This window comes from Scleropages formosus, chromosome 21 (genome assembly GCF_900964775.1).
Source record: "Scleropages formosus chromosome 21, fSclFor1.1, whole genome shotgun sequence".
Classification (NCBI taxonomy): domain Eukaryota; kingdom Metazoa; phylum Chordata; class Actinopteri; order Osteoglossiformes; family Osteoglossidae; genus Scleropages; species Scleropages formosus.
In genome coordinates this window covers 6,726,579-6,787,526 of record NC_041826.1, presented here as the reverse complement: position 1 = coordinate 6,787,526, position 60,948 = coordinate 6,726,579, and the positions used below count along the sequence as shown (strand labels likewise).

Genomic DNA, 60,948 nt, shown 5'->3' with positions numbered 1-60,948 from the left:
ATTGTGAGCTTTTCCATAATGGACAGGCGGTGCTGTAGGTCCACCTGACCACAAGAGGACAAACGAGTCCATTTGTTCTCCACTAAACAGAAAGAGCACAATAGGAGGAAACCACAAGGAAGAGAAACTCCCAGATCTCCGTAAAATCAGGACACACCCTCGTAGGACCCTTTGTTGGCGCTCTATTTAAAGATCTTGCTGGGCTCTTATCAGTCTTCAAGCTTCCTTTGGAATTCAAGTCTGAACACCGTTATCGTCTCTATGCCATCGTCTCATTCCTGAATTTCATTCCCTGTCTGTTACCTTGGTTGCGTCAAGGCTGCTGGATCTTCTGAATTCTCCTGCCCCATCAATACCACCACCTTGAATCAAGTGGACAAGTGTCTGTCCTGACTGTGGTTCTGACCCTGTGCCTGCCTGAAAGCAACAGCCCATTACCGAAGGTCAGAAAACAATTTTGCTTTTTTTATTGTCCGGGTGCAGAACTTTTTTCCCCGAGTAAAAAAGGCCATGTCTGGATGAAGGCATCAACTACATGCTATATAGTAATGATTGTACATAATGTGTCAGCTAAATCAATACATGTAAATGTCAGTGCAATCACAAACATTTTCAAAGACATTTTCCAGGTTATTTAATTTTTTCTAGTTGCATTTTCTTCACTTTCTGCATTCTAAGATTTCTGTGTGTGGTGGATGAAAGTGAGTTATGTTTCTGCACACAGCCATTAACTGGCATTAAAATACACAATAAAGTATGGAAGTTTGGGACTGTCTTCATTCCGCTCCCTTCCATGGTATTTACAGTTGGTCTTTTCAGTGTAGGTGACCAACAAACAAGATGATGTCACTCATGTGAAGGTCAACCGTCGGGACTGATTAGGAAGCTGTGGAAATGTATTTTTTTTTTAGTGATTTTAAATTAACTTTAATTTTAACATTGTTTGAAGCTAAAGTAATTGAAATGTCTTACTGAGAAACTTTTGTAATAGTTTTATAGTATGTGAGTGACAGAGAGAGCGTGTGTGTTCCACTGATGTATGGATGAGTGACCCAGTGTAAGTAGTGTATCTAACAGTGTAAGTCACCGCGGTGAATAAGGTGTGTGGGCTGATAACACTACAGTGTTCATTGTAAGTCACTTTGGAGACAAGCATCTGCTAAACAAATAAATGTAAATTTAATATTTTTACAATAGCCACCCAGCAAATACATTTGCATGGTTATTATAAAAATATTATATTTACATGTGGGTAAATATTATTAATAGTGTGTGATTTTTGTAATAATGAGCGACTTTTTAACCGCACAGGCATATATACAAGTTCCCATCGCATGAATGATGCTTTTTATTTCCTCAAACATTAATTTACGCCAGATTTATTACTAAGCTTTGATTTGTTGTTAATTAGTGGTAAAAGCGACTTTGGATGTACAACCCAGTCGAGTTACTAACAGGTTTCGGGCCTGAGTTGTGTTCATAAGGTGAGGAAGCAGCGCACTCTGCAACATTGAATTTTTCTGTTTTCAACTCTGGATCAAGAACCTCTTTAATTCTCCGCAAACTGAAGGTTTTGTTATCCCCGTCTCTTGCTGTGAGACGAAAGCTTCTTCACAGTTGGTGCTGGGGGGCACATTATTAAAACACTGTGATAAAGGTCGATACCATCGTTGCACGAAATGAAGTTCATAGCAATATCCCTGCAAGAGAAGAGGAATGGTTGACGGTGGGTGTAACGTGTGTACCTACATCACGATGCTCTCCGCATTTCCCGTAGTCTTCTAGCTAGCTGAAAGTCAGCACTTTTTCTATACTAGGAAATGCTATTATTAAATAAAGGCAGGAAGTAATTGGGAAAATGAACGAAATGCATGTTTAAACATTTTGGTGAAAGATTAAATGTGTTGCCATTTAACATGTCTGAGCTGCTTGCTGATGTACCTTCCACAAGGTACATACAGTACAGCGGTATAGCGGAACTATTACTAATACTACGTGCTTATGTGTATATTGTGTTTTGGAGAAATTTTCCATGGTTAATTACAATGTATTGTATATAAACATGTTTTTTTTCTTTATTTTATTACGTTTTATTGCTATTTTGGGTAAGTTCAAGCTGTTGGCGGCGCATCCCATGAAGTCTGTGCGGTGAAGCGGAGCGGCCCCCCGTAGGGATGTAGGAGGGCACTGGGGAGCCGGAAGTGCGCCTGGAGCCCGGGGTCCGAGCGAGGGCCGATCGCCCACCCTGCTCGTCTCCAGCTGCGCTGCGGCCATGGGCTCCATCGTGCTCCTCCTGCTGCTGCTGCGCCTCTCCCCGTTACTGGGCGACCTCGGCTTCCACGGCGGTAAGAGAACTTACTAGAGAAGTTGCTGGGAAAGAGGCTGAAAGTTGGCGCGGTTCAGCGTCTCGGCACTGATTCGTACGCGGCGGGGGTTTCAAGCCAGGCGTGACGTCCGCCTGCCCGCGCGCGCGCGCGGCATCTTTTGGCGGCGAGAATGAGTGGCACGTGCTGCGCTTTGCGGTCGTTTACGGCTGGAAGAAATAAGGGAAAGAAACGCAGCGAAAGGTGATTCGCGCGCGGCGGGTGTTTTGCTGTAAGAGAGAGGTACCTTTCATCCCCAAACAGAAGCAACGCAACGGCAACAACAGTGACTTCTGCACGATATTATTTTTTTTTATTCATTTATCAAAAGAGAGAGGAAATGTCAAATGATCATAAAATCTGACTTCTTTTGTTACCGATTGCTCGTCGTTGTACGTTTTTCGTTTCCACTTTTTGTTTGGAATTTAAACATTTAACCAGGTCTGCTTGCCTGCGTCATTTAAATAGCTTTAACATTTACTGATTTACATTAAAAACTTAGTTATTTCAATGTCTGTGACAGAGTATGGACATTCATTCTCGATTTCAATGCAGCATGATGGTTAATATTAATAAGTTATGAGGCTTGTTGGACAGACCGCACTTTATGCTCAGGTGGATCCACTATAATTATTATAGAACTATTGTCCACTGTACTGTATACTCATACTGTACATCTTTCTGAATGATACTGCTTGTTTGCCAGTTCTTCTTGCTTGTTTACTTGCTATTTCTCGGGTATGAAACGGAGACACCTTTTAAATTGCTCGTAAGTTAACCAATCTGTGGAACAGACTGCTGCCCATTGTTCCCCGTACACGACTTTACTCACACTGGATATGTGGGGGAAAAAAATTCACTCGGGACGTCGTCCGGGAGTGAACTTGACACTCCTTAGCCGGTATTATTTGTTGCTCAGGAAAGTTATTTTTAGAAGGTGGGATGACTGAATGCCAGGGGCTGATCACACAATGCACAGATGATGACGTGAAAGAGAGAGAGAGCAGAGGCCGGGTGCTGTACAGTACTGGTGCTCCGAGAGACACGTACACGACTCGTTATTACTATGAACATACAGAGTAAAAATGAGAAGTGCTGAATCAGCACCGCGTCTTCGCTACGTGTCATTTCCGCTTCGCTCTTAACGCCCACATTTTGATTCCACTGTGTCAGTTTCGCATTCACTGGCATTTATTCATTTAGCAGACGCTTTTCTCCAAAGCGACGTACATTTTGCAGACGTCACAGTTATAAAGGCTTGTTTGTCCGTTGGCCTGTTGCGTTTTTTGTCTTAGCTTGATGCAAGATCCACATAGGAAAGCTGAAATAATACTGTACTGCGGGTTCGGATGGAGGAAGGACGTACAGAGTGTATTCGTTATGAACGTTTATGGAAACACCGGCACGAACACAATAACGCTTTTCTCTGAAGAAGCTGCACCTCAAGCTGGTATTCCTACGCTGCTGAACGACCGTCAGACTTCCATCTGTTGTTCATCTCCCAACACACTCATCCCCTTATGTTCCCTGTGAGTTCCGTCAGCGGTTGAACACAATTCCATTTTACCCACAATCCCACAGTCCAACTATTTACAAACCCCTTTCCTGCTCAAATTCCCAGTGACGCCAGTCGTTGCAATACTCTCCAGGGCTGCTTTGCTACTGGTGCCATGTTTATTATGTCTGCGTATGGCGAAGTGTTTCCAGTCAATGAATCACACTTCATGTCGTTTTCCAAACTGCCATGTGATCTGGCCCGTACACTGCTTTACACTGCTTTACACTTCTATAAAGCTCTCCTGTACTGCTCCCGTCTCCCATGTCGGACGTTTTTATTTTAACAACAGTTTCTTAATTACTCTCCATATTATTTGTATATTTGGAAAATCACTGTTTATAAATTCATACACAGTGATTCATCAACAGAAGCACCAAACCAGTTGCCAACTCATTCGCAGATTCTGGTTGTTTCATCTGAAAGGAAATAATAAATGTTTAATTCATCCTAAAATTATACAGACCATCTATTCCGTGTTTGATGCTTTATGCTATTTTTAGCTTTAATTAGCCATTTCAACGAGAAGTGCTGACTTATTTTAGAAAAACCGCCGATGTTAATGTGTGTCACACTGCTGGACTTTTGTAGAGTGTCGCACATAAAAAGTGTAATTATTTCTCTTTACTATTTTTAGTGAGGAGTTTTAATGATACAATTACTGTTACAATTTTGCTGTTTTGGCAAAAAGTTTGAGTGCTTTCAGATGTGCTTAAATGCAATAAATCAGTATGCCACCTTGCAGTGCCTTGTACTACAAATTGGGTTTAAATTGTATAAACTGATTAAATGCTAAGCATGAAATATATGGCTCTTCCGCAAGTTTCAGGCACACAAGATGTGCCTTGCATGCCATTTTCACGAGTTTTAATATAGCTCTTTTTTTTTGAAGAGGGCTGGGTGAACATATCAGGGCACTGAAAAATTGATGCACTGGGATTTAAGTGGTGCATGTTGTAACATAATGAAATCTGTTGACTTGGCACAGTGAGACAACCACTGGGCATGTTTGTCCTCCCTCTGGCTGCTGTATTGAGCACTGAGTGACTTTCCCTACAGGAAACAAGAGAGCATATTGTTGTTCTCATTTTAGCAGTGACTTATGATTTGGCATGTTTTTCCATTATTTTTCATTATTATTTTCATCACTACTTTGTAATTGCTCTGTAGCTTTTATTTTACATTATTTTTGAAAGTTTTAAAGTAAAAATAAAAAAAATCACATGTCCAACTTCAAAGCTGTGAAGTTACTTTTGGTCAAGATTCCTTTAATATTATGCGATATTGTTAATATATGCAAATATTAAGTTTAAAGTCAAAGGATCAGTAAAAATGCTGTTACTTTGGCCTACAGTTTCAGCACATTTTGAGGGTGTGCTTTGTTCTGAATTTAAATTCGTCCTGGGAACCTTTCTGCATTTATCAGCACTTCTTTCACCAGCATTTTTACTGTGTCTGTCAGATGGAGCCATTTACCATGCAGCTGTACCGTTCTGTTCTGGCCGCCCTTTACTGAACCTGGCACTTGGAGATGTCTAGTCTGAAGACAAAGAGAGCTCCATCCTGTGGAGTAGGGCTCTTTCTTCCAGTTTTTGCCTCTGTGTGTTTCCTCCATGGGGGGTGCTCTGCGGTGACATGACGAAGCCGTGAAAAAATGCGCATCGTTTGCCGCAGAATGCGATCACTCTTTCCTGAGCAGATGTAGTAGCAAGCGGCCACCTCTGTCTGTCCGGTTGCTATATCTACAATGGCAGTTTGCAATTTTTCATCAGTTCCTTCGATCATTGTTTTTCTGTCGGAAAAATTTCCTTCAGCTTTCAGCTGTGGGATAGAATTGACTCGATGATGTCAGCTGTGGGTTTTCTCGTTGTCCGTTTTCCCACAAGTAAACTGTGCGTAACTACTGTAGGCCTCCATTGCCTTCAATACTTCAGGTGAATGTTTGCTCAGTTATGCTCTCATACAAAAAATGTTATTTGGAACGTACTTTTGATCGGGGTAGCTTTCGGATATTCCAGAATGTTAACATTCTCGTTAACAGTGGTGTACGTTTGTACGTCTGTACCTGTAGAGCTAGGCTGCCAGTCATTGAAATAGTTAAGCATCATCAGAGTGATCATTGCATTTGGAAGGTGCAGACTGGGGCATTCTAAGGGATTAACTCTACATATAGGTGCTGTCAGTCTAAGAAAAGAGCAAGTCAGTTGACACTGGAAAACCAAAGCAGTTCTACAGATGTGTCTGGGGGCCCATTCCGCATATAAAATGGGCATTAGTAGGAGTCTATTTGGATGCTCAGCATGTGGGGAGACACGATCATGTCTAGTTTAGGATTAAGAGGTAACCCTTACATTTATTTCTTTAGCAGATGCTTTTCTCCAAAGCCACTTCCAATGAACTCTATGTAGTGTTATGAGCCCACACACCTTCTTCACCAAGGTGACTTACACTGCTAGATACACTATTTACACTGGGTCACTCATCCATACATCAGTGGAACACGCACACTCTGTCACTCACACACTATGGGGGAACCTGAACAGCACAGTCTTTGGACTGTGGGAGGAAACCAGAGCACCTGGAGGTAATCCATTGCAAACTCCACACAGACTGAGCGAGGATGAAACCCATGTCCTCTCGCACCACCCAGGCACCGTGAGACGGCAGCGCTACTTCCTGTGCCACCGTGTCACCCACAGGGGTTGTATAGATATTTGGGCAGAGCGTCCTTTTCAGTTTTTCTGGCCAGTACCCAGGAAACAAAATCAAGTGTGTGACAAAGATACATCTGGGCAGGCTGAACACCATCCCGAAGCAAAACTTTAAAATAGCTCTGATGGTGTGGTGGTTCAGGTAGGTAGAAGTGGATGAGGACCTGGAGCAGTGTTTGAGAACACTCATTGAGAAAGGACTGCTTGTGTAATTTATTTTGTTGATAGCCAAGTTCATTCTGCTTTGGTGCCCTAGAACACACATTTTGTGGATGAATCATTCTCTTTTTAATGAAGTTTGGGGGGGGGGGGGGGGGGGGGGGGCTATTTATGATGAATGGACATATTCGTTTTTCCAGTGCCTGTGTTGTACCGCTGCTGGATATGCGTTGGTTATTTACAAAGTTGAAGCACATCACAACAAGTCCCCAAGGGTATGTCATGCTCTATTTTTGGTAAATGTGGGATGATGTATTATTTGTGAGAGTAATCTGATAAGAATATGTCAGTGAGCTTTCCGCAGAAATCAGGAGAAGGATAATGTCGTACAGTACGAGTGGGAATGTAGTCAGGATTTTCATCTGGTTGCAGACACTGTGTTCAGATTTTTTTTTTCTGGTCTCTTTTGTGTTTAAAGGTTTCATTAGAATCTGAATTTGTCCTGTGAGTAAATATAAACTCATTATATCTTAAGAAATCCAGACCATCTGTACCATCTGCCGCAGTGCCAGTATATTCTTTTTGCTCAATAGGGGAATGACTTTAAGCAACACTTTGAAAACCTCAGTGTTACATAGGCACGACTTTTATAATTTGTTTCATATAAATAACTAGTAAAATACCTCCAGGCTGGACTTTCTGCTGAAAATGCCTATGTGAATTAACATAAAAACTGAGTCTGCATTATCTTTGAAGACTACTTTAGCATTACTTTGCAATGGGCTCAGAATGCATACTATACACAGAATAGAGCATGACAGTTCCAGGAAGGTAAAAGTAAACCGGTGCAGCCATGCACATCTGTGTAAAAACACTGTGGATATCTGTGATGAATCAGCTGAGGCTACATTTACTATAAGGAATGAAGTACGTTCATATCCTTGAGCTGCTCCCATTCAAGTTAGGAGAATTCGACTTTACAAGGAGTTTCATTTAATACCCCAATTTAGTTTACGAGGATCAAATTTGGATTTGTCGTTTATTCATTTAGTGCATGGTTTTTCTCCAAAGTGACTTGCGGTGATTTATCCAAGCCTTTATCCAAGGTGACTTTCATTCACCCACCTATAAAGAAGCACAATGTTCGCACAGACTGAGCAGGAATTGAACTCGTACATTTGCATTGTTTGCAATGATGTCTTTTGTCTTTTACTCTTTTTTTTACGTTCAGGACCATATTTATTCTTATTTTGTTTGTGCGCATTTCTTAAGCGTACGGTATGTCACAGCTATGGAAGTGCTGAAGCAACACTGGGGCAGCCATACAGTATTATACAGTAATTAATGAAGAGATATTGCCTTATTGCATTATGTTATGATAACTAATGTTAGTTATTGAAGTGTTTTTGTCCTTTTTAGCATAAATGGGGGTCAGTTTTGGGGTTTAGGAATGCAAAAAGTTAACTATTAAAGCTAATGCCCATTATATCTTTGAGTTATGAGAACTCACCTTCCGAAGGGTTTTCAGGAACACATCACCCTTGTAAGGAGGGGGAGGCTGTACATGTTCCGACGTGTAAATCCAGAGAACAGTAGTTAGTTAAAGTTTAAATACACCATAGCATTCATCAACTTTATGGTGTCCCTGTTCTAACCTCACACAGTCGTTTTCCTTCAGTCTGTTTTCGTGTTTAATTATTTAACTCTCAGTTTTTAGAGTTAACCAACAGAGCTGGTCTCAGACATTTCTATGATGAAGCATCTCGGCATTCAGATGGTAACATTGAAGGGATGTGTAAGTTAAGTCTAACTGGATTTGGTGATCCTTGCAACACTAATGTCATCGTTCTATATCTGGTCAAACAGCGGTAATAACGTTGTGGGATATTTTCTTTTATTTCTTTTTCCATTTTCCATAGAGTAGTGTTGTGTGAGGCTGGACCTGAGAAAAATCTCTTCTAATGAGCTTATTAAAAACATGAAGAAAAAAAAAAAAGAGGCTGATTTCAGGTTCAAATGATATTCAGGTTTGCATGACAAAAACAATTGTCTAAACCTGGAATGTTGCACTTAAGATTAATATCATGCTGGTTTTATTGTGTCGATCCATTGGAGCAGAGTATTGGGTGGGTAAAAAAAAGAAAAGAAAACATTTGCAGATGTGGAAAAAAGAGAGGGCAAACAGTCTCTCACCCTTTTCCACTATGATTAATGGGGCTTCTCGGTCACTTCAGGCATGGGTATAAGTTAGTGCATCGTGGGGTCTTTAAGTATGTCTCATGCGTTGCTTCTAAGGATTTCTTATTTCACCACGTTTCTACCTTCTGTCATGTTTTTTTAGAACTATTATATTGCGTGTATCCATATATCCTTCTATCATCAGTAACTGTTTGTCTAAGGCAGGATTTCTATGGTCCAGAGTCTATCCAGGAAGCACAGAGCCAAGGTAGGGTCCATCCTGGAGCAATCACATACACACTAGGAGCAATTTAGACTCACCGATGCTCCCGAAACACATCTTTAGGCTGTGGGAGGAAACAAGAGCACCTGGAATTTGTTGTAACCCATGTCTAAAGCCATAGCCCAAGAGCCTTGAGGCACCAGGACTACCCACTGTGCCTCATGCTGCCCCATTTCGTAACCAAAAATACCAAGTGTTTTAGATCTTTTAAAACCTAGCCCATTTTTTACTATTGTTTGTTTAAGAGAATGCTGTCATAATATACACGCAGCACAAGAATTTCAGAAAGCTCTCGGCGTTAACAGTTATTTATTTTGTATTCAGTGGTCAGCAGTTCAGACAAGCAAAACAAACTTAAACTCGTTTTCCTTCTGATAATATGTTTGTGGATACAGCAGAAAAGAGGACATTAAAAATTAATTAAAACTTTGACCCACAGGTCATTCCAGTAAAAAAAAAAAACACCCCGAAACTGCAAGGCCAGCTTTATCATGTCACTCAGGCTAATGAGCAGTGTCTGACTCCATATAACCGTGCGCTTTGCTCAAACAGAAAGAACGGAACTATGGAAACATGGTAGGAAAACTGATGTTTCAACTGTATTCTTCATGCTCTTCGCTAATTCTAATTCTTGATTGTATTCAAAGGTACCTATAACTTTTTTCTTCTCGGTATATGGTGGAAAACTACTGATCCATACTGCTGATCCAGACCCTTCTTTGAGAAATTGTCATCTGACCAACACAGCAGCGCTCAATGTCTGGTACCAGGCTGCTCTTCGTTCTCCGAACATGTATGCTGCAAACCGTGGCCTTGCCGGTATCCTTCCTCACAGCCCACATACATGCCAGAGGGCAGCCAGGGGCTCGGAACCCAGTCAGCTCTAATCACAGCCTGTGAGCCTGCATTGTACCTCTGCCCAGCAAGGTGTACCTTGTTCTTCCCACTCTTTGCGGCGACTCGCTGTCCCGCGCGGTGGAATGAGCTCCCAGGCAATGTCAGAAGTGCAGAACTGCTGTCAATTTTCAGACAATTTTCAGATAACTCACACCCTGCGTGGCATATGGTGTGTGCTGATAAGGACGAGTGCCCTCTAATGCAAACGCAGTGGCTCAGTGTAATTTGTTGGGTCCGGGGCCGTTCGTTGTTTATCCTCAGTTCGGCTCGTTCGGTTATTCCTTTAAATCTCTTAATCTCTTTGAATTGCCGCACGCGTCCACGAATGTGTGGAATTCTATGCATGTAATATGCAAAATACATTTGTATAATGGTTAATGTGTGTAGTCTGTATATGAAATTCGTGTATTCCAGTCTACATGTGTCGTCTGGGTCCCATCTCCTGTGTCCTTGAGCAAAGCATTTAGCCTCAATTGATCCAGTTGTAAAGAAATGAAAAAATCGGGCCGTATAAGGGTAAACCACTCTCTCTAAGTTGACATTGGAAGGTACTTTGGAGAAAATGTCAGCCAAATAAATGTAAATATAAATATGAAATCTGACCATGGTACCAGGTGCAGTTCAGAATGTAGTGATAATATGTTTAGCTGATGATGCTGTGCAATGATCATCCATTTGGAACGATGTCATCGGCTGGTGGGACCGTTGCCATCAGTGATTCACCGAGTATCTTTGCTAATGGGTCGTATTGAAGTCCTCTTGGGTCATATGCATTTCAAGCTGCAACATACGGCCTTTTCTTTGTTGCGATACCTAAAGCCCCGTTGGACTTCTACTTGGCTCCCGTTCATATCGAATGCTCTACAGGATGTATCACGGTGACAAACTCTTTTCTCATGGGGCTTTTATCAAATGCAAATGAGGTTTAATAAGGAAACGTAAAGCCAAATGCAAGTAACTAGCAATGACTGAAATTATGTAAAGGAGCGCTAGCAGACAGGAACCTGCAAATTATTTAAAAAGAAATTTGAAGACTCAGAGCTCTGGTTTTATGAGCTCATTCAGCCCCTGTGGTTTCTTGGCCTGGGAGGGGATTTTCCTTTTCCCTTTCCTAGGTTCACTGTTGGTCAGCTCCGAAAGGAAGCAAGATTCGACATGTTTTGCTCTGTCAGATAAACCAGACAATATATGTAGCTACCAAAGCAGCAAGTATCCTGTTAAAATTCATATTTTTTACTTTGAAATTCATGGAGTCCTCAGCTTCTAGAAAATCGGAAGTTTTCAAAGTATTGATGGCTTTTTCTTAATGGAAATGTTTTAATTTTTCACAAAAGTGAGAAAGTCTTTCTTTTTTCACCCTTTACTGTAGCTATATTTCCATTTAGTTTTATGTGCTTAAGAATTGGTACAAACCATTTGCTGATTTCAAGATCATTTATACCATCATAATTTATAAAGGAAGAAAACTGCAGAAAACACGTCTGTCTCTTGTGTTCCCATGAGCAGGTGAGCCATATCAGGTGTACATTTACTGGGGACAGTGTTTAATAATTCTTCAGAAAAAGCATCAGAAAGTGGTACGGTGGCTCAATGAGTAGCTCTGCTGCCACTCAGGTCTGGGCCGTGGTGTTGGGCTTGGCATTGAACCCGGCTCAGCCTGGATGGAGTTTGCACGTTCTCCACGTGTCTGCTCTGGTTTCCTCCCATACTCCACAGTTGTGCACGGAAGACGACGGTAAACCACTTGCCTACCTTCCTCTAGTGGGAAAACCATATGAGGGATTTTCAGAAGTCTACTTGAACTCGATGGCACTTACCCTGCCCTTAAGCATCATTCGGTCCTCCAGGAAACGTGTATGTCATGGGTGTGTATGCTAATGAGATCCGCACTGCAAACCACTTCTGGCAAACCTCTGTGCTGATAACACACTAGTTTTATTTCCAACTGGGCTCTTAATTAGTCCTCATTGAGCTGTTGAGAGAATATCTGCATGGTTCAAATTATGCTAAACCATTTTATTTTTTGTGGACTCATTGTAGTTTCTCTGTTTTGTTTATCCTTTTTAGCAAAGGAATTCATATTAGAAAATGGAACAAAAAAAGAACTAAAGGATAAATAAAACTTGTTTTATTGCCATTAATAATTAATTCTGTCATATGTCTCGCGCATGACAAGGATGAAGTAAAAGGAATTTTTATTTTCAGTAAGCGTCAAAAAATGTTTTATATGAATAAAAGCAATGTTTTTCAATGAAATCTGAGTATACAAGGCCAAGTTTGAGAAAAAAAAATCTGTGCTAAAGTGAGGAATTCAGCCAGGTCTACATTATTGAAAAGCCCAACAGTGTTACGTGTTGAACACATATACACATGACCTGTGCAGTGTGCTCCACATTTGGACTGAAGTCGTGCCGTTTAGTCTTACAGCTTTGGTTGCTATATCTTTTATTGAGAATTTCAATGGGAGAACATCTTATCTTCGATCGTTCCAGCTGATTTAGAGTTGGCTCTTGCAGAAACTCTACGTTCAAGTTTTTTCTTCCGTGTTATGCAGAAAAAAATGCATTATAATAGAAACTATCGACCAAGTAGGACTTATTGACGAGTTAAAAGAAGTCTTTTTTTGTATTATTTCATCTAGGGCTCTGAGTAATGCTGGTAAATTTTATTTTTTCAATTTAATTCAACAGCCTTGATTATACACTTGAACATGTAAAAAGAAAATACTCTTTTGACTTGCATTCAAAAGGGCAGAGACTTATTGGCTATGGTTTATGGCTCTCGTTTTGTGCTTTAAAGCTGAAGGCAAGCTTGACTAACCAGTTTAGCCTGAGCAAACACCTGATGTGATTGTTGCAAAGTGTTTTGTGTGCGCATTCATGGACATTTGTGTCTTAATTGCAGCAACACAGACTACCGAAAGCCTAAATAAAATGAAAATAAATGCTCATAAAACAAACTTCCAATTAAAAATAGTCACTTGTGTTCTGCACATGCAACTGAAAGATTTTTCCCTGCAGTAAACTGACAGTACCTGTCCGCTGGTACTCACCTGTGCTTGCCAGGAAGCATTTCCTTCCAAGGGAAATCTGCCCACATTGTGAATTAGCATGGTCTTGGCAGCGTATCGGTGCCTTTTGGACCATTATCTAAGCCAAGGACTGTGGATGCTGTGACAAAGCTGAGACAATTTCTGCAGGAAACAGCACAATGGCCATTCTAAGCACCGGTACATTTTTAGCACAATACCTTCTCTGCCAATTGTTGTCTATTAAGGGAAGTATAATGTGTGTGTAATAAAGAATTGTGAAGAGCTCACATGTTGTTTGTGTGAGCTCTAACTAGACAGTCACATGCAGCTTATTTTCTTGTTCAGCTGTACTGGTACAGTCATGCGCCGCTTAACGACGTTTCGCTTATAACGACTGACCACATATACGACGGTGGTCCCGTAAGATTATAATGGAGCTGAAAAATTCTTATTGACTAGCGACGTCGTAGCCGTCGTAACATCATAGCGCAACGTGGTACTCACATGTTCATGGTGGTGCTGCTGTAAACGAACCTACTGCGCTGCCAGTCATATAAAAGTACAGCACATACAATTATGTACAGTACATAATACTTGATAATAAACACCTATGTTACTGCTTTATGTATTTACTATACTGTACTTTTTATCCTTATTTTTCAGTGTACTCTTTCTACTTATAAAAAAGTTTACTGTAAAACACTACGCTGTGTTACGCTGGCAGCAGTGTCATTAATCTCCTGTTTACTGCGTCTCTTGACTGCATCGAGGCTATACCATGTAGGTTTGTATAAGTGCACTCTGTGATCGAGGCTATACCATCTATGTTTGTATAAGTACACTCTATGATCGAGGCTATACCATCTATGTTTGTATAAGTACACTCTATGATCGAGGCTATACCATCTAGGTGTGTATAAGTACATTCTATGATCGAGGCTCTACCATCTAGGTTTGTATAAGTACACTCTATGATCAAGGCTATACAATCTAGGTTTGTATAAGTGCACTCTGTGATTGAGGCTATACCATCTAGGTGTGTATAAGTACATTCTATGATCGAGGCTATACCATCTATGTTTGTATAAGTACACTCTATGATCGAGGCTATACCATCTAGGTGTGTATAAGTACACTCTATGATCGAGGCTATACCATCTAGGTGTGTATAAGTACATTCTATGATCGAGGCTCTACCATCTAGGTTTGTATAAGTACACTCTATGATCAAGGCTATACAATCTAGGTTTGTATAAGTGCACTCTGTGATTGAGGCTATACCATCTAGGTGTGTATAAGTACATTGTATGATCGAGGCTATACCATCTATGTTTGTATAAGTGCACTCTGTGATCGAGGCTCTACCATCTAGGTTTGTATAAGTACACTCTATGATCAAGGCTATACAATCTAGGTTTGTATAAGTGCACTCTGTGATTGAGGCTATACCATCTAGGTGTGTATAAGTACATTCTATGATCGAGGCTATACCATCTATGTTTGTATAAGTGCACTCTGTGATCGAGGCTATACCATCTATGTTTGTATAAGTACACTCTATGATCGAGGCTATACAATCTAGGTTTGTATAAGTGCACTCTGTGATCGAGGCTATACCATCTAGGTTTGTATAAGTACATTCTATGATCGAGGCTTTACCATCTAGGTTTGTATAAGTACACTCTGTGATAGAGGCTCTACCATCTAGGTTTGTATAAGTACACTCTGTGATCGAGGCTCTGTTATCTAGGTTTGTATAAGTACACTATGATCGAGGCTACATCATCTAGGTTTGTATAAGTGCACTCTGTGATCGAGGCTATACCATCTAGGTTTGTATAAGTGCACTCTGATCGAAGCTGTATCATCTAGGTTTGTATAAGTACACCCTATGATGTTCACACAACAACAAAATCGCTTAATGACGCATTTCTCACAATGTATCCCCGTTGTTAAGTGACGCATGTCTGTATTACCTAACTTGCTGCGCATAGCACCTGGTACTTATCGATGAAGGTCATACATGTAGTTAAATCTTTTGCATTATGCTTTATGATTGCCATATCTCTGGAGTGTGGACGACTGCCTCCCAATATCCCTTAAGCAGTTATTACATATTCAGAAAAAGCTGTACTGAGTGGGTTCGCTACTGTTGCGGTAGTTACAGCTGCCGACTGTCTCACTAGAGCTGTTGCAGTGCCAGGGAAGGGACAACATCACCCACAGGACAGCCGGATTCTCACTCAGGCCATTTCTTATACAATGCAATGAAGCATCCAATGAAATGTGCAGAAGCACAGTGCTGTGGAAAAGTCCCGACTTGTATCCGATTGATGTGGCATGACCTGAAAAGAGCTGTTCGTGCTCGAAAACCTGCAGATATTACAGTTCGGCATGGAGGAGTGGGCCAAAATCCCTCCACGGCGGTGTGAGACCCTAGTCGACAGCTACAAGAAGCTTTTAGTTGCAGTCATTACAGCTAAAGGTCTTGCAGCCGGTAACCCTATCACACCAGTGATGGTATAGTGCATTATCTTCCCCACCAAGGAAATGACATAAAACAATACCGGTCTCACGTTTTCTTTTTCTCTCTCAGGCTCTCTTCATATATCACTGGAACGGGCAAAAAAGTCCGATCAGTTTTACGCGAGCAAATACTTCTTCACAGCATCTCAAACCACGTTGTTAACCTGAGCATTCGCTTTTACTGCTCATCTGTTTTTGGATGAGCAGCCTGCTCATCTGCATGCTCTCTACGTCTACGGCAGTCTGAGACGTAAGTGGATGAAAACGAATGCTAGCGGTACATTGTATTCCAATTACACCATGAATATTTCACCAGGCTGACTTTTGCTTCCCGCGTTTATTTTTAGATTTTGGAGCCGCGTCGGTGTCACTAATGTTAGATTCAGCCGAAGCACGTTCGCGTACTACGTGGAGGGATATGCGTTATTTTTTTCTTCTTCTTCTTTAAATAAAAGTGATTTTTGAACGTTTCTGTTCTGTGACGGTAGCGGGAACTCGTCGTCTTTCATTTGTCTGCATCCCGCAGAGACGGTTGCACCTTTGGCAGCCTGTCTGGAAGTTGTAAATCAAGCCCCGAGTGCTAGTTACCAGCTCTTTGAAAACAATATGTGGAGGAGGACTTCTGGAGGCTAAGATTTTCTTGCATCTCGGAGAGGGCAATGTTGCTTCTTTATGGCTCTCCCCTGCTTTACGGGATATGCGACGTATCTGCCCGAGAGCACGGCGCTCTTCGCGGACGCAACGCAGAAGAAAAAGTTTCTTTCCGCACCCCGTGGAGCGCCGGAGCGGTCACATTTGGAATTAATTTCGAAAGGCAGATGGTTCCTTCAGCGATGTTTGTCCCATCCGCAACAAGCGAACACGTCTTAACTTTCCATTATTGCCCAGTGCAAGTTCTTATTACACATTCTTGTGCTGAGATTTCAGTTTGCTTACACTGGCACAGCAGCAGGAATAGAGCCGGGGGACCGCTTGCTCGCTGAGAAATTGCCCCCTGGATGTCTGGCTCCCTAACTTTTCATCTGCCGGAATGGAGGAATGTAAATAACAATATCAAAGGCCAAGCACGGAAAATGTTTAATCTCTCTCAAAAGCAAACGCATAAAGTGGCGGGGCTTGAAGGGGATGCCGGGCCGCCGCTCTGGGCCTTGTAGTGAGCCGGAACTCCGTCTGTAGAGGAATCGTTTTAAGGCAGCGCTATGCTGGTGTTCTCGTTTCTCTCGGGCCTGGAAAAGTGAGCATATTAGATCACATCGCTTCTCTGAAGATACATTAATGAATCTCAGGGCGCTCCGAAAGAGATCAGCCATGTCCAGCGCTGCCGGTGCTGGCCGACGTCTCCAAGCGCTCTGAGCCACAGCTCACGTTGAGCTCAACATCCACATCCCTGTCCGGGGTTCGACTGCTCTTTAACCGGTATGTTGTACTGGGACACCTGTTTATGCTGAAATATCAATAACAAAACAATAACACATCACAGTATAACCGTTCGGTTTCCCTTGTTTAATTACTCTGTAATATATATTATATTCGTTGTGTTACTGTAATTCAGGCTTTAATGCAAAAATGCAAAACAGTACAGTAAAGGCAAAAAAAATCTATGAAAACACACACACGCAGACTGAAACCACTTGTCTCGAGTGGGGTCACGGCGAACCGGAGTCTAGCCGGGCAGCACGGGGCGCCAGGCTGGAGGGGGAGGGGCACACCCAGGACGGGACGCCAGTCCATCACAAGGTACCCCAAGCGGGACTCGAACCCCAGACCCACCGGAGAGCGGGACCAGGCCAAACCAGCTGCGCCACCGCCCCCCCGTCGATGAAAACAATACAAAGAAATATTTGCGCTGATGAACAAACCGACATGGTGTCTACAGTGCCTGGGCTCTGTGATTTGTTAGGGGTTCGAACTCCACTCAGTCTGTGCGGAGTTTACATGTTTCTCCCATGTTTGTGTGGGTTTCCTCCCATGTGCTTCAGTTCAACTGGTCACTGTGCCGACATGTGTGTGTGTGTGTGTGTGTTCCATTATTGCGCTCTGTACAGTATAAATAAACATTGCATGACATTCTTCGAAATATTATGCAATGCAAAATACAGACAGATGCTCCGAGGCCCAGTAATAATTCTCATAAACTCTGAAGTTCTCGTTCAAAGAAGGATGAAGACCCCCATCAAAGCGAACATTTTCATGCAACAGTTTTTCGGCATTTCAGTGTTTTCTTATCTGCTTTAGAAACTGTGTGTTACAGTGATGATATAAAAACAAATATGTTCTTATTTTTATATCTCACCGAAGGCAGATTTTCAGCACCTTTTAAATGACTGCATGAATATTTTTCAAACCGTGGTTTACTAGAGAGGGGTGTGGTGGCACAGTGGGTTTGACCAGGTCCTGCTCTCTGGTGGGTCTGGGGTTCAAGTCCTGCTTGGGGTACCTTGTGATGGACTGGCGTCCCGTCCTGGGTGTGTCCCCTACCCCTTTGACCTCGTGCCCTTTGTTGCTGGCTAGGCTCCGGCTTGCCGTAACCCCGCTCAGGACAAGCGGTTTCGGCGTGTGCGTGTGGTTTACTACAAAACAGCAGGAAAGTACAGTGAAAGCCATTCATTTTGCAGCAGCTACACACATTTTCCTGCTTGACAGCTGCACCAACGCTTAATGCATCAAAATGAGACTTTCTTGCAAATACCTGAATGCAGGTTTTTTTTTTTCCCCCCCGGTCGAGGCCGAGGTGAATCCCGATAGCCGACCTAAAAAAATAACATCGCAAGTGATAGAATGTATTCTGAACCCTGCAGAATCGAAGCCTTTGGTTCTTCCCTCATCCTAGATGGAGAGCAGCCTGAACTGAGAGTTTTCCATCACTCGTGCGCCCTGAAGATGGACGAAGGCCCGTGCAGGAGCGTGATGGATAGGTTCTACTTCAACGCTGACACGCGGCAGTGCGAGCGCTTTGACTACGGAGGCTGCGAGGGCAACGCAAACAACTTCGAGACCTTCGAAGAGTGCGAGGAAACGTGCGTCCCGGAACGTGAGTGTGAGCGGCCGCAGCCGGGAGGTTGCTCGGACGCTTCCCCGAGCAGCCGCTGGACGTCGACGTTGCGGTTTCTCAACTATACTGATGCAGCCGAGCTTGTGGCTGAATTTTGCGTCCATTCATTAGCTATTAAAGTTAGAAGTGTTCGGAGAAAATCATGTAATTGTGTATAAGAATTAGCTATATAGAATAGGTTCGTTACCATGGTAACCTGAGAGCTTTTTTTTTTCCCCCAATAGAGTGACGTGTCATTCTGAACCCTTAGTTTTTCTCACAACTGCTGATAATTTAACGTGTTAAAAAGTACCATGCTGCTTCCTCTGCCTAAAGTTTAACTTTATCCAGAAAGATTAAACCGCTGCCCTGCTGTTCTTTCTGCATTTTTCTGCTGTTGGATATTTTGTTATGATACAGGGATTGGGAGGCATGTTTTTTTTTTTTAAATAATTTTCTTGACTTTGCATTTTTGCGCTTAGCCACAGCAAAGGAATCGCCGGACAGCAATAATGAAATATAAGAGCAGACGCGCACCGCACGATGTATTATTCAGTCGCAAAAGCAAGGGAACGTTGGCCATATTTACATTTTCCCTAGAAAAGATTTATAACCCAAAAGAAGGTCAATTTATCTTTTCTGTGCAAATGTGACACTGGCGTCACAGGAATTAACATCGTTTCTTGGTGCAGCAGGCCTCGGAAAGACAGCATCCTTTTCTGAGCGCGGACATCTTTTCTTATGTGTTTTTTTCACGGAAAGAATAGAATTTATGAAGACAAAACCAGTATAGCTGTAACTCGCATGCCATCGTATAAGTCGTTCGTCAAGTGACAGCTGTGTGCGGTAGTGGCTCTTGGGTGAGGAGCTGTGTTTTCGGGAGCACGAAGCGGGTCGTAACGAACGAGACGCGCCGCCGACTGCCGTCGCCCTCAGAGAGGCTCCCGTGGTTCTCGGAGGCGAGACGACAGGCAGAGTCACGTGGCGCATCAGCAGCGCCCCTCGGTGTCTCCCGCCAGCTCCTGGCGTCACCCCGTGGAGCCCCGTTCCGGGCCGTGATGAACGCACGCGATCGCCGCTTCTGTCCCGTGGATGTGTACCCATGCTGTTTGAAATGGAAGCCGTTCGTTAAAAAAAAATCTAACTGCTTTACGTTTTTAAATATTTATTTTAATGACAATAGCGACGCTTGGTCGCAGTGACAGAATGTGGTAACAGGACAGAGTACAGCTGGAGCTGCAGCTGCGAGTACAAATTTAGGAGAGCAAATTGCAGCGTTTCTCGCAAGCGATGGACTGTTATTGTTCGAGTTTGTTGCCCAGAACAGTGTGAACCCACAAGTTTTGATTCAGATTAAATTTTATTAGACAGAAAAAAAATTCTCCGCTATCATCCGTAATATACTAAGAAATACAGGTATAAGACCACAACTACAAATCACAAAAGTTATTATGGATGGATGGATAGACGTATGGATAGATGGACAGATGGATAGATGATGGATGGATGGATGGATGGATAAATGATAGATGATTAGATGATGGATGGATGGATGGATGGATGGATGATGGATGGATGGATGATAGATGAATAGATGATGGATGGATGATGGATGGATGGATGGCTGGATGGATGGATGGATGGACATCACACACAAACACACACACACACTTTCAGTCACACGTACACACACTTAGGCCAGATTAGTGCCATCAGTTCACCTGAAACCCATGTCTTGGGACTGTGGGAGGAAACCAGAGCACCTGGAGGAAACTCACGCAAAATCCGCACGGACCGAGCCCAATCCGAGCCCCTTCCGAGCCCCTTCCGAACACGCGCTGTCCCCGCCGTACCCGCTGCGCCTCCGTAGCGCCCCCGGCAGACCCGCGAGACCCGTACTCCAGCACGGTCTCCATGGCAGCGCTCGGCTCAGTTTATTCAGCCCTAATCACTGCAGTCGGATGACTCACCAACACCTTTCACTTGTACCCCATAAACATAAATAAAAGTTGCTTAGGATGCCCAGAAGTAGACCCTCTTTATTTCAGTCAGGCTCGCAGAGCGCTTTGTGCAGACAACAATTCCCGCAGGCTCATTCACCGCTTGATTAATTCCTGGGCCTGTGAATGCTAAGCCCCCCCCACTCCGGTTAATGTAATCTGATAATGGAGACAGACGCGGTCGCGAGGCCTGGGTTCCGCAGCCGCCTCCACCTCCGACCGCCTCCGTCCAGCGAGCCGCGGTGCCACAGGGCGGGACGGGACACCGTTCCTCGTCCCGGTTGGCAGCAATTAAAGTGCCGAGTGTCAGTCAGCGTGGAACGGGCCGTCTGGGGACCGGGTCATCTCCTCGACAGCGGTGTTCGACTTTGTCGTTAAGGGCCTAAAATTTCGGGGAGATGGAGTGCTTTATCGAGCAGGGGGTCACAAATAGAGGACCATTAAAATTCCATTTCTTTTTTGACATTGCCCTTTAAAAGCCTCTTGGGGAAATTTGTTTCGCAAATTAATCATTAGATTGAATTCAACCCATGAAACTCTTTATTTACCCCAGGAGCAGGATGGGGTCCGCAGTCAGGTTTAATTTTACTCAGGCTGAGAGGAAGAAGCGACATTACTTCTTTTCCATTACTGCCGGACATTTATTATTGCGCCTCGCCCTCTGATGTGTCTGCTTGTTGTTTTAGCCAAACTTTTCTTCCTTTATGAGCCACAAGCCCACAGTCCTGTCTTTGGAAATAAACACGTTCTAACTCTTTTGTTTTTTTCCCCTCCTTTTTTAACTCAATTTGTTATTATCGTAAATAGTTGAAAAGTAGCGCTGCTGTCTCACAGCGCCTGGGTGGCGCGAGAGGACGTGGGTTCGATCCCCGCTCAGTCTGTGTGGAGTTTGCATGTACTCCCTGTGTCAGTGTGGGTTTCTGCCGGGTGCTCTGGTTTCCTCCCACACTCCAAAGACATGCTGTTCAGGTTCCCCCGTAGTGTGTGAGTGACAGAGAGGGTGTGTGTGTTCCACTGATGGATGGATGAGTGACCCTGTGTAAGTAGTGTATCTAGCAGTGTAAGTCACCGCGGTAAATTAGCTGTGTGGGCTCATAACACTACATAGAGTTCATTGGAAGTCGCTTTGGAGAAAAGTGTCTGCTAAATAAATAAATATAAATGTAAAAGAGCGCTCTACACATATCAAATATGTGACCCTCAGTGTACAGTAAAAGGAGAATACGAACACTGCATCTTTTTCCATTGCGTGCGAATTAAGATGCACTTCAAATAGGAAACAATTAATCACTGTAGATTAGGGAAGCAGAATAACTGGATTATCTTGCGTGTTTGTTTGAGTGAAGCGCTTTATACATTTATCTTCTTGTGGCAGGAAGAGGATGCATGAGACGGGATCAAAGTAATCGTCAAGGCAAGGTGATAGATGGCCACTCAAATGAAAATTTTTAATTAACCATATCATAAATAAATTATGCATCACAGAGTGTGGAAGTAGCAGGATATTAAGTGATTTTATCTACTGCGCACTGGCTCCAGGCCCAAAGTGTGAGCGGTACAGTATGGCCTGTGCATTGTGGTAAATAAAATCAATGCTGCCAACTGGTGTGATCAGTCTAGGAGAGCAATCAGTGTTTCCTTCCACAATAAATGCCCCAATAAACCTCCCCACCCTGCACTGATATTTTAATTTACACTCAAGACTTGTCACATGCTAATTACATTAATACAGAGCTCAACAGCAGGGTCAGCTGAAAAAGGCAGAGGAATCAAAATTATGGTCCGTTGCTCAAGCGGCGATTTGTCTGCTTTGATTTATTCAGTGGCTGGAATGTAAACCTCATGCGTCTTTGTGCCCCGATCTCGTTCCTGCGTAGCGGGTAAGAATTCCTGCCGCCTAGAAGAGGAGGCGGGGCCTTGCAGAAGCCTGCTGAGACGCTACTTCTTCAACAGCAGAAGCAAGAAGTGCGAGACCTTCTTCTATGGCGGCTGCTTGGGCAATGCCAACAACTTTAAAACGCTGGAAGCGTGCCAGGTGGCGTGCCATACCTCCAGTGAGTCCCTCTCCAACTGTGCAAACGGCACTTACTAAAGCAAGTGATGGGAATGAAAAGGATGGGAACAGGTTTATAAGCTCATTTGTAAGTTTGATACTTCTGCGTTATTTCTTATGTCGTCCGAAACCCATTTTCGAGAGTTTTACTGACTTTGAGCCGTTGCTCGTTCCATTGTCGGCAACCGCTCGTCCCTGTGGGGTCGCGGCGAGCCGGAGCCTGATCCGAAAACACGGGGTGCAAGGCCGGAGGGGGAGGGGACGCACCCCGGACGGGACGCCAGTCCATCGCAGGGCAACCCCAAGCAGGACTCGAACCCCAGACCCGCCTCACAGCAGACACCACCACACCCCTTGCCATTGTTCGTGTTTGGACTATATGATAATGAGCCCTGTGTTTATATGAATGGCAGCACGGCAGTGACAGAAAAGCTACCATTTGAAAAACAGTTTTTATCATTGAGGTCACCGAGGTCATTTAAAGGAACATGAAGCGTCAGAATAATTACTGTTACTCTTTCTTTCATCCGCCCAAATGTTCCCCGAGACAGGGCCCACTGCCATTATTCAGTGTGCTCACACCCCTCTCTGCAGAGACACCGTGTTTTAAGGCTCCCATAACGTCACTCAGATTCAGATGTAGCACTTCTTTAATGAAATATGATAATGAAACATTATTCTACCGTGACAATACAGAGGAGCGGTGATTTTCGCAGCCTTTGTCTAACTCCGCAGCTCGGTGTTCAGCCTTGCTCTCAATTAGTGGGTAATTTATTGAGCTCCCGATGAAGAACTCTGTTCAGTCGCGGAATATTTTGCATCGTAGGGTCAAAAGTGAATAAACGCATATATAAGCAAAAAGAAATCGTCGTAATATAATAAAGAACAATCCAGGGCCACCTGTTGCTAAAGTCTGATATGACTGCTAGATTTATTCACACCAAACACCGAATTCTCCGGGACGGCCATGGAAACAGTTGTTTTCGCCCTTTTTAAAATACACAATTACACACCATCTCTGTCATCTCTCTTCTTGCTCGATCTTATGCATGAAAAGGTTACGTTCATTAAGGTATCAACACGTTGCATCATCGCTGGGGGCCTGAGTGTAGGGTGATCTTGAGGGAATGGTGGCGGAACGAACGAGGTATTAAGACGACGCGGGGATCGGTAGAGCGGTGTTACTCGGCGATGTCGGTGCGCCGGGAACTTATGAGATATCAGCGGAGTCAAGTCACGCTCACTGTCGCCTGTTTATGCAGGAGAACGGAAGAAGGCGGAAATGCGGCACGATGGCCGACGTTCAGAGCCCGTCGAACCCAGCGCAGCCCCTGTCTCGTCAGATGGTGATGTTCACCTGGGTAAATCCGTGTAGCTGCAGACAGATTCTTTGTACTTTGAGTCTTTTCCCATCTGCCTCCTCCTTTCCTTTGATTTGCTGTTTATCAGTTGGGTTTGTCCTTCTATTGTTCATCTCTGCTCTTCCCTTTCAGACCAAGTGCCACTTAAAATAAAATATATGCTTTTTTTTTTAATCTATATATTTTATATAAAATATACTTTCTACTTTTATATTTACTTTATACTTTTATACTTCCATACAAATTATACTTTATATATATATGACTCAATAATTGGGTTAGCTCAGAAGTAAATGAGATCCTTATTTGAAGCACATCTTACATAGAATACATATATATACACACACACACAGTTTGAAGCTGCTTGTCACAAATGGGGTCGGAGTGAACCGGAGCCTAACCCGGCAACACAGGACGCAAGGCTGGAGGGGGAGGGGACACACCCCAGATGGGACGCCAGTCCATCGCAGGGCAACCCCGAGCGGGACTCGAACCCCAGACCCACCAGAGAGCAGGACCCGGCCAAGTCCGCTGCGCCACCGTGCTCCCCTATGAAATACTTATGAATAGATAAGTAAATAAATAGAACCTGATGGCAGGTGAACAGTCCGAATCTGTGTTTTCCTCTGCTGACAGTGTCAGAACACTGCGGAAAAGAAGCATGACGGAGGGAAGAGGAACACAGTTATGTGCCCACAACATGATCATAAACCACACAGTGCAACGCCGAGGTTTGATCTGCTACGAACATGTTATTTCTTCACAGCATCTCGAAAGGGGCATGAAAGTTTCCTCGCATCTAACCAGAGGTCTAGTTGTATAAGAAGGTACACGCTAATTTACTCCCATGTGGGGACGTGCGCGTCACATCACCGGGCCGACGCTGAGCTGGACACCCTGACCCTCTCCGGGAAGTGACAGTCATTTCAGTTTCAGGGACACAAACAGGAGGAGATGAGGCTCTTTTTCAGCATCGTGGGTTTTAGTACCCAGGTCCCCTGATGTGAGAATGTGTACAAACTGTCTTGCGAGCCTGTCTGCGGGCGATCCGTCCTGATCCTATTAAAAAACCCATGCGTTGGGCTCACTTTTGAAATGAAAAGCCTGTGTGAAACAGTATTCTCATAGGAAATAGTGAGTTTACCTTGGACACTTGTGGATGTTAAATATTTTGGCCTGAAATAAGCAGCATAACTGAAATCTTGTTTTATTAAATGTTATACATGCTTTTTAAGCCCTGTGATGAACACTCTTGAGGGTGTACCTGACCTCACACCCATTGCTCTGCCCTGTGCTTCCAGGATAGACTCTGGACCGATGGATGGATGGGTGGACGGGTGGACTGATGGATGGACGGATTGATGGATGGACCAGTGGACCGATGGATGGGTGGACGGATGGATGGATGGACGGACGGATGGATTCATAGATGGACGGAAGGACTGATGGTCCGATGGATGGACGGATGGATGGATGGATGAATGGACCGACAGATGGATGGATGGACTGATGGACGGATGGACGGATGTATGGGGTTACATTTTATATTTTAGATAAAGATTTTTTGTAAATTCCTATTAGAGCTTGTCTTCTGTATCACCTTTGAGGAACATATTTACCCTGAATTGCTCCAGTAAAATCCCCAGCTGTAGGAATGTGACAAGTTCTGCAAGGTACTTTGGCCACAAGTGTCAACAAAGCAAGGCATGAAAAATGAATGGCCGCATTCTTGCTCGCTCTTACCTCTCAGGCGCGGTTGAAATAAACCCTTCCCGTGCTGAGCCGCCGAAAGAGAACCGCACAGGTACGTACCGTATCCATCCATCCATCCATCCATTCGTACATCCATCCATCAGTACATTCATCCGTCCATCCATCCGTCGGACCATCCGCCCTTCCATCGTATGTACCGTACGCTGTACATTATCACTGACTTTGAAGCCCAGCCACGTGTTCGTGTGTGTAAGTGTGTGTTAACGTTGGCGAGAACATCGCAGTTGACCTCCGGTACAGAAACAGTCTGTGGGCCAGATGGAGATGTACTGCGAGCTCCGAGACGGGTTATAGTAAATCGCTGTTCACCTCTGTTGCTGATGCAGCTCCTACTTATTTTCCGCTCCGAGTGTTTGTCAGCTTGCTAAATGACTGCTGCACCGGAGGCCAGAAGAGAGTGTAGCAGTCTTCACGTGTGTTTCCCTTCGCAATTGGCAGTGATGCACGGCCCTTACCGCAAACGCCAACACGGTGGCTAATGTACCGGCTCAACGGAGCCTACAGCGCAGGCCAGTAGCGTCCGCTACAGAGGGGTGGTGAGCTCAGGCGCTTCATACCACCAGGTGGCACAGTAGTTAGAGCTGTTGGCTTCCGGTTCGAGGTCCCGGGTTAGAATCTCTGCACCTGCTGTGGTATCCTAAATAAATGCTTGAGCCTTTTCTAAGGTACTTGCCCTTAATTGGTGCAGTACAAATATACAGGTGTGAAATGGGCAAAGGCTGTAAGTTGTTCAGCACACAAACCCACAAACACTGGAAGCTGCTTTGGAAAAGGGCATCAGACGAATGGATGGATGGATGGATAGATAGATGTACAGATGGATGGATAGATGGATAAGGAATCATCACCATACATGGGTCTGATTTAAAATGTATGTAGAAGAAACATTACAATTTAAATGACATTGTTAGAATAAGAAAACCTTTGGGATAATTGAACTGAAATGAAACTACCACTTTCCACCAAAGTTTTTCCTCCTCTGTTTTATTTGTAGCTATTTATTTATTCTCTAATGTGTATTTCACATTATCAAAATTATCATGTGGTTCATTGCACTTGTACCTTGTGTCCAATGCTGCCATCTAGTGGTTTGTGGCCAACATAACAAACAGGATTCAACGGGTGTTTTACCTTTAGTCCTCTCATGGTCATAAATACAGTATTTACCATGTATTTTACCTGAGGGTGCATTTTATTTGGTAGAGAATATCTCTGATTGTTTACACCACTTTTAAAAATTGCGGGTTAAAAGCGACCCAAGTTGAGCCAATAAGAGACAGAGCCTCCAGCTCAGATTATTGTTTTACCTTTCATAATGGGTTCATTTCGTATGCAGTGCATAGGATCATAATAATAATTTATCGTTGCTGTGATTGGCTCTGGAAAGACAGCACAGGGAAATGATCGCGTGCAAACAGACGATGGGAAAGGACTAAAACAGTCCAGCTTGTCTTCAGTCCCACGTTGACTTTAACCCAGATTCGTTGAAGTGCCGGGTTCCCCTGGTTTCTTTGCTGACACTGGACCCACAGAAACGCTGTCTTCGAGCCAAGACTGCTAATATGTGTCGTGTGTGTGCGTGTGTGTGTGTGCGTGCGTGCGCTCGCATCCATTTGTCATAGTTTCTCTAATTTCAGAAGCCGACTTCCTGCGGGTGCAGAATCTACGCAAACCAGAAAACAAAACCAACAGTTCATTAGTTAACCGTGCTTGTTTTTGCCCCCCAAATATTAGTTGCAGACATTGATAACGGCTGTGTTGTTCAGACTCATTTCTCCCAGCTGTATGCTTTCAACCGATCGACCGAGGGACCTGCGATGGCTCATCGAAAAGGTACCTTTACAACCGGAAGCTGAAGCGGTGCCAGATCTTCCTTTACAGTGGCTGTGGAGGCAACAAAAACAACTTTGTTTCTCGGAAGCAATGCATGAAAATGTGCCTTCCGAACGCCCTAACCTCAGGTGCGTGTACTTCTTCAAAAGAATGAAACATTACTAATTTACCTGATGACTTTTTTCCCCAAAGCAACTCACATTGTTGATCTGCATACAATTATTTACCCATGTATACAGCTGGGTAATTTTACCGGAGCAATTTAGGGTAAATACCTTGCTCGCGAGTACTATGGGGAGAGGTGGGATTCGAACCAACAAGCTTGGGACCAAAAGGCAACACCTGTAACCCTAACCCTGCCAGCTGCTTCCTATGGAATCACTCTCTTGATTCCTGGATTTCCACATATTAATATCAGCTTCCAGTTATTAATTCCACCTGAAAACACGAACAAATGAAAACACACAAATGATTGATACGCATTTATCAATAGCAATATCACTTATATCATTTATTTCAGATGGATTTGCCCGCGTGGGACTACGACGGATACGGATAAAGAAGAAGAACTCGCACGTCTTGACTCTCCTGTCTGGACGCAAACCTTCAAACAGAACAACTGCATATAACACTAAAAAGACTAACTAGAGTGTATCAGTTTTCAATATTTACTGAATTAATACTTCTACGGCATTCAAATATTATCTTTAAATAACTTGTGATGCAAAACATTTTTACCCTGAAAATTTCCAAAAGGTTTTCAACTCTTTTTTTTTTAAATTTAAATTTAAATTTTAGTGATTTTTACCTGTACTTTCGAATTGCTGAAGCCTGTCTACATTTGTCCTTGAGCTGCATAAATATAAATAAATAGATAACACAGTTAAGCCCTGCTCTGCTTCAAGAGTACATTAATATTACAGTATGTCAGACTTTTGCATAATCACTGTCGGCCAAGTTGTTACCGTCATGAATACATTATAAAAAAGAAATTCTCGCCTTATGTACTCAGGGTTGTGTTCCTCTCTAGCTGAAACAGTGCGGTCCGTGGTTGCAGAAGCATGCCTGTGTATGTCGGAGACCGTGCTCTGCTGGTACGCGCTGCTTCCAGTCAGTGTGTATTTGACACAAGTCACACACTGCGGCAGAGTTTGCACCCTGTACCGCAGTGGTGTATTTTTCAACGCAGGTGGCGCAGGATGATTTTTGCAGCCCCTACTCCTGTGTGCACTGAGCTCCAGCTCTGTGGAAGTCCAGGGTTGTATAGGTCCCACGTGGGTCATTTTACTTGCTCAAGGGTCATATCTCAAGTTTTTTTTATATTTCAGGTCAAAACATTTCAGTAATTGGAAACATGATCAACTGTCTCTTTTTTCCAACCTTGCAGAATGTAAACCCAGCTGAAACCCAGAACTAGACAAAACGGTGATGCTTTGTAAAGATGTTTCAATAATAATGATTGTTATTATTCTTAGCAGTCGTGAGTCATTTTGTGATGAAGATAAACCCTGCTATTATATGAATGTGATGTGACGAGTCAGGTCATGTGACCACAGTGTTATAATTGACAGATTACCCAAACGGGTTGATAAACTTTCTGCAGTTGCAACTGGCTGGGTGTGATTTATTTTTTTCGAATTTACTGGAGGACAAAACAAGTGTTTAAAAGTTATCAGGTATTGGGGGGCCACAAATAATGAGCAGTGGGACTCAATGGTGGTATGGGGGTGGGTCAACACCCTGGATATCCCATTAAGTCAACTCAGTGGATCCCAACTTGAAACACAAGTGATATATTCTAGTCAAACTGACCAGGAGTAAATAAGTGAGTGTATTCAGTAATAGAGGAATATACACACACACATTGTCAGAACCACTTGTCCCATATGGGGTCACGGGGAACCAGAGCCTACCCAGCAACACAGGGCATAAGGCTGGAGGGGGAGGGGACACACCCAGAACGGGACGCCAGTCCGTCGCAAGGCACCCCAAGCGGGACTTGAACCCCAGACCTACCGGAGAGCAGGACCATGGTCCAACCCACTGCGCCACCGCACCCCCCATAATAATAATAATCATCATCTATTTTTTATTTTAGAATAGTTACTGTTGTTGTTGCTGTTGTTCCTTCCGGTGTGACCATGACAATACATTTCTATTTATTCATTTAACAGATGCTTTTCTCCAAACCATCTTACATCTCAGGGGGAAAAAAGTACATTTAGCTGACACTTTTCTTTGAAGTCACTTACAATTATTTACCCATTTATACAGCTGGGTAATTTTACTGGAGCAATTTAGAGTAAGTACTTTGCTCAAGAGTGCTATAGCTGGAGATTATGATCAAACTTGTGACCTTTGGGACCAAAGTCAGCAGCTCAAACCACTACACTACCAGCTATCCCTATATTCTATACAGAAAGCGCATCACATGGACAAAAAGAGAGATTTGGTTGCAGCCATGTGACTGTAAAGTACAGTTAGTTTGTCACTGTATACCGTATGAACCAGTGTACATCACACCAGCAGCTGCATAAAGGTTCAACAAATTAATTAAAAATTATTAAACATAATAATAGAAAAACAACTGCAGCTTATTTAATTTGTGGTCAGGTGTGTTTACCAGAGCTGCCATTTGTTTACCTGTAGTTATTCTAAAAGAGCTAAGAAGCAAAGTTTCCAAAAATTTGACTCTGGGATGAGCTCTGGACTGTGACATTCACCTGAAAAAGGTACTAAAGAGAGTGAGAGAGGAAATGTTCGGACGGTGTGGGCGCCTCACAGCATCCGAACACGTGCATCGGCACGTGGGTTTAAAGCCCACCCTAGGTGCTCTGGTTACCTCCCACAGTCCAGAGACGTGTTTCAGGTGAACTGGTGACCCTAAACTGCCCTTATTGTGCGTGCGTTACAGTACTCCGCAGTACAGATGGGTGCTTCACTCCAGGGACTTTGAAAGAGTGTACTCCGCACTGTACGTCGCTTTGGAGAAAAGCTTCTGCTGACAGAATGGATGTTAAAGCACTTCGGTGATGCTGGCGCTGCCGGTGGAGCGCCTCGTTGTAGTTACATGAAGCGAACGCACGATGGCGGTGTTGGCGAGGAGAGAGTCGCTGCTGAAAGCGGGCGACGGACGCGTCTCTGCAGCGAGCCGTGTTCGTTCACCGACAGCGCAGGACCACGCAGCGTAGCGGCGTCCGATCCGGCAAACGGTGCTCTATGAGGGCAAAAGTGGACATTGACATCTTAAAATAGGTAATTTTAAAGGGAATTGGTGGATGATAAAAACTAGGACTGACAACTCAGGCGTGTGAAACACACACACACAGCGGCTGTGACAGCCACACAGGTCAGGACAGAACGGTTCATGTACTGCTTCATTATTTATTACCACACACACACACACACACACACAGAGTAAGCTCCGTCCTCGCGCACTTACTGTCTGAGGGCTGCTTACATCGCGATAAAAGTGATTAACGGTGAACAATATATAGCAGCAACATATAAGAAGGCGTCCTTATCAGCAGACTGATTTTTCTCTTTGCGACATGAGGAGCTGCGCTCGGTGCCGTCGTCGTCGCGGCGCAGCTTGCGTGTGACCGGGGGAGGACGGCGCTGCCCCGAGGCGGGGTAATTAGTGATGTAAGAGGAAGCGGCGGCGCGCGAGCGTTTGCAGAGTGACAGCGGCTCGAGCCCCGCTCACAGCGCGCGCGCGACGTCTCGGATCGCATCGGCTCGCTCCTCCGCTGAGGCTTCGCGCAAACCGCGGGAAAAGCGCACGGAGGCTGCGGTGGAGTTCGCGCGCGAGCGGACGCTCCTTCTGCAGGTAAGATAGTTTAGCTGGACGTTTCCGTGGCTCGGGGGGGGGGGGGACAGGGCAGGGGACAGTCAGTCACGGACGGGGGGGGGGGCGGGGAGCTGCTGGTCGCTCGGTGACACTCTTGAAGCCGTCACTCACGGGGGTGACAGAAACCCCCGATACTAGACCCTCTCCTCGCCATCGTCTGGTTCGCCGAGCGCTGGAATCCATTCAGTCTGGCTCGTGCTTCATCTAATCATGTTACATAATCTTATATAATATACATTTTGTTGTGTTTGTCAACGCAGCAGAGTTCAAGATAAAATAACGAGCGGTTAAGATTTACAGTTACACGCTTGCCAGTTTGCGCATTGGTGCTTTCAGCAATACAGACTAGTACTATGGGGTGTTTCGGTGTGTGTGTGTGTGACTGTGTGTAGTAGTATAATAATTATATTGTTCTGTCATTCATTGTTTTGCCGTCGAACTCCAGTAACTTCTGTCATCAAAATAAGACGTAGTCACGTCACACATGTGTCTTCACTGAACGCTCTAGAGTTTTGCTCCTGTGTGTGTGTGTTCGAGCACAATAAATTCTCCTTTTCATAATCATATTTCATAAGCAGGGCAAATATAGGGCGAAAGGCAGTTCATTTCAATGGGAGCCCCTAGCTATGACTGCATGTGTCAGTGAGCAGGTTATCATCATGTGTGGTTTCTAGTGTTTTCTGCGGTAACGTAGCATCATCTGTAGGATTGTGTTGGGTTTGTGGGTTTTTGTTGGGTTTATAGGGCTTTCGAGGCTTAACGTTAAGTAGGGTTTGTTTAGTTAGGCTTTGTTGGGTTTTGTAGGGTTTGTGGAGAATGTTGAGTTTTCTAGGGTTTGGGTCACTTCGAAATGAAACCTAGAAAATGACACAAACCCTACAAATTCCTTTGAACCCTACATAACTCTATACCAGTCTATATAATCCTAACCCTTCTAACCCTACTAACCCTACATAACCTTATATAACCCTACAAACCCCACATAACCCAACAAACCCTACATAACCTTACATTACGCTACAAACCCTACATAACCTTACATTAGCCTACAAACCCTACATAACCTTACATAACCCTAAGAACCCTACAAACCCTGCATTACTCTAGAAACCCCTACTTCTGCATTGTTTGTTTTGCTGTGTGATGTTATGCAGGGTTTGTGTAGTTGTGTAAGTAATGTAAATATTTGTAGGGCTACTTGGCAAACTGCTGTTTGGTAGCACTGTGGTCATTTGATTCCGCAGCCTTTGAGTTCACCTAGTTCTCATTGCCAAGCTGGTTCGGCCAACATGACTTATTCAGATTGGTAAGTGAAGCGCAGGATAGCCAGGGGAGAAGAGAAATTCAAAGAGTGCATCCACACTCCTCCAAATGCATTTTACGTAATATCTTACTGTCATTTTTTTCCCCAGGAAAACACCATGTATCCTGTTGTCATACAGTATTTCAGGTCTGTTAAGGGACTGAGCACTGTTGGGGGAAAAAAAAAAGAATATATATACATTTTCAGATCTCTTAGGTCCATGTAGCACATATATGCTTTGGCATTTTTGTAAACCCCTCAAATATACTGTGTGAGCAAGCAGTGCAAGAGTAAGCCACATAATTCTTCTGTCGTTTCCCTTACTTTGTTATTCTTCTTCTCATTATTATTACTATTATTATTATTATTATTAGTTTGTTTACATATGCAAGCTTGAACCGTCTCTGATTGATATGAGGGAAATATTAGGAGCCTGTGGAAGGAAGCGTTCCGGCGTCATGGCAGCGTAGCGTGAAGAAGTGCTGCAGTTACCATGGCACAGAACCCTGTTCGACAGCGGTGTCCTGCGCTAACAATAGGACACCGGAGAATGAGCCTGCAGGTTTTGAACTGTTCATCATCTCTTCCTTACGTGTATTGTATTGGGTTACTTTTTTCAGTGGTGCTCTGTTCAACGAAGGGGACGTTTCTCTGCAAAACCAGACCAAACATTTTTATCTGTGTCTTACAAGTACGTCTTGAATTTATTCAGTGCAGAGAAACTGGCTTAGCTTTTTATAAATTAATATACTTACATTACGTACCCAGACCCGCAGTTTTTTTGAACCACTTCCCAGCGCAGTGTTGCCAACCAAAGTGTTGAGCAGACAGTGCAGTGTGCAAACATCAGGAGCTCGAACATCTTTACACAGGCTATTTTGCCCAAATATGTTTGCGTACAGTTAAAACAATGGGTCAGTGCCAAATTGAGAAGCACGACGAGAGTGACCTACACAATCGCTTATAGAATTAGCAGTGTAATGTGGTGTTTTACCATCTGTTGCCTTTTAATTGCTTTGAAAGCTTAGCCAAAGTCTTGTTTAGTCTTCCAATCTCTCTTCCAGCCACAGTGCCATTTTTTTCCACATATATTCCTCCATTAATATGCATCGCATGCTATAAAAATCCTTCTGTTTGAGCACATTGGCATATCCATTATCTTGCCACCTGCACCACCACAGCTCGGCATAATCCACAAACATGATACTATGCACTCATTTAATTATGGCATCATGAAGCATGTCCTTGCTTGAATGCAAATGTAGAATTATTTATATTTTAATGCTATGAGGCCTTTTTTTTTGCAACAAGCAAGAGGGCATAGATTTTAAGGTTTCTTGACTGGATGCAGTGATGGTGGAAAACAGTTTGTGTCTGCTAATTTACACTAAATTGTTTTTGCGCAGCACATGTTGTGGATACGGCTAGCATTATGAGATGTAAAGGGAAATTCTCCACCATTTCACAGGTGTCACAGGACCCAAAATTCCTCCAAATCATTGAGTGTCACACAAAGAGTCACCATCTCATGCTGCTCTCCAGGTTTAAGGGCTATATATTACTTGAGTTTGGGCACATGGAGATGGCAGCCACTGTTTTATTCTTACATTATATATCAGCCTAGATGATATTTTGCTCATATTCTAATTTGACTGAACTTTAAATGCTGACAGGCTGTTAGACAGGCTCTGTTCATCGGAAACAGAAAACCCAAAATAAAATGAATAATGTAAGTAATGTGATACAATACAATATCTGCAGAATTTCAGCGATCTTTGTCTTCAGTATAATTTATTTCATGCATATATCTTTTTTGCTTTCTCTATTTGAAATTACTGTAATTTTTGCATAGTCAGTTCAAGGGGTTACTATATTCACCCCTTTAATGAAACAGGGAATGAAAACCTGCACTGTAAAAATTCTGGGTTCGAAGTCACCTGGTGGGGCTGAGCACAAGCTGGCTTGTTACAGCACGTTGGCCTTGGTTTCAAACTATTTTACCATTCACTGTAGTAATTTCATATGATACAGTGCAATAGTGAAGAATATAATCTATCATTCAGGATCATCTCAGTAACCCAACAAACAATGTAATGCAGTGTAACCTGGTGTTTGTTCCAGCGTGGCTTACACTTCAAGTAACGTTTTTAGAAATTGCTAATATTGTGCGAGTCCCAGTCAGTGCTGGAGTTCAAGTTCAGGGACTTTCACGTGCCCTCTCCTTGTTCTTCTTCTTTCTTTTTTTTTTGAGCTGGCTAAAAACAGCCATGAATCTGATCTGACTTGAGGGGTTATTTCCGTAGTGCCAGAGGCCAGTGGGAGCCCCGCTGAGAGCCTCTGGGATCGCAGGCATCCAGCTGGATTAAAACTGAATCTCAGAAAAGACTGTAGCACGAGCCCCGCGCCAAGTCGATGGAGGGCAGGAGGCGACGGAAATGGATATGGTTGTGTTCCTGAACGCTATTTTGCCGGCATCCCCAGTGAGTATTTTTACGGCAGTTGCGTGCATCAGAATGGTGTGTGTGTGTGTGTGTGTGTGTTGTCAGCATAGGGTTGTGCTGAATAGCCTACAAGAAAAAGAAAAAAAAAAAAAAAAAAGGATGTAACCTTTTAAGTTTAAAAAAATAAGACCTCAAGTGTTCTGATTAGATTGCCTCTCTCGTCAGGTTCCAAGTTCTCTTCCTCTGCACTTGCATTTTGTTAGTTGTGTATCGATAAAAAAGAATACGGCCTGCTAACGTGTCATGTGTGCACCATTCATCATAGCTATACTTCAAATATTCAGACAAACCCAATGTCCCCCAATATTTAGGGGCTGTAATAGAGCTAGATGGTAACATAGTGATTAGAGCTGTTACTTTTGGCCCCAGAGGTTGCAGGTTTGAATCCCATCTCTAGCTGTAGTACCCTCAAGTAAGGTACTTAGTGTAAATTACTCCAGTAAAATTACCCAGCTGTGTAAATCAGTAAATAATTGTAGGTGGCTTAATATTGTAAGCTGCTTTGGAGAAAAGCGTTAGCTAAATGAATAAATCTAAATATTCGTGTGTTCAGCTTCAGCAAATTGAGTTCCAAATATTTTTGGGCCATGATGCGCAATGCGTATTTCTCTGTATTGGATGAATTGCTGTTAGAATCCTGAGGGAGGTATGATGCGGTCTGAAAATACCCTGGTTGTCGGATGCATGAGCCATTCCGGAAACAACAGCTGAGATATCCTGTACGGCTGGTAGAGCCAAAGCCCACAGCTATTTGAGGTTAGCATCAAACAAACCACAGACCTTGTCATTAATTGTTAATTTCCATGGAAAGGTGACATTCATTGTGGAGGGGAAAAAAGTTGTTTCTTCCTTTTGTGCTAAAAGACAGACTGTGCCAGAAGATCTCCGATCTGTGGTGTCCTTTTAAATTACATGACTCAGCGCAAAAATTTAGATAGTCGAGGCCACTTTTTTAAAAAAATTTATTTAATGTTTCTTTAGCCAGGGCTCAACTCGTTTCGAACGTCACTCAGAATGCAGCAAAATCTGTTGTTGCAGTTAATCTTTATAAACCTCAATGAATTCCATGGTTAGCATGCTTCTGCTCATGTTTCATATCGATTTGCAGGTTTCCGCTGGTGCACAGAATGTTCTCATTAAAATTCTTGCATTTAATGTAGAAACAACAATACATCTGGTTGCAGTCTAACTCAAGATTTATTGGATGGTCCATTTCTTTTCTTTCAGGTGCAGCGAAAGACCGTTTAGAACATTGAGCACATAGCTGATAAAATATTTAATCTGTGGACTCATTCGAAAAGCTGGGAAATGTTTTTTTATCCTATTATTTAGCTAAGTGTTAATAGATCGTTTCCGTTCCCCCAACGTGGGCATGAACTATGGCACAGCTGTTACTTTTTGCGGTTCGTAGTTTCTCCTCGGCTTCTCAGCTTTTTAAGGTTGTCTTTGTTGAAAGTTGCTCTGTGAAGAAGTTAACATTCCCACCCACGGCCTCCAGGCTGGACACCACCTCTCTGCGACTCTCTATTCAAGACCCTCAAAAGCGTGCGAGTGAGGGTAGGGCGGGGGGAAGGAATTTCTCAGAATAAAAAAATCAACTTACTTTAAACCGTTTTCTCATCAACACCCATAACTGTTGAGTGGCTCAGATGCAGAAAACACCATAAATTACCGCCACCTCTTCAAAGAACTCATGCCGCGCTGTTTCAGCGCTACTTAAATGGAAGCTTTACGGTGGAACATTCAATAGAAATAATTACTGTCGTGTTCAGCATTGCCATGGAGATCCCCTTTCCTGAAATGCCTCCGTTTTGTTTGGCTGTCAGTCTGCAGCACAACGGCAGGTATGGGTTCTCGATGATGCGCTCACATTTACGAGGGCCGGCGATGGGCTTCGGAACGAGCGAGTGTCCGGAGGAAAATGCAGCCATATGGATCTGTCATTGAGAGCACCAGGCTGCTTTTTCTGATGGCTGATGTCGCCGCTGCTCCCGCAGGGTTCGGCGAAGAGCTCGTCTGGGTCAAGCCAGCTAATCCTCAGCCCTCCGGTGCCGCATCGAATCCATCGTCCGTGACGTCTGAATGGCAGGGTTTTAATTTTCTTTCAAACCCTACGCCCATGATTGCCGCCCAAGGCAGTGGGGCAGGCGGCATGAGGTTGTGCGTGTGGCCTAGCAACGTTTCTGTGACCACATTAAAAAAAAAGACAAATGAGAAGTTTGATTCGTGCCTTGAAAGTTTCCTCTAGAGACAGTCGTATTTGTGCAACAATGCCATATCTTCAGAAGAACAAATAAACAGGCTCATTCGCACCACACACTGGTTTTTACGTTTATCTGACACTTTACACGAAAGCAACTTAGTGTCAAGCTATTTACACTGATTTATACAGCTGGGTAATTTTAGTGGAGCAATTTTAGGGTAAGTACCTTACTCAAGGACACTCCAGCTGGAGATGTTGGGTCCAAAGGCAGAAGCGCTAACCACTACACTACCCACTGTAATGTTAAGAGTGTTTTTACACTGATCTGAAGTGTAGGACAAGGCATGCCTTTTACTGTTAAGACAAATCTCTGGCTTTACTCTTAAGTTTAGTTTACATACCTTTTCCCGAGGCCTAAAATGTCCATACCTGTGCCCATTAAATGCTCTCCTCGCAAAAAATAAAGATAGATGCTGTGCATGAAAAGGCGGAAGCCTCTGTGGCCTGTGTGAGCGCGTCTCCGTGGTGAAAAGCGGTGCGCCCCCACTCAGGTGCCACGAGACAGCTGCGAACGCATGTGTGCCGCTGCACCTGTTGCAGTCCATTACTGGCATAGCGCATTCCCTGTGCCCATTCAGGCCGGCGTGCGGAAATTCACCTGCCGACATGATTGCCCTGCCACAGATAACACCAGGGGCGACTGTTACAAACATGCATTATTTTTAGCAGGGGCATGTCCAAAGCCATTACACCACCATGTATCTGATGTTAGTGTGTCATTTATGAATTTAACCAGCACTATCAGTGTGAAATAATTTTGTTCTTTTACACACACACATTGTCTGAAACCGCTTGTCCCAAGTAGGGTCACGGTGAACCGGAGCCTAACCCAGCAACACAGGGTGCAAGGCTGAAGGGGGAGGGGACACACCCAGGATGGGACACCAGTCTGTCGCAAGGCACCCCAAGCGGGACTTGAACTCTAGACCCACCGGAGAGCAGGATCGTGCCAAACCTGCCGTGCCACTGCACCCTATTGTACTTTCACTATGAAATTAATTTAAGAGCATCTTTTAAATGACATGGTCTAAATCTCTGCACCATAATAAATGTGACGGCAGTGTTAAAGCGATCTGTGTGGAGCTTCCACTGTGCCGCTTTCGAAAGGCAAATATCTGGTTGACCGAAGTGTCGAAAGAAAAGCCTGTACTGGATCTGTGGGGTAATTTGAATGAACTCTGAAAGACTTGGCCGCTATTTTGGATCTTCTTGGATAGGGCTGTGTGACCATCCTTGCCAGCTGTTATAACCTTTTACCTTTGAGTTGTTGTATTCTGGTGTGTATTTGCGTTTTCCCAGAATATTGATTATGTTTCTATATTTTTACAACCCAGTTCTGTCAAGCTGCAGATAAATGAAATGAGATAAAGTAAAAAGCTGCATGTTGGTTACTGCTGTGACCTCAAGAGATACAACTTGCAGTAAGTTGTTTCCCTGGGAAAGGGCTCCTGTTTACCATGGTGCATTTTCCCCTTTGCCAATTAAGATAAGTTATCCAAGTATTCCATCAGTACACAAACCTTATCTGGCTGCAGCCGTAGCAGTGCCACGGGCTCGAACATTTTGTGTGCCAGTTTCTGCCTTATCTGTAGGATGTTTACACTGGTGTCTTTAGTTTGGCTGTGTGCGATGGGCATTTGAGTGACAAGCGAAATTACACCTAAATCGCATTGTGAAGGATGGTATAATGCAATTGCCCCTCCCCCGAGCAGAAAAACATGTTTCCAAAATTTGAAGAGGAACTGGAAAGGGACAGAGTGCTAACATCCTGTGGTGCTGTAGGATGTTGACAACACTCCTTTGGAGACAATGGACTTCACCAGAGGCTGCACTCTGGATGGTCGCAGGCGTCAGCAGCTGCTCTGCATATCGCGACCAGCTTCCACAACTCTCAGCTGTAAAGATGATGCTGACCTTGTGCAGAGCGACGCTGTACTGCACTCTTCATCTACTCACAGCATTTACTGTGCCCCACCTCCCCCCCCCGGCTCTGTTCCACCATTACTGCAAATTTAATGCTTCTGCTGAGTTTGACTCAACATCCGATTCATGATGGAGCTGATTGATGTTGCGACAGCTTCAACTATGGCGGAGATTTTGCACCATACTGGCTTACATTTAAATCTTATGCATGAAGAAGTCACATGTCTTCCATTTGTTCTTTATTTTTTACTTGCAAATCTGTGCAAAACTTAATTTATTTTAGTTGAGCATGGCTGGGGGTAAATGCTACCGAAACTGAAGCGGTGATGAACATCATAGACCCTCTCCCACAGCTTAAATCCGATCTGCTGTTTCATACATTAGTTTTATCTCTGAGCTCTGCTTTGGTATGTTATTTGTGGGGGGGGGGGGGAGGGGATTGTCACCATAGCAGCCGCAGTGCCACAATGAATATCCAGCAAGAAAAACTAATAAACAAAGAGAAAAAGTTTAAGCTCATTAGATGTAATATTTCAGTTTTTCCCCAGATGGCTCTTTCATTGCTCCTAGTTCATCTATTTTTAATCTGCACTTTACAGTTGCCTTTTACTGCATATCCCTCATGGACTCAGACAGACTTGGACTCACATAGTGTTTCGTGACTTTACAACCTTGTTGTTAACTACTCTTTTGGGAAAAACAGTGGGTGCAATGACCATCAGTCCCCAAAGACCCCTACATCTGGCTTTAGGGAGCTTTTAATGCTGAATAATTTCTCGACAAGTCAAACAGTGACTGCATCAGTAGCACTCATCCTGGCATCCAGATTTCTTAAAAAAATATTTATTTTAATTTAATATAATACATTTTTTTGTTTTTTAATATAGTCTAAATCATGTATTGACTATGTATGAAAAACCAATATTCATTTCCAGGCCAGTAAAATATACAACTTTGAGATTGTTGTATTTAGTAGATCAGTGAATTTCCTTATTGGTACCTTATTTTAAATATATCATTGGCAGAACCAGAAAGGTGTTTGTACACATAAAATACAGAAATTGTTTCATGTTTTTTCTTTAAGTGCTGCTAACACTGTACTAATTCAAATTCTCAGTTGACATCCCTGTGAAATTAAGCAGGGATCATTTCGAAGACCTGATGGTCTTTAAAAAACTCTGACTTTCAGTATTACATTTGAGAATTTCAACTGACAATCATGGATCAGCTTGTATTGTCCAACTAAATGTAATGGGGACGAAAACCACTCTTCCTACTGTTTTAAAACAAGCACATGCATTGTTGTAACTTCAGGACAAGGGCATAGTATTATGGGATTTCATTTTCCAAAAAGTAGACTTCAGCAACAGCGTCATAGCCCCAGACAGTGTGCTTGACAGTAGTAAACTTTACAGTTTAACTTTGTAAATTTCAAGGCATGATCATCATGTAAGGAATCAGGTCTGAAGCACAGTGTACAGTAGGTACAGATACTCCTAGAACCGTTAAACTTCAAGGGCTTTTTTGTGTACGTACCATATTCGTGTTTTTTTTTTTTTGTTGTGATCCATTGTTCTGCGTGATGATTGCATATTTGCCCTATGTACGGTTATTGTGTGTTATTGTTGTCATACTGCTGTTTACCTGTGTCTGTGTGTGTACTTGTGCTATTTGTGTTTGCTGTAATTGAGCTTCTGTGTAGCGTTACTTAGTGTATGGAAGATGGATGCTAGGGCCTAAGAAAATACACACACACACACACACACACACACACACACACACAGAACCGTTTGTTCTATTCGGAGTTGCGGGGAGCCAGAGCCTAACCAGGCAACACAGGGTGTAAGGCTGGAGGGGGAGGGGGCACACCCAGGACAAGACACTAGTCTGTTGCAAGGCGCCCCAAGCAGGACTCAAACCCCAGACCCACCAGAGAGCAGGATCCATTCCAACCCACTGCACCCCCCTAAGAAAAAACAAATATGTCAAATGGATTTTAAGCAGTTTACAAGCATAAAATTACTGGTGGTGATCAATATATTGAAACAAAGGGTGACTTGCCATGTTATTTCAAAATTGTGAAAAAATCAGATTTGTGCTGAGAATTATGAATTATTTGTAAACCCAGGTGTGTGTATGTGAGAAATGTGAGGTGGTGGGTGATGCAGCAAGGGAAGGGGGTGGGACTTGTGGCGATTGACAGCTCCTCCATTGCCTGCCCTGCCTAAACACGAAAATGACAACCAGCTGCCAGCAACTGGGAGGACATCAACAAGAACTCTTTAGCAGCTTGTCTGGGGAGTTAAAAGAGAACTAGAAGAGACTTCTGGTATAGTGTTAGCAGGGAGTAGGAGTGCTCCTGGGGGTGGGCCCTATTTTGTGATGTACGGGCCTTTTTTCTGTTGCTTTTGTGCTTGCTTCAGTTATTAGTTGTTTGTTCCCCAACTGATTTAGATAGATTGTGATAATAAACCTTTTTTGTTCTTGAGAACCTACTGTCTTCATGCCAATTTGACCACCTCTGCCTCGTGCTAGGCCTCTCATGGTCTAAAGCATGAGCCTCATGCACAGTGTTTGAAGGAATTCTTATTTTGATATATTTGCTTCAATGGTTTTGTGTATGCTCTCTGTACAGTTTCACAACAGAGTTCTTAGTTGTGACGACTGAGACGCAAAGATGAACGGACGCCAGACTACCTCCCTTCTGCTCCTATGCTTTGTGTCCAAGGTATGAGTGTTTATGTTAAAGAACATTTCATGCCTAAAATTAAGGGCTTGAAAACTTTTAATGACACAGAAAATGTGTTCCATGCATTTCTCATAAGTCTAATATGTATTTGCGTTCGTCAAGTACGCTTAATGAATTGCACATTACAAATTGCACAGTGTAATCAATCTCAGCTTCGGTAGTTTATTTACAGTGTGGCAGTGAAGTCCTGCTGAAGAGCTGAGATAATTATAACAGTAAAAATAACGCTAATTTCACATTAATCACATTCACAGCAGGCCATGTGTCAAAGAAAATGTGAATTATAAAGAAAATATGTATTAACATTTTAATTCAATGTCATCACAGCTGGTGTTTCTCTGCCTTCCTAATTCATGTTGCTCTTTTTTTTTCCTGTTCCTCCCAAAAACAGCTTTTTGTTGCCGCCAGCCCAGATGTGAATGAAACAGAGGAGCAAAAGCCGCAGAATGTGTACCATGACATCGGAGTCACCAGGAACAAGATAGTCACTGCACAGTTTGAGTGCTATCAGAAAATCATGAAAGATACTGATCAAAAACGAAAAGGTAACGGACGGCAGGCAGTCATTTCAGAGTTCTGTGCAGGGAGCAGCATGCCACAAAGCGAAAGGCCACAGTGTCTCCGTGAAACATCTTTTCAGACAAATCGTACCTTAAAAAAGCAGTCGTTTCAAAGGAGGATGTGTGAAGGTCACTGGGATTTATTTAGGTACCCTCTACATCCATGCTCAGAAACTACGGGGCAGCAATTTATTGGGCGAAAATGGCAAGTATAGTTTTATTAACCATTTCTAAGCCCTCTCGGATCATTTTGATGACAATTCATATTCCTTTAATGAATGTCTCATACATAATTAGAAGGGCCCCACTGACCTGATATACATTATGATCTATATCACATATTGTCTTTCTTGTGTATTTAATTCTGCTTTTAAGCTAATACAGTGCAGCATTATTGCAATTGACTTGCATTGCCTCAAATTAGGGGGTGCGGTGGCGCAGTGGGTTGGACCGTAGTCCTGCTCTCCGGTGGGTCTGGGGTTTGAGTCCCGCTTGGGGTGCCTTGCGACGGACTGGCGTCCCGTCCTGGGTGTGTCCCCTCCCCCTCCGGCCTTATGCCCTGTGTTACCGGGTAGGCTCCGGTTCCCCGTGACCCTGTATGGGACAAGCGGTTCTGAAAATGTGTGTGTGTGTGTGTGCCTCAGATTACATGGGCTTTTTTGAAGGGAAAAAACATTCAAAAATGGATTTCTGCTCATGACTGTCATTTCCATACGCACTGCATGTCAGCTTGGCTAGCTACCGAACACACATCAAATCTCTCCTGGGTGACTCATGGTAACCCAAGTAGCCTTAATACATCCCACATATTCTAATTGTCTCTATTATTCATACAAATAGTGTATACTGATGTTTTATGTTTTGCTGTTTCCGATTTATTTTTTCATGAACATGTTCGTTATTGCGGTATCACAGTGATGCAGTGGGTAAGTGCTGGTGTCTGTCAGCACGTGGGTTGTGGATTTGGATGCGAGATCAAATCCTTCTCAGTTTGTGTGAAGTTCTCATGCTCTCCCCGTGTTCACGTGTGTTAGTGCTGGGTGCTCCGGTTTCTTCCCGCTCTCAAAAGACGTGTGTTTCAGGTTAATGAATAACTAAAAAGTAAGTTGTAAAACATGAGTGAATGCGTGACTGCCCTGAAATAAGTTGGTGCCCCGTACAGGGCATACCTTGCCTTCTGCCCTATACTTCTGGGGTAGGCTCTGGACCACCATGACCCAGCATTGGACAAGTGGTTATCAAATTTGGATGAATGATTAATATTTGAGCTATTCTTTGCGTGGATTATGGTAGTATATCTCAAACTTTATTTGCTGAACGAGTTAGATGGGGTTTTTGGCTTTATGTTCCATGTCAGTCCCTTAATTTACATTTATTCATTTAGCTGATGATGCTCTAACCACTACACTACCAGCTGTCTGCATAAATTTTGAGTTGCCTGTACAAATAATGGACATTTTTGACAAAAGCAATGACTGTTGCCTAGAAAGTGGCTGTTTAATTTCCTAGAAAAGCTGTTAAAGCTAATCTGATATCATCTTCCTACAAATTTTGTCTGCAGGAGAAGCACTCTATCACATTTTGTAAAGCAGCTCTCTAAAATCTCTCTGTTGACATGAGCTGCATGAATTACTAATGGTATTAGATCAAACATGAATGTAGTGATCGCGCTTTAATTTGACAAACACCAGATTCGGGTCGACAAGTTTTTTTTTTTTTTTGCAGTCCTAGCTTGTCGGCAGGGTTTCCAAAAACATTTTTATCTATCAAAGCATGTGAGTCTGTGTTTGATTTCATACAGATGCAGCCCTTGACACATACACCCACCATATACCACTTTGTACAAAACCTGTGATTGAGTTTCACTATGATAAAGCTCCATAAAGAAAGTCACACAGTAAAAATTATCCAGCTGTATCAACGAATCATTGTAAGTATCTTAACAATGTTTGACACTTTGGAGAAAAATGTCAGGAAAATGGAACCAGAGGCACTGAAAGAATTAGTAAATGTTCTTTATGTGATCATGAAGTATTGATGAAAGCAGCAGCCACACAATTTTCTATGCCAGAACAGCTCTGTGTGTTGATTCAAGGTAGAAGAATAAAATGAAACATAATTTATGGTTGTGAGTCATATCCTTGCGTGCAGAAGTTCTGAACCCAAAGGCCAGGTGGGTGGGAGGGTCTGCCAGGCTTTCTGTGTAGAACCGGAAAGTAGTCCATTAGGACTGTTGGTAGAGCGCCATAGTTCTTCATCCAAGCCCAACAGAGTGACCTACCTATCTAGTGTGCTGTGACCTCCCACCAGGCCTCACCTGCAACAGGACCTGGGATGGCTGGCTTTGTTGGGAAGACACTAAGGCTGGGGTCACCGCCGAGCAGCACTGCCCTGACTACTTCCAGGACTTTGACCCTAATGGTGAGTCACCCATCTCTTTGGAGCGACCTACAACTCAAGGCCTACTCCTTGTTTCTTTCTCTTAGTGTGACTAGTTTCATAGTTCTGCTCTCTTAACATGCCATTTACTTTACTTTCCCAGTGGTTTCTGTTTTTCACCTGGGGTTAAGCGTTCAAAAACAGCGGGCTGCTCTGCTCATTCACATACTGTATGATTTTTTTTTTTTCGCTTGCCATGTTTTGAAGGCTAATGTTATGCTGGAAAGGGAATTCTATTTAACTGAGAAAGTGTGTGTGTGTGAGAAATTTGGGGGTTGTGGAGTGTTTTGTAGCCAGTGCTGTTGATAGCATAAATTTGCAGTGAGAAACTGACCCTTAGCTAGATGTTTTACCACCGGATATCTAAATAAATCAGGCTGGTACTGACCATTTTGATAGAGATTTGCATCTTTAGTGATCTCCAAACCTGTATCAACCTGTTACCTAAACCACAGCCAGCGCTGGCTAGAGCAATATAATGGAGGCTTTATAGTTACACACATTTTATATTTTTTGCCAACAGAAAAAGTGACAAAGATTTGCACTACCAACGGACACTGGTTTTTACATCCGGAGAGCAACAGAACATGGACAAATTTCACCAGGTGTAATGAACATACAAATGAAGGAAGAATGGTGGGTTCGCCGGTGGGAACAGTTACTCATGATGCAGTTCTAAGATTAATAAGGGCTGATTTGATTGGAAGAACCTGACCGCTCTTAACGCACCAAACCCAAGCATACTTAGCTCTACGTCATATTGAAGCGCAGCCTCACTTGTGGTTTGTCCTGTTTTCTTACAGACGGCAATGAATTTGCTCTACTTGGCCCTAATCGGTCATGGCTTGTCCTTGACTGCCTTGTTAATCTCACTGGGAATATTTTTCCATTTCAAGTAAGTACATACAAATGAAATCGTTACATTTACCTCATCACTTTTCAGTACGATGTTTGGCATATTGTATCAGCCTAAAGATATGTAACGTACAATATTAAATTCCAGATTGTTGGATCAATCTAATGTTGCCCCCTTTTATTTTTCCCTATCAGGAGTTTAAGCTGCCAAAGGATCACTCTGCACAAAAACCTTTTTTTTTCCTTTGTTTTGAACTCGGTCGTCACTATCATTTTCCTGACAGTTGTGGCCAACAACCAAGAGCTGGTGCAGCAGAACCCTGTATGTGCAACAATGTTTACGTAAATTAGCGTTGTATGTATTGCACTGGCATTGACAGAGTAGCAGCTCAGTATTAAAAATAACATTGCTGTTTCATTTGGTTAAATAAATCAGTGTTGCATCCATGGATCCACATAATCTGACATTACCATTTATGTGTATTTTCTCTTCTTTATTTAGACCAACTGTAAAGTGCTACAGTTTATCCATCTGTACCTCTTTGGCTGTAACTACTTCTGGATGCTGTGTGAAGGAATCTATCTGCACACGCTCATTGTTGTAGCTGTTTTTGCGGAAAAGCAGCACTTGATGTGGTATTATCTCCTTGGATGGGGTAAGTTGTGAACAGCTGTCTTTGATGGTGTTTTTATTTTTTCTGTGTAGTGATCAAATGTTTAACTCCCCGCCCCCCCCCCCCCCCCTTCTTTTCAGGATTTCCAATGATTCCAGCCTGCATACATGCAATAGCCCGCCATTATTACCATAACGATAAGTATGTTTGCTTTTTGATTGGTTTTTTAGATTTAGGGTAGGACAGTTTTAACATTTGTAGATGAAATTTTGTGCATTTTCAGGCTTTTACTTCTGTGCTGCTATGAAATTGTTGAAAACAATTTATTGAAGTGGCAGAACATAACAGAAGCTGCCCTACATGACTCCCTGCTTATTACTGCATGAGAGCCTTTTTTATCTTATACCACTTCGGGTTTGACTTAATAGTCCCCTTTGACGCCTCTGAGAGCCAAAGTCAATGCAGCTTTCTCGACAGAACCAGACCAATTTACACATCTCATCCCATCAATTTTAAAAAAACAAAAAAAAACTCAAACTTGTTTTTTAAACCCACAGTTGCTGGATCAGTTCTAATACTTCTTTGCTGTACATTATCCATGGTCCCATCTGTGCTGCACTGGTGGTAAGCTTGTAATTGTTGTTTCAAAGAATTTTAGTCAATTTCCTCAGTGTCTGCAGTTTCAGACTCATGCACACTGTAAACAGATGTAAACTGTTTTCCTTTGTTTGTATGGCTAATGTTTGCCCTGGGTGGAACTGAATCAAAAGTTCTGACCAGCCCACAAATTGCAGCCCACAGACCTGCACTCATATTGAATCCTTTTTGAAACACCCCTTGGGGGCTTCTTGGTTCTGCTTCAGACAGCCCCAGCTATCAACTCTGGTTTTGTAATGTGCAATTACTGGGTGGGTCTACTTTTTGATTTGATCTTGGCTCTTATGAACATATTTTAAAAAAAAAAGAAAATTGTTTTTCATGTTGGAGAGTTTGTGGAATTACTTTTTTGTGGTACTTTTATCTGAAGCCATTTCCGACCAAAAGGAAGAAATTAGACAAGCATCTGAACAGGCTTTTATTTACCCTGTGGAACAACACTTTTTTAACGTTTTGACCTTCCTCTGGCAGGTGAATCTGTTTTTCCTGCTGAATATTGTACGTGTGCTCATTACTAAGCTAAAGGTGACCCACCAGGCCGAGTCAAGCTTGTATATGAAGGCAGTCCGAGCTACTCTCATTCTGGTTCCCCTTTTGGGGATACAGTATGTCCTCTTACCCGTTAAACCTCGTGGTCGGATTGCCTCGGAAGTGTATGATTACGTCATGCACATAATAATGCACTATCAGGTAAGAGCATATTATTTTTTCAAAGCAATTATTGATAACATTTTTCTAGCATGATTATGTTCAGGCTGCATTCAGTGTAAAATTATGTAACCCACTTGTGGAAACAGTTATTTGCATCCATGGTGAAACATATTTCAAAGTGATGTTCTTCACACACCTGTGATGAAGTAAAGATCACTCTATATGTTTTTCAAGCCCTTCTTGATGTGTTCAGAATCTGTATTGTGTTATGGTGTGCCCTTTTGTGGTCTATGGGGGTACCGGGCCACCGTTTTTGAGGTCTTGGTCAGCGTGGAAATTGTAGAAGGGTAGTGCTGTAAGGTGAAATCTGGGTTGTGCTGGTCAGGCCTGCCGCTTCGTTCGAGCTACATTAGCACCTTTAAATTTAAAGCACAATGACCACATAATGATCTCTGAAATCAAATATGGCACAGGGTCTTGACAAAATAATTTTAAAAATTGTTTTAGGTCTACAATAGTACGGTGATCTATTCATCTCCGCACAGTGACATTTGCTGTCAATTTATTTTAGGGGCTTCTGGTGGCGACAATTTTCTGCTTTTTCAATGGAGAGGTAAGATTTCTGTCCTCCAATATGACCACGTTTATTTTTAACATTACATATATCTGAGTTTTAACTCGCAAAGCATTGCATGAGAGCCATCAGTGCTCTGAAAATTTATTGGAACAACAGATCATTAGGAAACTGGCAGAAGTCCATGCACTCATGATTACTTTTATGTTTTTTTAATTGGATTACTTTTTAATACCACAGGCATTTGTGGAAAATCCACAAAGGTCACCAATTAATATAGCAATTTCAAACCCTGTGGTGGGTTGTGAGTGGGAACCAGGAAAGACATTAAAATGTTCCTGGCTTCTCCTAAAGTGAAACTGATGTGCCCAAGATCAAAAGTTAATAGAAAAAAAATCTCAGGTCTTTGCAGATTTGATGGTCTTTGCTTCCATATAAACTGTCCAGTCTATTCTAAGGACCACTAGAGAAAGTAGCAGTATGAGCTGTTTCTAAAGCCACACACTCTTTCCAGGTGCAAGGGGTCTTAAGAAGACACTGGAATCAGTATCGCATACAGTTCGGCAGCAGCTTTGCTCACTCGGACACGCTGAGGTCAGCCTCCTACACAGCCTCATCTATTACTGAGGTGCAGGGGTGCTACAGCATTGATGGCCAGATGGAACACTTGAATGGCAAAGGCTGCCACGACACTGAGACCAGCATGCTTAAATCCGACAGTCTCTTTTCTTGAACCTGCATGACGTCATCTGCTTATCACAGCAGCTTCAACTGTGCAAGACTTGGAGTTTCTACGGACTCCACAAGGTCAACCTGAAACCCCCTGCCTATCCAGCCTTCATTACTGATCACGTACACGAAGGCTTTCATTTTTTGTAATATTTACAATATTAATATAATATGCAGTCTGTAGCTTGGAGAGAACAACCCACGACTAGAGGCTGCATTACCACTTTCCAGGTGTGAATATACAGTACTTATCTTAAGGCAAGGCACAGTACTACATTGTCCCGAGGCTTTCGAAAGATAAATGGCTGAAGTTAAGCTCTGTCTAAAATTCTTTTTTTACTTAGTTGCCAAAACCAGTGTTATTGTTAAGAGCTGTCACCAAACCGCAGACCTGTGGCCTTGTTGCTTTATCAAGAACAACCAAAACAAACTAAAGGTTAATCAAGGACTAGGAGAGGGCAAACAAGAGCAAGCTGGAGAACTAGACCAGTGCTGTGAGACCTGGGCATCTACTAAGAAGATGAAGTTATCCGAGTATTACTACTTCTGGACTCCCACATAGTTTTTACAGACTATGTTAGAGTCAACAAATAAGTTATTACAATCTTTATCAAAAGATTCATTGAAACTGTGGTTATATAATTGTGGCCATCTGTGGTGCTGAGGTGGATGCATGGACAGGACAAGGTCTAAGGGCAGCAGGTTTTCACCCAAACCAAGATTTGTTCACTAAAACCAGTGAAATAATGAGGGTTTGGGCCCTTTTAGTCAGTACTCAGAAAATTATTAACTCAGGCATTAAAAAAAAAAAAAAAAAACAGAATCTGGTCATCAAAATACAAGCACCAGGGAGCCTTCCTGCTGTCTCACCGTGGCTCCCAGTCCCTCCAACCAGCTGCTTTAATGTCCCAGTTCAGTGACCTTCAATTAGCAGCAGCTTGTTGTCACTACCTGGCTCTGGCTCTGACCAGCCAAATTAATAACAAGTTGTTCAGCAAATTTCCTCCTGCTCCATGCTATGTCTTCACTACTTTACTTTTATATGTAGTAGACACACATCATAGAAATCTTTAATCTTTCTACTGAATTTATTGAATGGAATGAATCTGTGTAGGACTCAATACACAGTGCTGAAGTTTTTTTCTTTCCCCCTTGTTTTTTGAGGTAAAATAATGTACTGTACCGTTGCTATTTGAGTCAGGCTGTGCAGCTATATAGGGCACGTGGTGTATTAAATTAGGTAAAATACTTCAATTTCTTGAGATCTTCACAGTGACTGCCGTTTAAAAGTAAAGCAATTATTGTATGAAGGAGTTGTAAATGAACCATGTTATTATGTGCCATACTGTTATATGGTGGTGGAATTATTTGTGATTGTATTCCATTTTTTTAAAAAATCAATACTTGTAACAAACAGTCTAGCTTTTTTTGTGGCTGTGGATTTATTGCCATCGTATACTAGGGAAAAAAATATACATATGCGGGATTCCTGTATGAAAGCTCCAGCTTATGTTTCAGTTTTATTTGTGATAAATATCAAAGCAATCAGTTCATGAACTCAGTTAATATAGATGAGAATTGAAAGGGTGGCACCCTCTTATCATGCAACATTAACTGCCTTTTGCATTTATTGGTTTAAATGGTACGTACATTTAATTTTTAATACACATCTGAATTTTGATTTTAGTTTTTGAACTATCAAATGACTTACTATATCACATATAAATGTTGATACATGTCTTCTTACATTCCCTCAGGGGTTAGATGTTTCCCTAACTGTATTTTTATATATATAAAATGTCTGGCACATACTGTATATTCTTTTCCTTTTCTCATTATAGACAAATGCTTCTTTAAGCACTCAAGTTGTTTCATGTGTACATGCTGGAAGGAGAGCTCATTTGTCTATTGCACACTGATTTGTAAATCCAGGAATTAGTGCAAAGTGTTTTTTTTTTTTTTGGTGTTCTCTGTATGTATGAATGTGTGTGAGAGAGCATGTGTGATGTTTGTAAATATAGATATATGCTTTATGCAGACACAAATATAAAACATTATTCATGTTCTTAAGAGTATTTATATGAGGTGTTGAATGGAAGTGCTTAGAAAATAAGCAACATTAGTATTTTCACTGTAATTACATGAAGAGGGATTCTCTCTGAAGCGCTTCATCAGAGGTGACAAGCGATGAAGACAGTTCTTGTACTTGTATACTACTTGTACTGTAATTTTATCTATTGAAATTCATACTTTTGAAGGCTTTTCTTTTTCTGTATGAATGTAATGGCTAATTCTGTTCTCGATGTTGGCATATTTTTTGATTTGTGAAAAGATCTTCTCACCGAATGTGAACAAAGTTGCTATGACATATTGTATACTTTCATGCAATTATAAATCTTTATCAGCAAACTTGGCTCGTAGTTCTTCAGGTTCGTACCATCAGTACATTTCACTAAAAACAACCACATCTAAATGCTGCCAATATCTAAGGGCTGTCCCTGCAAAGATCACTGTTTTAATGCTAAAATTAAACATAAGAAACAAAAGAGCATACACTAATTTGCATGAACTCAGTTTTATTGATAGTGTTTTCTTTTGGTAAGAAAATGCGTAGGCTGTATCGATGTTCCAGTGTGATGTAAAAGATGTATAATATACATACTCTGTTCAGTGCTATGGACACAAAGGGAGGGCAGAACATTCTGGAGCCACTTTTATGTAGTTGCCAAGAATGAACATCGACATGAGGGCACTTACTACCTGTAACTGTTTAGACTCCCATATGTCACTGATATATTTCAACATAATTCAAAAATGAGACATGAACCTGTGTTTTGCTGCATAATTGAAATTTAGTTTTGTAGACGCCTTTTACATTGAACCACCAAAGAAATTTCCATTATTAACTGGCAGATCTGTCAAAACTGTAAACCGAGTCTTAATTTTTACAGTACGGCAGATGCCTCCTGAAATCCTTGTACAAGTCTTTCAGGAGCTCGCACCGATCGCCTCACCTTTACACGTGAGCTCGGGTGTGAGAAAGAAACAGCTGCCAGGCGGCTCCAGAAAAGCACACTCCTCCGATACAGTGGGCGTGCCCGAAAAATGACAAAAGTACAGCGAATGCTCCACACCAACAAAAAATTTAAGGTAAAATGCTCAGAAATGCGTTCGTAGATGCCGAGAAGAGCACAGGACGCAAACACACGTGAGAGGAAGGCGCAGTTCGCACCCGGATCATGCCTAAACAGTGTGGAAAAGGAGTGCTGCTGAATCACCGGGGCCAAGACTCCAGCGCAAGAGCGCTGACACAGATTTCGACATAAAATAGCAGCAGCAGCAGCAGCACCAGAACCCCTGAACGTAAATAAACCCATGTTTTGCGTAACTTTCTCGAGCCCGAGGAGTTTAACAGCGTCTGCATACCAAATGGCTCTCAAAAATGACCATACCTGGCCTGACCAGCCCACACAGCACTGCTGATAATGGGAACTGTTTATTTGACCTCGAGCACCTGACGTCAATTCGTTTCGGCCTCTGACCCACGCATACCGCTAGACTCGCCTTCGACAAGCTCTTGAGGCTCCATTACCGGAGGATTACCATTGCAGGGTTGTGTATTGTGTGCTATGGAAACAAATAATGCAACCCACGTCTTGCAGAATAATTTGACCTTTAAATATGGTGGCACTCGGCCATGTGAAACGAAATGGCTTGGTCTGAGATCTACACGAAGGAAAAGAACACCTGCGGTGCACAGAATCGCTTAATTCTTACGATAGAAATATGAGACGCAAATCGTTCCGTGTCCAGACGGAAACTATGAAGGACTTCGTTCGCGCACGGTGAAGGGATACGCAGACCATGCAGAGTAAAAAATGTAAAAGAGAAACATCAGTAGCTCCTCCAGTGATGAGGGACATTTTTCGTAACGAACAGAAGGAAGGAAATATGACAACAAGTGTGAAAAACCAGTTAATGAAGTGCTCATAGCATTATTCACATATTTACATTTGTGGTTTCGTTTGTAAAAAGTGTGAAAATGCATGAAATACATATTCATAAAATTTCAAAGACCTTGATCTTCATATTTATTCTGGGATTTTTTAAAAAAAAAATTTGTATTAATTAAAAATTACTAATTTAATTGATTAATTAAAAAAAATAAGAATTTCCTGCATTTTAACCCAGAAAGTCTACTATTTTCACATATCATTTTCTTATTAAAAATGTCAAAATTAACCAAATGAGGTGGTTTTTTCTTTTTTTTTTTTTTCCATGCGGGAAACTTCCACAAGCAGAGGCAGAGTTTACACATTTTGGATCAAATGATGCAAATGGTCTGAGCCTCTCCATCCGCAATTTACTCATTTCCGAGCTCTAAATAAACTTAGCTTAGCCAGGCAACAAGACACTTCTTTGACCGAAGATCTTCTGCCCGGCTGCTTAGCTCAGAAAGCATCAGCGTCAATCATAGAACCTCTCATGGTCAAACAGTTGCACTTCCTCATTCCTTCTGGAGCTGCGATTCTTCAATATCCATCCAGTATCCATTATGATTTCAGGCAATGAGTATTGAAGGCTGGAAACACGTGCTGCTTAGTATTATCGGTAGGATGCTCATCACCATCAAGTTTTTAGTGCTAAAATCACTTCATCAGCAAAGAATCGTCTAACGAAAGGGGAATTTGTGTGTTTCCCCCAGAGTCTGTGTGTTTAAGTTTTTAGACAAATATGTACTATTTCTTTAGGCCATGTATGTAAGTGAACTGAATTAGAAGTGTAGGACTACTTAGAGGTATAAGCTGACAAAAATGTGTAAAGCTACTTTTTACCTATGAATAGAGAGGTTCTTGCACATACGTTATATATATATAAAAAAAAAATGTATAATGACATGTTCCCCTTCTGGCATTATGATCAGACCGACTACAATCTTTCGTAAGAGTATTGGGTAATGTCACAAGTGACTTTGCAGAAGCGAAAACCCTGACCTTCCAGAAAGAACTTTCCACTTTCAGTCATCACTGGATGTGACAAAAAAGCAATGCGTTTTGAAAGTCCCACGTTTTCAATCACTGCTGTTTATTTTTTTCTTGTTTTAAAAAATTAAATTAAATATTAAATTCAATTAATTTATTTGAATCAATGGTGGGTTCTGTGGGTCTGGGGTTCGAGTCCCGCTTGGGGTGCCTTGTGATGGACTGGCGTCCCGTCCTGGGTGTGTCCCCTCCCCCTCCATCCTTGCGCCCTGTGTTGCCGGGTTAGGCTCCGGGTCCCAGCAACCCCGAATGGGACAGATGGTTTCAGATGATGTGTGTGTGTGTTTTTTTATGGCGAAGCAGGTAAATCTGCTTGGTGAAGACAGCTAAAATGTGGCTTCTCTTGCCTTTCACCTTTCTATCAGCGGAGTGCCAGGGTTTCCGCTGCCGAGATCATGGCTCGTGTTGGAGCTCACCGAGACGGCGCTGCCTGGTGGGTCTAAGCAGACGATCATCAGTGACCGTGCCAAAGAGCACACAGCAGGCCTCTGTCTGGGCCGTGTGTGCGCCAAGTGCATTTCCACAGGTTTTCATTTGGAACCTGAGGCTGTAAATGTCGTGTTTTCATCTCGGACCCTGCAAGGCGATTAATCTTTTCCACCTGCAATAGCTTTGCGCTTCGGAGAATATTGTTATTATTAGATATACCGCAGCATATAATAAATATAACTTCATTATGAAATCAGTGGCCTGTTCTAAATTTGTTCTGATTGCGGGAATTTTATCAAGTACAAGATATTAAAAACATTGATCTTGCATTACGGCAAGAGTAGGAATCTGAACCCACTTCGTTTGGATTGCAAGCAAAAATAACTTACACGGGCTTACAAGTGAAAGTGAGAAAGATGTGTATTTAAAAAAATCTAATGTAGATGAGTTAATTTGGAGGACTTGTTTGTTTTTTGAAAATATCAATTTCCCAGATAATTTTATGTGTTGTGGAATCAGACCTACTGTGATTAGAAATCTGAAGCTATGAAAATCACCATTAAAGAGTATGAAAAATGGAAACGGATAAGAATTATTATTAAGATGTGATTGAGCTCCCTCCTGGTGCATATTTGACAAGCATCTGTTAAGGGAATTTTAATTTTAAATTTATTTTCATTTTAATTGTACGCATGCCTCTGAGTAGTCCTGCACACTAATCTGTATTTCATTGTTATATATTGTTACTGTTTTTTTTTTTCCTTCTCATCAGGCTATGCTATATAAAGTGACTGTCTTGTGCAGTCATTTACTTTTATCTATTTCTGAACCAAAACAGTATGAAGAAGATTGCTTTTAATCTGTTTGTGTGTCAAGACTTTAATGTTTACCAGGATCTTTTCTTTAACAGTTATTTGAATTCTATATGAAAGGTTAAGTCTTTATGTTTACATTTACATTTACATTTGTTCATTTAGCAGACGCTTTCCTCCAAAGCGATGTACATCTCAGCAAAAATACAATTTATACACTGCATTAAGAGAAAGAGACATGACTGCAGACATGTGATTAAGTAAACCTAGTCTGTTACCTTCCACTTGATGCACCCACGTTCATCATTCGAGTAGGTGCATAAAACACAGGATGGATTAATCCTGATAACCTCCTACCAAATTTTTTTTCATAATAATAATAATAATAAAAATAATAATAATAATAATAATAATAATAATAATAATAATAAGAATAATAAGAAACACAAAATCACATACAATGCCGGAACAGCGGCTGTATAAAGGCTTATCTGGGTACGCTCATGAAGTTACGGCGTATGAACATTTACACCGTACATGACCTGGAGAGATCTTGGGCGAAGTGAGTTCGGAAAATGTGAGTTTTCAGACCCTTCTCGAATGTAGACAGAGTTTCAGCAGTTCTGAGAGAGAGGGGGAGGTCATTCCACCGCAACGGAGCCAGAACTGAGAACCTCCGTGCCATGTTTCCTGCAGCTCTGGAGTGTCGCAGAAATGCTTTTTGGTTCGTGATGTACATATATACTAGTCCATACAGTGTCCACAGTGTAACAGTGGACAACTAGTGTGTGGAAATCAGAAAGCAGTCTTTAATCACAGGCTACAGGCTTCTTTGTATGCCAAAAATAAACGCTGTAGTAAAATCTTCAGTTATAGGCGCCCCAGGTTGTAGTGCTATCTACCACCTAACATTAGGAGCACATACACAGCAGCTTGTCCTAAGCAGGGTGGAGGAAAGCTGAAACTCAACCTGCTAACGGAGGGAAGACACCCTGGACGGCATGCGGGTCCATTGGAGAGCCCCCCAAGCAGGGCTCGAATCCCAGATCAACCACCCCACAGGACCCAGTCAAACCCACCATACTCTTCCACTTTTAGGAAAGCCTCTGCTAAAACTCTAGAAGTAAGGCCTTATACTATATTCCAGATGAACTATTTGTGCTCTGTCCCTTTTGCTGTCTTTCACTCACTTAGTAACTGTTTATGTTAAACCTGCTCTAAACCCCCCCTGTTCCCCCTAGGACTAATATGTGTGAGAAGAGCTTCACCTGGGACACAACACAAGACACTGAGGCTGGATTTTGCAGCTTGAGTCTCCTGGCTCGGTGAAGATCTGCTTCTGATCCGACAAAGGGAGTCGGAGTAGGGAGGATCAGCAGTTTTCAATCTGTTCACGGTGTATCGAATGTTTAAGAAATAGTCATGTGTTAGGAAGCAAAAATATGAAGACTAATACTCAGATAGTATTCTAGGAGTCTCATTATTCTTGCTTGAACATGGATGTGTCTTTTCTTCTTTGTGTAAAAGTACCTAGAATAACATCTGCCCAGGATGAGCTGCCCACTTGGGCCTCAGACTCCTGGAGGTTTTTCCTTCCTATACCAACATCAGGAGTTTAGTTCCACCTTCCTTGCTACTTTATAACTATCTACTTCACCCCAGCCAGACCACTTCGCTCTTCTACTTCTGCCTGCTTGGTGGTCCCACCCATGAAAGGTAAAGCGCAGAGGCTCTTGGTTCTGGCTCCGTTGGGCTGGAATGACTTCCCCCTCTCACTCAGAACTGCTGAAACTCTGTCCACATTTAAAAACAGTCTGAAAACTCACTTTTTCCAGACTCACTTCACCCAAGATCTCTCCAGCTCATGTATGGTGTAAATGTTCATGCAACGTAACTTTATGATTATGCTCAGATAAGCCTTCACACAGCCACTACTCCTGTATTGTACATAAGTGTGTATCTCCAAAAAAAAATTTTAAAAATTGTTGGAAACTGATCAGGATTTGTCTATTCTGAGTTTTGCGCAGCTACTCGTGTGATGAACATTGGTGCATATAGTGGAAAGAAACTAACTGTACTTAAGAATCACACGTCTGCATCTAAGTCTCTCTTTCTGCTAATGCAATGAACACTTTGTATTTTCTCTGAGATGAACGTCGCTTTGGAGAAAAGTGTCTGCTAAATGAATAAATTTAAATGTAAATCTGAGTAAACACAAAATAAGGCAACCCTATTAGAAAAGGAGCTACATTAAGAATGAATTGAAATGCTTGAGGGGGCGCGGTGGCGCAGTGGGTTGGGCCGCAGTCCTGCTCTCCGGTGGGTCTGGGGTTCGAGTCCTGCTTGGGGTGCCTTGCGATGGACTGGCGTCCCGTCCTGGGTGTGTCCCCTCCCCCTCCGGCCTTACGCCCTGTGTTGCCGGGTTGGCTCCGGTTCCCCGTGACCCCGTATGGGACAAGCGGTTCTGAAAGTGTGTGTGTGTGTGTGTGAAATGCTTGATCTCTTTTTCGTATCAGTTGCAGATGATGATCACTTATATGCACAATGCAACACATATAAAATGCATTTATATAAGAATCTGCAAAAGTCTAGCTACAGCAGTTCCTTACTAATTTATTTCACTTAAAGTTCCTCACATCAGAATAATACTTAATAATACTGGAATCAGTCTTTTTTTCTGTCAGCTGTTGCTGTACCGATAACTCACATTGCATTAATAATAACAAAGTTCTGCTAAAAGATTAAAATAAATTGTATAATGAAGATTGGAAAGCTTCAGTTTTAAATAATAAAAAAAAAATAAAAAAAAACTAAATGGGAAAGGAGTACCAAGGAAGGGTGATTTAAGCATCATGATGCACTTAAGGGAGTCAAAGACTATCTCATCTGATGGGAAAAGCCCTGCCACATGAAGACTTAATTTTCTCACACTGATCCCTGATTCTTGTATTTTCCAGATGAGTTTATATGAAATCCTGTGGGTGGCACAGCGAGCAGTGCTGCTGTCTCATAGTGCCTGGGTTGTGTAAGAGGATGTGGGTTTGATCCGCACTCAGTCTGTGTGGAGTTTGCATGTTTTCGCCATGTGTGTGTTGGTTTCCTCCCACAGTCCAAAGACTTGGTTTGCCCATAGTGTGTGAATGACAGAGAGAGTGTGTGTGTTCTACTGATGTATGGATGAGTGACCCAGTGTAAGTAGTGTATCTAGCAGTGTAAGTCACCGCGGTGAATAAGGTGTGTGGGCTCATAACACTACATAGAGCTCATTAGAAGTTGCTTTAGAAAAAAGTGTCTGCTAAGTAAATAAATATGAAATCAGACCTGTGAAAGTATGCTTTTTCATATTAAAAGTATGTAAAACTTGAAAAGTATTGCTTGAAGGATGGATTCTCAGATGATTAGTTACATTTACTCATTTAGCTGACACTTTGCGATGGGTTTGGCCGGTGCCCGCTGTGTGGTGGGTCTGGGGTTTGAGCCCTGCTTGGGGTGCCTTGTGGTAGCCTGGCGTCCTGTCCTGGGTGTGTCCTCTCCCCCTTTGGCCTTGCATCCTGTGTTGCCAGGTAGGCTCCGGCTTGCCACACCCCCACTCAGGACAAGCGTTGTTGATGTTGCTTAGTTTTCTCCAAAGCAACTTACAATTATTTACCCATTTATATAGCTGGGTAATATGTTACTGGAGGAATTTAGGGTAAGTACCTTGCTCAAGGGTACTACAGGCGGAGGTAGGGATGGAACCTGCGACCTTTCGCTCCTTGGATCCACAGGTCGCAGGTTTGAGCCCAACCTCCAGCTGCGGTACCCTCCAGCGCTCATGAAGCACACACCCCAGTTAAGATCAAGATGGTCCAGAGTCTATCCTGGAAGCAGAAGGTGCCAGGCTAAGCTGAGTGCACTCTGGATGGAGTGCCAGTTCAGCAGAGGGAAGACTGCGAAAGGAAAAATATTTTGTAAAGAAAGGGGGTGGATCTTTTAAGATCTGAAATATACCTTCGCGAAGGCCCATGAAAGGATTTTGGAGACACACAGTTGAATTAATTTCGTCTTGCGGTTAATGGAGAGAACAGGAAATAGATGTATAAATACCAGTTATTCAGTTCAACAACCTTATTAAATTTTTTATTACTTTTTCTGGGTAGAAAGGGGTTTGAACGATAATATTTACATTGTGTCATTCGCTTTAAAAGCAGAATCTTAAGTCTCTCAGTAAACAGTGGAATGTTTCCTTCCTTGTTTTGACAGATGGTTAAAGCATGTTCTTCTTTTAACTTTTCAAGTGAAGATGAGGCGCACTGCAGTAAACCTTCACTTCTCCAGCCTAGGTGCTCTGAATTCCCTTCAAGTTTGAATAAATATTCAGTTTAAATATCAACCCCTTCATATTACTCTTGTTTGTTAGTGAAACTGGCTGCAACCCTAATGTTCAAACTAATGCAGTCTCAGAATTTTATGAAGTAACTATACATCTGTTAACTGCATTCTTCATTAACCGTTCACGTGCTTCATGTAAGTAGATGATGTTTTTAACATTTTTAACTTTAAAGCTTTCAATAATCAACCCATTTCCATTTATTTCTCATAAATTATAACATTTATTCATTTAGCTGACACTTTTCTCTAAAGCAACTTATAACATTAAAGTTACAATTATCTACCCATTTATACAGCTGGGTAATTTTACTGGAGCAATTTAGGGTAAATATCTTGCTCAAAGGTACTACAGCCAGAGATGGGGAGGAAACTTGCAACCTCAGGGTCCAAAGGCAACAGGTGTAACCACTATGCTACCAGCTGCCCTGTGGAGCCTAAAGCCTACAGTATATTGGACAGCTGGTAGCATAGTGGTTATAGCTATTGTGAAGATAATATAGATTGTAGTAAGTATATTACATTACATATTAGATACATGTGAGTGAGTATACTCACATTACACATTAGATACATACATTACATACAGTATATTATATTACATTACAGTGAATATAATATACAATATATTCCTGCTGATACTAGTGTGTCAACTGCTTCAATAATTCCTACTACTAATATTATTAAGTGATATTTTGTTAATACCTTAGTCAAAGTAACTGATGCTATACTAAGCTCCATGCAATTATTCGCTGATTTATATAGCCGGGTAATTTTGGCTAGAAGAGTTTTGTATAAGCAACTTGATAAAGGCTATTAAAGCAAGAGCAGGGATTTCAGGCCAGTTAGTTGGACTGCATGAACACATATAGCAT

General features: G+C 42.4%; 2 protein-coding genes across 2 annotated transcripts; both read left to right on the top strand.

Moving 5' to 3' along the window:
- Positions 1 to 233: 233 nt before the first annotated feature.
- On the top strand, positions 234 to 29,622 carry LOC108924250 (tissue factor pathway inhibitor-like). The gene is made up of 8 exons (XM_029247483.1): positions 234 to 443; positions 2,111 to 2,345; positions 18,534 to 18,734; positions 22,612 to 22,788; positions 24,005 to 24,148; positions 25,899 to 25,952; positions 27,688 to 27,882; positions 28,275 to 29,622. Exons 2-8 carry the CDS (start codon positions 2,273 to 2,275, stop codon positions 28,400 to 28,402), a joined length of 972 nt encoding a protein of 323 aa, XP_029103316.1. The 5' UTR covers positions 234 to 443; positions 2,111 to 2,272; the 3' UTR covers positions 28,403 to 29,622.
- A 1,797-nt stretch (positions 29,623 to 31,419) lies between these two features.
- Positions 31,420 to 50,261, top strand: calcrla (calcitonin receptor-like a). Its single transcript, XM_029247259.1, has 13 exons — positions 31,420 to 31,583; positions 42,230 to 42,322; positions 42,735 to 42,888; positions 45,214 to 45,324; positions 45,866 to 45,978; positions 46,146 to 46,237; positions 46,393 to 46,519; positions 46,700 to 46,853; positions 46,952 to 47,012; positions 47,369 to 47,435; positions 47,940 to 48,158; positions 48,691 to 48,732; positions 49,208 to 50,261. The coding sequence occupies exons 2-13, from the start codon at positions 42,272 to 42,274 to the stop codon at positions 49,424 to 49,426; spliced, it is 1,410 nt and encodes a 469-aa protein (XP_029103092.1). The 5' UTR covers positions 31,420 to 31,583; positions 42,230 to 42,271; the 3' UTR covers positions 49,427 to 50,261.
- Positions 50,262 to 60,948: the final 10,687 nt, after the last annotated feature.

Excerpts from the sequence above, each read along its gene's own strand:
- LOC108924250 (XM_029247483.1), top strand. The coding sequence starts at position 2,273 with ATGGGCTCCATCGTGCTCCTCCTGCTGCTGCTGCGCCTCTCCCCGTTA. Across the intron at positions 22,789-24,004 it reads GGTGGCGTGCCATACCTCCA|ATATCAGCGGAGTCAAGTCA; the intron begins GTGAGTCCCTCT and ends GGAACTTATGAG. Across the intron at positions 24,149-25,898 it reads AGATGGTGATGTTCACCTGG|GCGCGGTTGAAATAAACCCT; the intron begins GTAAATCCGTGT and ends CTTACCTCTCAG.
- calcrla (XM_029247259.1), top strand. The coding sequence starts at position 42,272 with ATGAACGGACGCCAGACTACCTCCCTTCTGCTCCTATGCTTTGTGTCC. Across the intron at positions 46,238-46,392 it reads GGAATATTTTTCCATTTCAA|GAGTTTAAGCTGCCAAAGGA; the intron begins GTAAGTACATAC and ends TTTCCCTATCAG. Across the intron at positions 46,854-46,951 it reads GTATTATCTCCTTGGATGGG|GATTTCCAATGATTCCAGCC; the intron begins GTAAGTTGTGAA and ends CCTTCTTTTCAG.